The sequence below is a fragment of the Sturnira hondurensis genome, unplaced genomic scaffold (assembly GCF_014824575.4).
Source record: "Sturnira hondurensis isolate 20B ecotype Veracruz unplaced genomic scaffold, ASM1482457v3 Scaffold0020374, whole genome shotgun sequence".
NCBI lineage: Eukaryota > Metazoa > Chordata > Mammalia > Chiroptera > Phyllostomidae > Sturnira > Sturnira hondurensis.
Window position 1 is genome coordinate 31,009 of NW_028093005.1, and position 60,948 is coordinate 91,956.

General features: G+C 40.0%; 2 protein-coding genes and 1 pseudogene across 2 annotated transcripts; 1 reads left to right on the top strand and 2 right to left on the bottom strand.

The window, feature by feature from the left end:
* Positions 1 to 25,543: 25,543 nt before the first annotated feature.
* On the top strand, positions 25,544 to 26,488 carry OR1R1 (olfactory receptor family 1 subfamily R member 1). Its single transcript, XM_037029621.1, has one exon. The coding sequence runs from the start codon at positions 25,544 to 25,546 to the stop codon at positions 26,486 to 26,488; it is 945 nt and encodes a 314-aa protein (XP_036885516.1).
* Positions 26,489 to 35,213: 8,725 nt separating this feature from the next.
* Positions 35,214 to 36,354, bottom strand: LOC118975600 (olfactory receptor-like protein DTMT; annotated as a pseudogene).
* Positions 36,355 to 49,067: 12,713 nt separating this feature from the next.
* Positions 49,068 to 50,225, bottom strand: LOC118975573 (olfactory receptor-like protein DTMT). Its single transcript, XM_037029584.1, has one exon. The coding sequence runs from the start codon at positions 50,223 to 50,225 to the stop codon at positions 49,278 to 49,280; it is 948 nt and encodes a 315-aa protein (XP_036885479.1). The 3' UTR covers positions 49,068 to 49,277.
* Between the last annotated feature and the right edge of the window lie 10,723 nt (positions 50,226 to 60,948).

The window sequence follows — 60,948 nt, forward strand, 5'->3', positions numbered from 1 at the left end:
TTTATTCAATAAATGGTGTTGGGAAAAATGGACAGATATGTGCAAAAAATGAAACTAGATCACCTTTTTATGCCACACACAAGAATAAACTCAAAGTGGATTAGAGACTTAGATGTTTGACTCAAAACCGTAAAAGTCCTAGAAGAAAACATAGGCAGTAAAACCTCAAACATTTCTTTTTTAAAATATATTTTATTGATTATGCTGTTATGGTTGCCCCATTTCCCCCCCCCTTTACTCCCCTCTGCCCTGCACACCCCCTCTCACCCACATTCTCCTCTTTAGTTCATGTCCATGTGTCTTAAGTTCTTTAGCTTCTACATTTCCCACACTACTCTTACCCTCCCACCCGTCCCACTGTCTATTTTCTACCTACCATCTACATTACTTATTCTCTGTACCTTTTCCCCCCTCTCCTCCTCCCACTCCCTGTTGATAACCCTCCATGTCATCTTCATTTCTGTAATTCTGTTTCTGTTCTACTTGTTTGCTTAGTTTGCTCTTGTTTTTGTTTTAGGTGTGGTTGTTAATAACTGTGAGTTTGCTGTCATTTTGCTCTACATGTTTTTGTCTTCTATTTCTTAGATAAGTCCCTTTAACATTTCGTGTAATATGGGCTTGGTGATGATGAACTCCTTGAACTTGACCTTATCTGAGAAGCACTTTATCTGCTCTTCCATTCTAAATAAAAACTTTGCTGGATAGACCCATCTTGGATGTAGGTCCTTGCCTTTCATGACTTGGAATACTTCTTTCCAGCCCCTTCTTGCCTGTAAGGTCTCTTTTGAGAAATCAGCTGACAGTCTGATGGGAACTCCTTTGCAGGTGACTGTCCCCTTATCTCTTGCTGCTTCTCGGATTCTCTCCTTCATTTTCATCTTGGTTAATGTAATTATGATGTACCTTAGTGTGTTCCTCCTTGGGTCCACCTTCTTTGGGAATCCCTGAGCTTCCTGGACTTCCTGGAAGTCTATTTCCTTTGCCAGATTGGGGAAGTTCTCCTTTATTATTTGTTCAAATAAGTTTTCCACTTGTTGCTCTTCCTCTTCCCCCTTTGGTACCCCTATAATTCAGATGTTGGAACATTTAAAAATGTCCTCGAGGTTCCTAAGCCTCTCCTCAGTTTTTGGAATTCTTGTTTCTTCATTATTTTCTGGTTGAATGCTTCTTTCTTCCTTCTGGTCCACACCACTGGTTTAAGTCCCAGTTTCCTTCCCATCACTACTGGTTCTCTGTACATTTTCCTTTATTTCACTCAGTATAGCCTCCATTTTTTTATCCAATTTGTGGCCAAAATCAACCAATTCTGTGAGCATCCTGATTACCGGTGCCTTGAACTGTGCATCTCATAGGTTGGCTATCTCCTCATTGCTTAGTTGTATTTTTCCTGGAGCTTTGATGTGTTCTTTCATTTGGGCCTTTTTTTTTGTCTTGATGCTCCTGTTACGTAGTGAGGGGTGGAGCCTTAGGTATTCACCCAGGTGGGGTAACCCACATCACTGATTTGTAACACTGTATGTGCCAAAGGGGTCCGAGAGAGAACAATGACACTTGCTCTGCTCTCTGCCAGATTTCAGTCACTCCTCCCCACTTCCCACAAGGAAATTGGGCCCTTCTGGTGCTGATTCCCAGGTGGCTGGGTTTGTGTACATTCTAGGATCATATAGGGCTGTCCAAGGAACTCTCCTTTGAGGCTGGGAGTTTCTCCCGCTGCCACCTCAACCCCCACAGGTGTTTTCAATCAGTAGTTTGAAGCTTTATTTCCCCGCACTGGAGCCCTGGGTTGTGTGGTCCATCCCACTCCCCAGTTTTGCCTGGTTTATCTGCATGGGAGTGTGGGACCACCCGGTCTGCCAGCTGCTGCCTTGCTGACCAGCTGAAGCTTTGCATACCGGGCCTTGTTCCACAATCATCTGCCTGGCTGAGTCTGCCAGCCACCACCTTACTGCAAGTACTCTCCACCCTGGCTACCCAACTCCACCCCTCCTACTGGTCTGGCTGAATGTGTCTTCTTTAACTGCTTGGTTGTCAGACTTCCATACAATTTTATTTTCTGTCGTTTCTGGGGGGGGGGTTTTGTTGTTTTTAAATTGTTTTTGTCCTTCTTTTGGTTCTACGAGGAGGCACAGTGTGTCTACCTACAACTCCATCTTGGCCAGAAGTCCCCTCAAACATTTCATGTAGCAATATTTTTTTCTGATGTATCTCCATAGGCAAGGAAAACGAAAGGAAAAATAAATAAATAGGAATACATCAATCTAAAAATCTTTTGTACAGCAAAAGAAATGATCAACAAAATGGAAAGACAAGCCACCGATACAGCTAATAAGGGTATAATTTCCAAAATTTATAGAGAACTTATAAAATGTATTGCTAGCCCTAACCAGTGTGGCTCAAATGGTTGGCCATCATCTCACAAAGCAAGAGGACACTAGTTTAATTTCTGATCACACGCCTGAGTCCAGATTAAGTCCTGACTCAGGATGTACAAAAGCAACTGCTTAGTGTTTCTCTCTCACATCAATGTTTCTCTCCCTCTCCTTCTCCCTCCCTTCCTCTCTCTTTAAAAATAAATAAAGAAATAAAATCTTTAAAACTCAACACCAAGAAACACCAAACAATCCAATTAAAAAATGCATGAAGACCCTGAATACACACTTCCCCAAATAGGACATACAGATGGCTGGTAGACATATCAAAAAATGCTCATCATCACTAATTACTAGAGAAATGGAAATTAAAACCATACTGACATGTCATCTCAAAACTTTCAGAATGGCTGTCATCATTTCATCAATAAATAAGTGCTGGTGAGGATGTGGAAAAAGGGAAACCCTCATGCACTATTGGTGGGAATGCAAACTGGTGCAGCCACTGTGAGAAGCAGTATGGAGGTACTTCAAAATATTAAAAATGAAAGAAGAAATCAAAATGTTTCTGGAAACAACTAAACATAAACTCACAACAATCCAAAACTTATGGGACACAGTGAAGGTCATAGTGAGAAAGAACCAAAATAAATACAATAAAAAATGAAAGAGGAGAGATTACAACTGATACCATAGAAATACAGCCCTGGCTGATGTAGCTCAGTGGATTGAGCATGGGCTGTGAACCAAAGGTTCACCAGTTTGATACCCAGTCAGGGCACATGCCTGGGTTGCAGGCCAGATCCCCAGTGGGGGCCACGTGAGAGGCAACCACACAGTGATGTTTTTCTAACTCTATTTCTCCTTTCCTTTTCCTCTCTCTAAAAATAAATAAATAAATAAAATCTTTTTTAAAAAGAAATACAGATGATTGGAAGAAATTACTATGAGGAACTATATGCCAAGAAATTTGAAAACCTAGGTGAAATGGTCACATTCTGGAAAAATACAATCTTCCAAAGATGAATGAAGAAGGAGAAAACCTGAACAGGCAAATAACAGCTGACAAAATTGAAGCAGTAACAGAAAAGCTTCTGACACACAAAAGCCCTGTACCCAATGGTTTCACATGAGAACTCTACAAAGCATTTAAGAAAGAGCTAACCCCTATCCTTCACAGACTATTCCAAAAAATTCAAGAAGATGAAAGGCTCCAAAACTCTTTTTATGAAGCCAGCATCATCCTAATCCCAAAACCAGATAAAGACAACGAAGAAAGAAAACTTCAGACCAATGTCACTCATGAACATACATGCTAAAATCCTCAAAAAATATTGGCAAACCACATACAACCACATGTTAAAAACATCATATACCATGACCAATTGGACAATGCAAAATATTGTACAATATTCACAAATCAATAAATGGAATACATCACATAAACAAAAGCAAAGACAAAAATCACATGATCATAGCAATAAACACAAAAAAAGCATTTGATAGGGTACAGCACCCATTTATGATTAAAACACTCAGAAAAGTGGGAATAGAGGAAGCATTCCTCAACATAATAAAGGCCATATATGAGAGACCTACAGCCAATATCATACTCAATGGGCAAAAGCTTAGACCTTTCCCATTAAGATCAGGAATAAGACAAGGATGCCCACTTTCACCACTCCTATTCAACATATTATTGGAAGTCCTAGTCACAGCATTCAGACAAGGAAACGAAATAAAAAACATACAAATAGGAAAGGAGGAAGCAAAACTGTCATTGTTTGCAGATGACATGATAGTATACATAGAAAACCCTATAGACTCCACCAAAAACTACTCAACCTAATAAGTAAACTGGGCAAAACAGTGGGATACAAAATCAATAGTCAGAAATCAAAGGCATTTTTGTATACCAACATTGAAATATTGGAAACAGAAATCAGGAGAAAAATCCCATTTGTTATAGCAACAAGAATAAACCTAACCAAGGAGGTAGAAGACCTATACTCAGAAAATTACACAATACTGAAGAAAGAAATCAAGGAAGACACAAACAAATGCAAACATGTACCAGGCTCGTGGATCAGAAGACTTAACATTATCAAAATGTCCATACTACCCAAAGCAATTTGTAGATTCAATGCAATTCCTATTAAAGTACCAATGGCATATTTCAAAGATATAGAACAAACATTTCAGAAATTTATATAAAACAAAAAATGACCCCAAGTAGCTGTAGCAATTTTGAGAAAGAAGAACAAAGTGGGAGGAATCACAACACTTGATATCAAACTGTATTACAAAGCTACTGTAATCAAACCAGCCTGGTATTGGCACATACATGGACAGATGGAACAGGATAGAGAGCCTAAAAAATAAACCCAAGTCTCTATGGTCAACTTATACTTAACAAAAGGGGCAGCAGCATAAAATGGAGTAAAAATAGCCTCTTCAACAAATGGTGTTGGGAGATCTGGACAGCTCCGTGCAAGTAAATGAAACTCAACCACCAACTTACACCATACACAAAAAATAAATAGATGGATAAAAGACTTAAATATAAGTTGTGACACCATTAAAGTCCTAGAGGAAAACATCAGCAGAAAAATCTCAGACATTCTACACAGCAACATCTTCACTGATATGTCCCCTAAAAGAGGGGATATAAAGAAAAGAATAAACAAATGGGACCTCATCAAATTAAAAAGCTTCTGCATGGATAAAGAAAACAGCAATAAAATGAAAAGAGAACCACTATATAGGAAAACATATTTGCCAATAATACCTCAGACAAGGGTTAGATCTACAAAATATATAAAGGATTCACACATCTCCACTCCAGGAAGACAAACAACTCAATTAATAAATGGGCCAAGGACTTGAAGAGACACTTCTCCAAGGAGGACATACAGAGGACCCAGAGACATATGAAAAGATGCTCAGCATCACTAGCCATCAGAGAGATGCCAATTAAAACCACAATGAGATACCACTTCACACTGGCCGGAATGGCCAATATAAACAAATAAACAAACAAGTGTTGGACAGGTTGTGGAGAAAAGGGAACCCTAGTGCACTGTTGCTGGGAGTGCAGACTTGTGCAGCCACTGTGTAAAACAGTATGTAATTTCCTCAAAAAACTAAAAATGGAACTGCCTTTTGAGCCAGCAATCGCACTGCTGGTATTATACCTGAAGAGCCCTGAAACACCAATCCAAAAGAACCTATGCAGCCCAATGTTCATAGCAGCACATTTTACAATAGCCAAGAGATGGAAGCAACTTAGGTGCCCATCAGTAAATAAATGGATCAAAAAACTATGGTACATTTACACAATGGAATTCTATGCAGCAGAAAGAAAGAAGGAGCTCCTACCCTTTGCAACAGCATGGATGGAACTGGAAAGCAGTATACTGAGTGAAATAAGCCATGCAGTGAAAGACAAATACCATATGATCTCACCTTTAACAGGAAGCTAAACAACAAAAAAAAACAAGCAAGCAAAATATAACCAAAGACACTAAAATACAAAATGGGTTGACAGTGACCAGAGGGGAGAGGGGAGGGAATTTCAGGGGGGGGAAATGAAGGATTTGCAGGAACTAGTATAAAGGACACATGAACAATGACTAAGGGAAGTGGAAACGGGTGGGAGGTGGGGAGCACTGGGGTGGGGGGTGAGCTGGGATGGGAGTGAAAAACAGAAAACTGTACTTGAACAATTAAATAAAAAACTTGAAAAAAATTTTTAAGAAGCAATGGTACATTTACACAATGGAATAGTAGATGGCAGAGAAAAGGAAAGAACTCCTACTCTTTGCAACAGCATGGATGAAACTAGAGAGCATTATGCTAAGTGAAATAAGCCAGGAGGTGAGGGACAAATACCATATGATCTCATCTTTAAGTGGAACCTAATCAACTAAAGAAAAAAGCAAACAAAATATAACCAGAGATACTGAAATTAAGAACAATCTGACAGTAACCAGAGGGGAGATGGGAGGGCGTAATGGCGGGGAGAGTGGAAGCAAGGGAGGGAGGTGGGTTTGGTTGGGTTGGGGGGTGGTGATGGGGGATAAATTTAGACAACTGTAATTGAACAACAATAAAATAACTGAAGAAAAAAAGGCACATTTTGAAACAAATGTTAGGCCAAAAAAATAAAATAAAAAATATGAAATAATAAAAGATGAAGTTAATTGTCACCAATAAAATGATTGTGTTTGAATGGAAGTTATAATCATACTTACTAACTCCATAGTATGGAAAACCAATTATGATAATAAATGGTTTCATGTTCTTAAAAAATTTTAAATGTTACTTCCTTATGACCCAGCAATCCATATCTGTTAGTTTATCCAAAAATAAAACCCTGAAACACTAATTCAAAAGAAAATAAGCACTTCACCTCAATTTTCATTGCAGCATTATATACAATAGCCAGAATATGGAAGCAGCCCAAGTGTCCATCTGTAAATGAGTGGATAAAACAGCTATGGTGCATTTACATTATGGAATACTACTTGGCTGTAAAAAAAAGAAGAAGAAGATTTTATTTTCTGCAATAGTGTAGATGGACCTGGAGAACATTATGCTAAGTGAAATAAGCCAGTCAGAGAAATAAAAGTACCATGTGATTTAATTCATATGTGGAATCTAATGAACAAACTCATCTAACAAGTAAAATAGGGACAGACTCATGGTAAGAGAGACGTGACAGCTCAGGGCACAGGGTTGGGGTAGGGGTGGAGGAATCAAGCAAAAAAGAAAAAGAACTCATGGACACAGACAACAGTGTGGTGATTAGGGGAGGTGGGAGTGAGGGGATGGGTGTAGGTAAAAGAGGATACAGGGAAGATGAATGGTATTGAAAAAACACACAATAAAAAGTGAACTATTCAAAATAAAACATCCCATGAGGCAAATGTTAGAATTTTTATTTACAAATGTGGAAGTAAAAGTTCTGACAGAGAATACACTGCAATGTTTGTTAGGGTGGGCAGGAATAGGAGGAAGCCCCTGGCTGGACTTCAAATCAAGATGGCCAATGGTCAAAATGGCACCCAGAAACCCCCTGGCTGACGTCCAATCAGAGAGCCGGGAGGGCGGGCTTTGCCAAAAGTGACATCCGCACAGAAACCAATGCCGTATGGCCGCTTTGTTTAGAGGGGACCAATTCCCAGGGGGGCCAAGGGAAATAACCCCCTCCACGCCCCCATCATCCCTATTCAGCGGTGAGCCTCCCTGACCTGCTCTGCAGAGCAGGGAATCTTGCCCAGGCGAATCTACCTCAATAAAGCTCTATATTTAGCCTATTTTTGTAGCTGATTGGCATTTTTTTCCTTGGCAGAGGTTGAGAAAAACCTTTCAATGTTGTCTTAATTTTTTTTTTCAGTTAGTTTAAGTTTACATCACATGGCTTCTGTCAATCCCAATTTATCTTACTAAGCGCTCTCTAAATTATGCTCACTGCTTTTCCCGCCACATCTCTTAAATCAGATCAGGGGCCTAAGAGCTGCCGGTGGGGCCAATGAATAACAACTAAGAAACCATCACCACAACATTTCCACTCAGAATTTCTCATGCAACTCCTCTCACAACTGGAAAAAAGCAAACCCACTGCCCATCCCTTCTGAAACACACAGAGCCCTCCAGTGTATTTCCAGTGGAAACTTAAACCTCTTTGCCAATGCCAACCTACCTTTGATCAACATTTGCAAAAAGCATAAGAATTTGACTTACTGACTAAAATAGGCTTAGGATACCCTACCCAGTAATTCACTTTTGAGAATGCTAAGCTTTTTTAAAGTATTTTTTATTGATTATGCTATTACAGTTTTTCCAATTTTTCCCCCTTTATCCCTCCTCTGTCCTGCCCCCTCAACCCTCCAGCATTTCCCCCCACACACCTTAGTTGAAGTCCATGGGTTCTACGTATAAGTTCTTTGAGTCCTCTGCCTCCTACACCATATTTTATATCTCCCCATCTATTTTATGCCTACCAATTATGCTCCTTCTTTCCTGTAACTTCCACCCCCCATTCCTCCTTTCCCCTTCCCCACTAAAATCCCTCTATGTGATGTCCATTACTCTGGTTCTGTTCCTGTTCTAGTTGTTCCCTTAGTTTTTGTTTTCATTGTTTTTCTTTTCTTTTAGGTTCATTTTTTATAGTTGTCAGTTTGTTGTCATTTTATTGTTCATATTTTTATCTTTTTCTTAGATAAGTCCCTTTAACATTTCATATAATAATAGCTTGGTGATAATGAAATCCTTTAATTTGTACCTGGGAAGTTCTTTATCTGCCTTTCGATTCTAAATGAAAACTTTTCTGGATAGAGTAATACTCTTGGATGTAGGTCCTTGCCTTTCATGACGTCAAATACTTCTTTCCAGCCCCTTCTTGCCTGTAAGGTTTCTTTTGAGAAATCAGCTAATAGCCTGATGGGCACTCCTTTGTAGGTAACTCTCTCCTTTCCTCTTGCTGCTTTTAGGATTCTCTCTTTATCTTTAATCTTAGGTAACTTAATGATGATGTGCCTTGCTGTGTTCCTCTTTGGGTCCAACTTCTTTGGGACTCTGTGAGCTTCCTGGACTTCCTGGAAGTCTATTTCCTTCACCAGATAGGGGAAGTTTTCCTTCATTATTTGTTCAAATAAGTTTTCAATTTCTTGCTGTTGTTCTTCTCCTTCTGGCACCCCTGGGATTCAGATATTGGAATGTTTCAGGTTGTACCAGAGGTTTGTAAGACTGTCTTCACTTTTTTGAATTCTTGTTTCTTCATTTTGTTCTGGATGGAGGTTTCTTTTTTCCTTTTGTTCCAAATCATTGCTTTGAGTTCTGGTTTCCTTCCTGTCACTGTTGCTTCCCCGAATATTTTGCTTTATTTCATTTTGGGTATCTTTCATTTGTTTTTTCATTTTTCAACCAAGCTCAATCAGATGTGTGAGCATTTTGATTACCAGGACTTTAAATTCTCCATCAGATAGGTTGGCCATCTCCTCATCATTAGTTTTCTTTCTGAGGTTTTGTTCTATTCTTTCATTTGGGCCATATTTCTTTGTCTTGGCACACCTGGTAAGTTGTAAGGGGACAGGGCCTTAGGTATTCACTGGAGCAGGGCAACCGTCTTTGCTGCACTGCAGTGCTGCCTGTGGGGGAGGTGCCAGAGAGGGAGCAATGCAGCTCTCCCGCTCATCTGTAGTGCACTTTCCAACAGACTCTCCTGTGAGACTGAGAGTGTCTCCCACTGTGACAACTGCTGTAGTCCACCATAAACTCTGAGCCTCAGTTTCCCCTTAAGTCAGCCCCGCCAGTGCAGCCCGCCACCTCGCTTTGGTTTTTCTGAGCCAGCAGGCCCGATCTGCTGCCTTACCAGTCTGGTTGTTCTGGTTGATTTTTTTCTTTAATTCCTTGTTTGTTGGAGTTCAATGCAGTTTTATTTTCTGGTTCTTCTGGTTGTTTATTGGTTTTAGATTGGTTGTTATCCTCCTTTTGGTTGTGCAAGGAAGTGAAGGGTTTCTACCTACACCTCCATCTTGGCCAGAATTTCGGAATGCTAAGCTTTTAATGTGCTTATTCTAGCTTTCATTGCCATGCATTATAGATTTAAAAAAGAAAAGAAACCATGGCTCCTCTCTGCCTTCCAACTTCATGTCATGAGGAAACCTATATAATTCCAGTTCTAGATGAGGAAAATGGGATAAATAAAGAGTTGGGAGAGAGTATTCCAGGAGTTATCAGCACTGTATCAGACACTACAGAGTTCACTTAGCTGAAGCTCACTCAATGTCGATATTGCTCATCTCCCTTTCTTAACAGTAATATAGTTTTCTTCATACCTTACCCATCCTGATGCAGCCCATATGCTTTAGCAGAAGATGAGTCCATCTCCTTCCAGCCCCCTTGCTTTACCATTGGCTCAGGTAACCAGTCAGCAAAGGAAACTCTCTTCCATCACCATTGGCAACCTGTACACTCATAGGAGCAGAAGGAGAGGTTCATGATCCTCCTTTGTCTGGGGCCCTTCTGTCATCCTAACCCATGATTTAAAATACATCATACTGGTTTGCTCCTTGTTCTTTTGTTTATTATTTTCACTCAACAGTTTGTAGAAACTGAATGCTCCTTGCCATTTCAGCACATATACTTGTATAGCCTGATTTGAGGTTGCTCAACATTGCTGCTTCTTTTGCTAAACTTTTATGTAAACAGAATAAATATGACCTCTCTGTATTGTCCCCTGGGTTGTGTATTCTTTTTTCACTGCAGTCTGAGGCCTGTTAGCTCAAAACCCTGCTGACATCAAACTGAAATTTTTACACATGCAACTATTGTTAAAATAAAGGTTTCTCTCCCCCTTGGGAGTTCCCTTGCCCTCTTACCCTTCAGAGTAGCAACTCTGCGGCTGCTGTCCAATCTGCTCTTGGGAGGGATGACCCTGCATGCAAACCCAGTGAAGTTTTGCAAAAGTAAGCTTGTGTGTGCTACTCCCACCTCGTGGTTATATCTTTTTTCTTGCTCAGTCCCCAAAGCCCACAAGTTTTCCACACTGATTTCTCTTGTGTTTCTTATGGACTTCTAATCCATGGGTCTGGAGTGGGGCTGCATCTCAGCTCTAGATATGGCCAAGCAGCATCCTCACCCTCCAAGGTTATAGGTTTAGGGAAGGGCATGGAACCCAGGTGGGGTCTTTGCCTCCCCATGTATAATATGCAATTTTTTTTGCCCAAATTTTTGAGGGAAAAATAAGTATGTGCATTATACATGGATATAATGATTACATACCATAGGTATAATAATGGGCATAATAACCCCTGGTATAATCCTCACAAAAACGTGAGTGCACATTATACACAAGAGTACATTATACACAGCAAAATACTGTGTATAGAAAGAGCTGCTACAGCAGCCATCCTGACATCTGGAGGAGGAAACCTCTCAGAGTCCAAGGGATCGAAGCCTCCAAAACTCAGTTTCTGTCTCTCTTAAAACTGCCTTTCTCTGTTTTGACCTCATTCTCAAATGGACTAAAGAAAAAAGGTTTCCCCATTCCTCAGAAGAAGATGAAGTGTCTCTGAGGGTGCAGGCAAGAGAGAATGAAGTCCAGGAGACAGAAAGGTCCAGAGAGGACCTCTCTGAAGTCCAGAGAGGTGGATGTTAGGAAGGAAGGAAAGAAGGAAGGGAGGGAGGGAAAAAGGGAGGGAGGAAGGAAAGGAGGAAGGGAGGGAGGAACGAAGGAAAGGAGGGAGGGAGGGAGGGAAGGAGGAAGTCAGGGTACTGATACAAATAATGCCAATGAAAAGAAGTGAAATCTTTGGAAATATTAGAAAGAATTTTATTTATGGGCTTTGCTGAGGACTATCGGCCTAAGAACAGAGCTTTAAGAAGCTTTGGAAGAGTGTCCTGCTTGTCTGGTGTGTCTCAGTGGACTGGGACACACCAGTCCTGTCACGGCCTGGGAGCCAGAGGGTTGCTGGTTTGATTCCCAGCCAGGACACATGCGTGGGTCATGGGCCAGGTTCCCAAGGTGGGTGCTGGTGCACAATAGGCCACACATTGATGTTCCTCTCCCTCTCTTTCTCCTTCCCTTCCACTCTGTCTAAAAATTAATAAATAAAATCTTTTTTAAAAAAGAGTGCTCTAACTTCAGAAAGGGAAAGGGGTTGCTTACATAGGCAGGGAAGTAAGCACAAAGTACATCTGGTGCTGTGTTAGAAATTTCAGTTAGGGTATGTTCAGTTCAATGATTGACAGTTTTACATCAAAACCATTCTAATAATTGTGCATTGAGCATAATTTATCACTTTGGTAATTTAGAAGGAAATACGAGCATCACAATTATTCAATTTTTTTGATTTATTACATTTCAATTTGATATATGTAATGTATATATATATGTATATATATACATTCATATATACTCTTCTTCTTGTGTTTGTGTTGCATAGTATACCTCTGGAAGTTATTATTATACCACAAGTCAGTATGAACTGATGTGAAACTTGATGATATTTATCTTATATTTATTTATTTGTCTGAGAATTATAACTACACTAGTACAGAACACATTTTAAATGGCTTACCCTGAAGAAAAAGTGCAGACATTAAATGCCTTATTGTATGGTTTATTACTGTTCAGATGCAGAGTCCAAGACGGGCCAAGATCCTGATTAAAAGTTGGCTGAAGAAACCCAAAACACTAATTTGGAAGAATATATGCACCCCTATGTTCATTGCAACATTATTTACAATAGCCAAGATTTGGAAGCAGCCCAAGTGCCCATCAGTAGATGAGTAGATAAAACAGCTGTTGTACATTTACACAATGGAATACAACTCAGCTGTAAAAAAGAAGAAAATACTACCTTTTGTGACAGCATGGATGGGCCTCAAGAGTAACATGCTAAGTGAGTTAAGCCAGTCAGAGAAAGACAAGGTCTCATAAGTGGAATCTAATGAACAAACTGAACTAACAAGAAAAATAGAGACAGACTTATAAGGTAGAGCAAGGCTGACAATTGTTGGGGTAGGGACAGGGGGCTGCAGGGGTGGGAGGAATGAGCAAAAAAGAAAAAACAGAAAAAACTCATGGGCATTAACAACAGTGTGGTGATTGCCAGGGGGAGGTGGGGGTAGGGGCAGTGGAGGAGGGTTTAGTGGGGATAAATGGTGGTAGGAGACCTGACTTGGGTGGTGCATACACGGTACACTGTACAGATGATGTGTTGTGGGATTGTGCCCCTGAAACCTGTACTACATTGTCAACTTGTGTCACCCCAATAAATTAAATAAAAAGAAGGAAGAGAATGGGATGCTCTGTGCAGGAACCAGACAGGTAAAGCCAGGTGAGCACAGCTACAACTCACATGCTAGTAGAGAAATGCACTTAACAATCAAAGGGAATTAAAGCAATATTTTAGTTTTCACAGAGCCCAAAATCAAGAAAAGAAAATTAATACTAAAAATCATAATAGTATTTCACAGCAGGGAAAGGCACATTCAGCCATTGCTGACAGTAGTGCAATTAGCAAAAAGCTTGCTTGATGAATTCTTTCTCCGCATTTGTCAGGAGTTACAGAAATGTTCACCTCTTCGACCCTGGATTTTCTATCTGGGGTCTTAGAAAAGATGGATGGGAAACAAAGGCTCAAGTTGACATAACTTCTTTAATAATTTTTTCAGCAATAGTGATTAAATAACTTGTGGTGTGTCTACAAGATAGTGTCTGTATACTGGTACCGTGTGCAGTGTCATATCAAGTGTATTAAGGGAATGGAAAGACTCAAAGTGGTTTCTTTAAAAAAAATCAGGTCAGACAGACGACTCATCAGGAGCCTGGTACCTGTGAGTAAAGACAAAAGTGGCAGCAGCAGGGCCGACTGCCCTCAGGAGGCAGGCACCCCAGAGTAAAGTCAAAGGCAGCAGCAGCGGGACCGGCAGCCATTGGCCAACACCTAAAGACCTCGTAGCTGCTGCTGCTGCAGCTTCCAGGGCGCAGAGGCTTGGTCCACGGCCAGCGTCAGGGTGACTGCCACAGATGACTCATCGGGAGCCCAGCACCTGTGAGGAAAGACAAAAGCGGCAGGGCCAGCTGCCCTCGGCCAGCCCGTAAGGCCTCGGAGCTGTCGCTGCCGCCGCCGCCGCCGCATTAGGGGTGTAGAGGCTTCTGTCTGCAGCCAGTGCCACGGAGGATTCATAGGGAGCCCAGCACCCAGTGGAGCATTGGGTCAGCTGCAGGGTCCTTGGAAGAGCTGGCTCCCTCCCTCACCATAGAGGCGGGGCTGGGTGGCAGAGACCTGTCTGCCTAGGTGTACAGGGAGGGTGGCAAGGACAGGGGGACATGTTCCGTTTCGATCTCTGTGGTTGCCAGCCCACCAGCCTGCCAGCCCAGTAAATTTGAGAGGAGCATTGTCCTAACCAGTCAGGTTGGGGATTGGGCTGGGCTGAGAGGCACACTTTCTGGAGAAGTTTTTACTGGAAAGTGGACTGAGGTGGTTCTCCAGTGAAGGCAGCTTGACTTGCTTCTCACCCAGCCACAGGACTGGGAAGGACCAGTACCAGATCCCGTGGGGCCCAGGCAGCCTGTCGGGTGGGTGGGCGCCCGCACCCCAGTCTGGTAGCCTTGCTGGTGGGTGTGTGTGCGCCTGGGCCTACAACCCATCCCACAGAGGAGTCCTGCCGAAACCAGAAAAACTGGATTGGACAGTTTAAAACCAACAAGGGAGGAGTTTTTTTTGGTTTCTTTGTTTGTTTGTTTTAACTTTTTAAAACTTTTTTCTTTTTTTAAACTTTTTTTTTTAGTAATCGTATATTTTTAAAATTTTATTGTTGCTGTATCTTTCAGTATTCTGTTTCTCTCCTTTCTTTTTTCCTGTTTTAGTCCTTCTTCCTTTCACCACAAACTTATTGCTTTTTCCTCACTTCTCTTGCCCTTTTTTTTGTGTGTTTGTTTGTTTGTTTGTTGCTTTCTATACCACTGTAGATACTTCACAACACATCTCTCGGGTATTAGCCCACTTTACAGGTTCCTGAATTCTATTACTGTAGTGATTAACTCTACTTGCTCACATGCTACATCTATTTACTATTCTTTACTCTCACCTTACTTCAAAATCTGACCACCCGCAACCTCACTGCTTTCTAGATACAACTCACAAACCTCTCCCCAACAAGAGACTTATCTTTGGTCTATCCTTTCTTAAAAGTGGCAAATTGGCTTGAAGATTACACTTAACACTATATATAGCCTAAGGATCTTCTATCTCTTCTCTACCAGCTGTGACTGTAAATATCATAAAGTGCTCTCCTGCTGTCATAAACCATTTTGTCTCCCCCTCCAACTGATCACACACACACAAAGAAAGGAGTAGGTGGAAGCAGAGAACATCAAGATACCTGCAGGAGACTGCACCACTGAATATCACAGGTATTCTACCACAGAAGTTCACACCATAAACCTAGGGAGTCAGAACAGATCAATTTAAGAAGCTGAAGCTAACAAGAAGAGTCTCATAAGCAATGGGAAGACAAAGAAACAATGCCCAAATGAAAGAAAAGGTGGAAGTCTCAGAAATAATGTCAGATGAAAGAGAGGCAAGTCAGCTATCAGATATTGAATTCAAAGCACTAGTTATCAGGTAATTCAAAGAGCTCATGATGAGCTACCAGAAGCTAGAGGGGAGCTACCAGAAACTAGAGGGGAGCTACAATGAGCTCTCCGCAAACTATATCAATGTGAAAAAGGAAATAGAAACTATCAGCAAAGGCCAAGAGGAAATGAAGAATACAAATTTCAGAACTGAAGAACACAGTAGAAGGAATGAAAAGTAGAATCTATGAGGCAGAAGATTGGATCAGCGAGGTGGAGGAAACAGTAGAAAGAATCTCCAAGAGAGAGCAAGAAAGGGAAAAGAGGCTCAAAAAGAATGAAGAGGTACGAAAGAGAAATGCAAGATAATATGAAACATAATAATATCCAAATAATAGGAATACCAGAAGGAGAAGAACAAGAACAAGGGGGAGAAAACCTATTTGAAAGAGTAATGATGGAAAATTTTCCTACTTTCATGAGAGAAAAAGTTACACGAGTCCAGGAATCACAGAGAGTCCCATTCAAGAGGAACCCAAACAGGCCCACTTCAAGAAACATCATCATTAAAATGGCAAAATTCCAAGACAAAGAGAGAGTCTTAAAGGCAGAAAGGGAAAAAAAGGAAGTTACATACAAGGGAGTCCCAATAAGGTTAACTACTGACTTCTCAATGGAAACACTCCAAGCAAGAAGAGAATGGCAAGAAATATTTCAAGTAATGAAAACCAGAGGCCTACAACCAAGGCCACTTTACCCAGCAAGGCTCTCAATCAAGATAGAAGGCCAAATAAAGGGCTTCCAAGACAAAAGAAGTCTAAAAGAATATGCCTCCACTAAACCAGCTCTACAAGAATTACTAAAAGGACGGCTTTAAGGAAAGGAAAGAAAAGAGAGAGACAGAGCGGAACTCTGGTACAAGAATGGCAATGAATAAGTACCTATCAATAATAACCTTAAATGTAAATGGATTAAATGCTCCAATTAAAAGACGTAGAATAGCTGAATGGATAAGAAAGCATGACTCACACATATGCTGCCTACAGGAGACCCACCTCAGGACAAAAGACCATCACAGAATAAAAGTGAAAGGCTGGAAACAAATGTTCTAAGCAAATGGTAAAGAAAAAAAAGCCGGGATAACAATTCTACTATCAGACAAAACAGACTTCAAAAAAAAGGGCCATAAAGAGAGACCCAGAAGGCCACCTCATAATACTCAAGGGAAGAATCCACCAAGAAGACATTAACATCATAAATATGTATGCACCCAACATAAGAGCACCCAAATATATAAGAAAAATCCTAGAAGACTTCAAGAAAGATATTGACAGCAACACAGTTATAGTAGGGGATTTTAACACCCCACTGTCAAAAATGGACAGATCTTCCAAACAAAATGTCAACAAAGATATAGCTGCACTAAACAACAACCTAGATGAAATGGACTTGACTGATATATATAGAGCCCTTCATCCCAAAGAAGCTAAATACACATTCTTTTCAAATGCACATGGAGCATTTTCAAAGATAGACTACATGATAGGACACAAAATAAGCCTCAACAAATTCAAGAAAATAGAAATCATACCAAGCATTTTCTCTGACCACAAGGGACTGAAATTAGAAACCAACCCCACAGGAAAAAACCCAAAACACCCAAAATCATGGAGACTGAATGGTATGCTATTAAACAACGAGTGGGTCAAGACTGAAATTAGGGAAGAAATCAAAAAGTCTCTGTAAATAAATGAAAATGAACTCACCACAGCCCAAAACTTATGGGACACAATGTAGGCAGTCCTTAGAGGAGAGTTCATAGCAATACAGGCTTACCTAAAGAAAATAGAAACATTTCAAATAAACAACCTAACCCGACACCTGCAAGAACTTGAAGAACACAAAAAAGACAGCCCAGAACAAGTAGAATGAAGGAAATAACCAAGACCAGATCCAAATTAAATGACATAGAGACTAAAAGCACAATTCTAAGGATCAATGAATCCACGAGTTGGTTTTTTGAAAAGATAAACAAAATAGACAAACCTTTAAGTAGGCTCATTAAGAAAAGGAGAGGACACAAATAAACACAATCAGAAATGAAAGAGGAGAGATTACAACTGATACCACAGAAATAGAAGGGATTGTAAGAAATTACTATGAAGAACTGTATGCCAAGAAATTTGAAAACCTAGGTGAAATGGACAAATTTCTAGAAAAATATAATCTTCCAAAGCTCAATGAAGAAGAAGTAGAAAGCCTGAACAGACCAATAAAAGCAGATGAAATTGAAGCAGTAATAAAAAAAACTCCCATCAAACAAAATCCCTGGACCAGATGGTTTCACAGGAGAATTCTACAAAGCATTTAAGCAAGAGTGAACCCCTATTCTTCACAGACTATTCCAAAAAATCCAAAAGGAGGGAAAACTCCCTGACTCTTTTTATGAAGCCAGCATCATCCTAATTCCAAAACCAGATAGAGACACAACAAAGAAAGAAAATTACAGGCCAATATCGCTGATAAACATAGATGCTAAAATTATCAACAAAATATTGGCAAATCGCATCCAACAATACATCAAAAAGATCATACACCACGACCAAGTGGGATTCATTCCAGGGATGCAAGGATGGTTCAATATTTGCAAATCAGTAAATGTAATGCACCACATAAACAAAATCAAAGACAAAAACCACATGGTCATATCGACAGATGCAGAAAAAGCTTTTGACAAGGTTCAACACCCATTTATGATAAAGGTACTCAGCAAAGTGGGAATAGAGGGAGCATTCCTCAATATAATAAAGGCCATATATGAAAGACCTACAGCCAACATCATACTCAATGGGCAAAAACTAAAAGCTTTTCCACTAAGATCAGGAACAAGACAAGGTTGTCCACTTTCACCACTTCTATTGAATATAGTATTGGAAGTTTTAGCCACAGCGATCAGACAAGAAAAGGAAATAAAAGGCATTCAAATTGGAAAGGAGGAATTAAAACTGTCATTGTTTGCAGATGACATGATAGTGTACATGGAAAATCCTATAGACTCTACAAAAAAATGCTCAAACTAATAAATGAATTTGGCAAAACAGCAGGTTACAAAGTCAATATCCAGAAATCAAAGGCACTTTTGTATACCAACAATGAATCAGCAGAAGCAGAAATTTAAAAAAAATCCCATTCGATATAGCAAAAACAAAAATAAAATATCTGGGAATAAATCTAACCAAGGAGGTAAAAGACCTGTATGCAGAAAACTAGACAACACTGAAGAAAGAAATCAAGGAAGACACAAATAATGGAAACATATACCATGTTCATGGATTGAAAGAATTAACATCATCAAAATGTCCATACTACCCAAAGCAATTTACAGATTCAATGCAATACCTATTAAAGTTCTGATGGCATATTTCACAGACATAGAACAAACACTTCAAAAATTTATATGGAACCATAAAAGACCCCAAATAGCAGGTGTAATGTTGAGAAAGAAAAACAAAGCAGGAAGGATCGCAATACCTGATATCAAAGTGTATTACAAGGCCACTGTAATCAAAACAGCCTGGTACCGGCATAAGAACAGGCACATAGACCAATGGAATAGAACAGAGAGCCCAGAAATAAACCCAACTCTCTACAGTCAATTAATATTCGACAAAGGGGGCAATAACATAAAATGGAGTAAAGACAGCCTTTTCAACAAATGGTGTTGGGAGAACTGGACAGCTACATGCAAAAAAATGAAACTTGAGCACCAACTTACACCATACACCAAAATAAATTCAAGGTGGATAAAAGACTTAAATATAAGCCGTGAAACCATTAAAACCCTAGAGGAGAGCCTTGGCAAGAAAATCTCAGATATTCCACGCAGCAATATTTTTACTGATACGTCCCCTAGAGCAAGGAACATAAAGGAAAGAATAAACAAATGGGATCTCATCAAAATTAAAAGCTTCTGCATGGCTAAGGAAAACAGTATCAAGATAAAAAGAGAAGCAACAGCTTGGGAAAACATATTTGCCAATGATACCTCAGACAAAGGTTTAATCTCCAAAATATACAAAGAACTCATTCGGCTCCACTCAAAGAAGACAAGCAACCCAATTAAAAAATGGGCAGAGGACTTGAACAGACATTTCTCCAAGGAGGACATACAGAGAATCCAGAGACACATGAAAAGATGCTCGATATCACTAGCTATCAGAGAGATGCAAATTAAAACCGCAATGAGATACCACTTAACACCAGTCAGATTGGCTATCATAAACAAAGAAACAAACAACAAGTGCTGGAGAGGTTGTGGGGAAAAGGGGACTCTAGTTCACTGTTGGTGGGATTGCAGACTGGTACAACCACTATGGAAAACAGTATGGAATTTTCTCAGAAAACTAAAATTGGACTTGCCTTTTGACCCAGCCATTCCACTGCTAGGATTGTATCGTAAGAACCCTGAAACACCAATTCCAAAGAACATATGCACCCCAGTGTTCATAGCAGCACAATTTACAATAGCCAAAAGTTGGAGGCAACCTTGGTGCCCGTCAGTAAATGAATGGATCAAAAAACTATGGTACATTTACATGATGGAATTCTATGCAGCAGAAAGAAAGAAAGAGCTCCTACCTTTTGCAACATTGTGAATGGAACTGGAAAGCATTATGCTGAGTGAAATTAGCCAGGTGTTGAAGGACAAATACCATATGATCTCACCTTTAACAGTAAGCTAAACAACAAAACAAACAAGCAAGCAAAATATAACCAAAGACACTGAAATAGAGAATAGGCTGACAGTGACCAGAGGGGAGAGGGGAGGGAATTTCAGGGGAAATAGGGGAGGGATTTAGAGGCACATATATAAAGGATACATGGACAACAAGTGGGAAGGGTGGAAATGGGAGGGAGAGGGGAGCACACGGGATGGGATGGGATGGGAGTAATAGACAGAAAACTGTACTTGAAAAATAATTAAATTAAAAAAATTGGGGGGAAAAATCAGGTCAGGAGGATAAATGAACAAACCCTAAATAACACAATGGGGATAGTCATGGATAATAATAGTAATAGCCAACATGTAGCCAGTGCTTGCTGTGTGCTGGGTATTGTGTAAGAGCTTTGCACTTGCTAATTCATCAGGTCCTTGGAGCATCCATCTGCAGCAGCTCCTACTATTTCCCATGTTACAGGTGAGACACTAATGTATGGATCATTTCAGTAACTTCCCCTCAGGTCTCACAGCTGGTAAAGGGCAGAGAGATGCCAGAGTCCCAGGGAAGTGGACAGAGGGACCTTCTTCCCTAGTGGAAACTTGTACTGGCAGCCCTTTTCTTCCTTTATTCTTCCCTGTGCCCCCTCTATATAAAGTGTGCTTTTCAGATACTTTGATTTGCCCATACTGCCCTCCCCATACCAAAGTCCTCTCATCCTTCTGCTCCATTTAAACCCTGTTCCTCCAAGAAGTGCTCCCTGAATACCCAAGCCATGGGCACAGCTTCCATTCTGAGTCCCAAGTCTCTCTCTACCCTGAATATTAACTATTCAGGGTGCACCCTCAGAATATTCCATCCTCCAATGAAGGGATCATCAGCCTCTGTCAGTTCATCTCTCTCCATTTACTAGTAAGGAAACTGAGACCCAGGAGGGAAAAGAGACTTGTCCACGGTCCCACAGCTGGTCAGCACTTGAGTGCCTCACTGATTCCATGACTTCTCTGGTATGCCTTGAAGCCCAGCAGGATCAGGAGCCCCATGGATGCTGAACAATGTTTTCAAATGAATGACTAATGGAGTGGAAGAGGTTCATCCCCTGGGATGTGGCTGCCAGTTCTGTGAGCATTAAGACACACTAGGAGGAGGAAAGGCAGACGAGAGAGGGAGGGCGGGGAGGGGAAGGTGGGGCAGAGACTGCCCTCAGGAGAAATTGATTACCTTGGGGATTAGGTCTGCTTTGCCAGACCAGTGAGGAGGACAGGACAGTCAAAAGGCTTCGGGACAGAAAGGAGAAATCGTCTTGCCTGGGAACCAACTGGACACCACTGAGATACTGGCATCTCTGACCTGGGCCAGGGGGTGATGAACACCAGGATGCCTATAGCCCATCGGGAGTAACTCCACAAGTGTCCCCTGATCCTGCTGTCCTGCGGTGAATCTGCCAGCAACTCCAGCCCCCTTTCCATCCCTTGACTTCTAGGTTAGATGGGGCCTCTGGGGCTAAGACAGGCCTGGGCTAGGACAGAGCTTCAGAGGTCCATGCCAGGAGACTGGGCACCTAGGTCCCCAGCTTCACTCACTGCTCTGCTCGGAGTGGGACTAGAAAAGAGTTCTTCCCTGAGCAGAGGAATCAGATTGAAGTCGCAGCTTTAGGGGTGATGGTAGCAGTTCAGCAAAGGTACAGCCAGGGGAAAGAAACCAGGGATCCCTGGCTGTGTGATCTCTAACCAGCCTTGCCCCTGTTGGGCAGAAGGAGGCTGAGGAGTGATAGCATTCCCTGAGCACAGTGGGCCAGCCCAGACGGTCACCACACTGAAGGTTGTCCATCCCAAGTCTGGGTTTCTAGACCCCTCATTCCCTCTAATCCACCCAGTCTCTCTGACAAGGTAAGGAGAGAAGAATATAGCTGGTTGAGGAAGGTAACCCTTGGAGCTAAGACTGAAGAAGAAAGCTGGGAACAATGATGGAGGTCTTCAGATGCCACACTTAGCAGCTTGTGCTGTACTGGATGGGCACTGGGTAGCCTGGCAGGGCAGTTCAGCTAAGTGGAAACATCTCTCAGAATCCCCAGGGCTTTACAGCTCTGGCTTTCTCCCTCTCTAAGGCTTTCAATCCCAGCCTACAGGAAACACACTGAAGTCTCTGGGAGAAGACAACATATCTGTCCTCAAGACCCAGGACTTCTAGCCTGGAGGGGGACCAACCCACAGACTGTACAGACAGGGTTGAGGCCTGGCATACTGCTCTTCAGGTGAGAAAAGCCAACTGTGTCTTCTTTGTGTGTCTTCTGTGTCTGTAAGCCCCTGCTGGGCTTCAAGGCATACCAGAGAAGTCATGGAATCAGTGAGGCACTCAAGTGCTGACCAGCTGTGGGACCGTGGACAAGTCTCTTTTCCCTCCTGGGTCTCAGTTTCCTTACTAGTANCCAGGACTTCTAGCCTGGAGGGGGACCAACCCACAGACTGTACAGACAGGGTTGAGGCCTGGCATACTGCTCTTCAGGTGAGAAAAGCCAACATTCCTCTGTGTCTTCTTTCCTTGTGTCCTATCTCCTCCCACCCCACTCCACTGTGCATCGAAGTGTAGGGAAGAAGAGGCCACATTTTAGCTGTCCCCACCAACAAAACATCACCCTCTGCCTTCCCATTCTCTCTCCCTTCCCACTCCCAAGTCCCTAACTTGGAGGGAGGTGGTCTCCTACTCATTCTTCCAACCCCAGTTCAAATCTCACCTCTTCTTGGGAATCTTCCCCAAATCAGCCAAGCAGAGGAAATTGCTCATTCTCTGTTCATAGAGTCAGTGTTGTGCATATCACATTGTGCTTGACTGGAGGTCAAGGACAATGGCTGATCTACCTTTTTGGTCCTAAAGACCAACACAATGCCAAAGCCAAAGCAGGCAAGCAATAAATAAACATAAAATGTAGTTTTGAGCTGTTATATTGCCACCTGCAAACTCCACACAGCCTGACGCAGCTACAGCCCAGTATCCAATAAAGAAAAATGCTGACAAAGCAGAGGATGACCACAGTGAAGAAGAACCTGAAATTAAGTTTTATTAGAAAGAATATAAGACATCAGGGGTATTTCAGTTGGAGAAAAGAAGACTTACTAGATTTAAGATGAATTCTTTTGACCACTCTGTAAAATCCACAGAAAAAGCAGAATTGATGTATAGCACCCACTGGGCAAAACTGGGTACAGTGTTCTCCTTTGTAGAGTCCCGACTCTGAGAAGTCCCAGCTCTTGTAGAACTAGGTATATAGCTACAGCCCTCCAGCAGTAGACTGACCAGATTGCCTCTGGTTGCATCAGGAAGAAGCCATTGGAAGTTGAGAGAAAGGGAATGAATGTCTACTGAGGCATTCATTCTCTGCTACATGATTATATATATACTGCCTTATTTAATCTTAATGGCAACCCTGTAAGAGAGAAACAACCCCCATTTTATAGATGAGGAGATGTGGATGAAATGAAGAGAAGTCCATGTTCACACAGCCAGTCAGTATTAAAAAACCAGCTGACTCTGCCCCCAAAGCCATGTTCTTTCCTCTGTGTCACACAACTGGCCACCTTGGTGGGGAGGGAAGGTCAGGGGCTCTGCAGAGAAGAACCCTGCACCCCGAAAGAGAATGGATTGGAGAGGGGCAAGATCCTGGCTCTGCAACATGACAGACTATGCTGGAGTAGGGGTGCGGTGGGGTTGGCATAAGCAGATGAAATCATGTCAGCCAATGGGTGACAGTGATAAAGAAATAGAAAAATTAAAAATAGGATCTATCAGGGGCTTCTGGAAAGCAACAGGAATGGACACTGCAGTTGGCCCACAATCTTCTCATTTCTACCCTTCTTTTACCTCTGTTTTCACTAATTGCTTTTTAAAAGCTTCACTCAATAAATATTTATTGGATACATTTTGTGGACAGATCACTGGGCAAGATAGTGATATGCAGCTCCTTCCTGCAAGGAGCCTCCCTGCTAACAGCAGGGAGCTGACTTTGTGTACTCTGGGATTTCACTGAAACTTTGCCCTCTTTCCTGACAAAGCAGGAACAGGCTAGGCTACTAATAGAACATTTCTAGAAGCTGTGGAGCAATGGAAGGAAAGTGCATATTTTAAGGAAGCAATTGAGTGGGAGACAAAAGGAGTGCATTGTTTCCAATATAACTGAAGTCACTTGGGACACTAAGTTTTCTGCCAATGAGGTCAGAGCACAGACAAACCTTGTCTCAGTGTCACGTGTAGATGTCTGACCTTCATTCAATGCCTCTAACAATAACCCCACACAATCCTTTGCCGGGGTCTGGATGCCCAGTGCCTCCCACACCATACTCCGACTACTGGGTGAAACCCTGTTTGTTCTCTAAAACCTAGTTCAAATCTTTGAATTCTTCCCAAATTCCTCCTTTCAGGATAATTTACCCTGACTTAGTTCATAAAATTAGTAAAGTATGACACACTCTGCTAGCTACACTAGGTTGAACTGTTTGCCAGCAAAAGCTAAGGCTCACTAGTCTCTCTCTTCCCCACGTACCTAGTACAGGAGTCACCAAACTATGGCACAAAGGCCAAGTCTGGCCTCCTATCTTTTTTTGTAAATGAAGTTTTATTGGAACACATCCGTGGCCATTCATTTACATATATTGTGCCTGTTTTCATGCTACAACAGCAGAGTTGAGTAGCAAGCTGCAACAGAGACCATAAGGCCCACAAAACTAAAATATTTACTATATGATCCTTTACAAAAAAAGGTTTGCTGATCCCTGAGCTAGCACATCATGTGTGGCGAATAAGTGGATGCAGCAAGGTGCTCTGTGAGGATACTTCAAGGGGTGTTCAGATGACCTGGGTCCCAATTTTGCCCCTGAATCTTTGTTTGACTAAGCAAGTGATAATGATAGAAAGATAGATAGATAGATAGATAGATAGATAGATAGATAGATAGATAGACTTCTGCATGCCTATTATATGCTAGATACTATGCTAACTATTTTAAATTTATTATCTACTTTATCCTCACAACCAACTCCAGGGAGACTACTAGTATTTTTCTCATTGGAAGAAGAAGAAACTGAAGCACAGAGGGGTGAAACTTCCTGAGTGGCAGAGCCAGGACTAAATCTGGTCTGATATGTTCCAAAGCTGGAGACCACCCGCTACCCTAGGACTCCCTTCTGAGATTCCGTTTCTTCATACAATTAAGATTATTGAGTGAGTAATGTGTTTTTAAAGCCATGTTTAGGAAGCAGAAATTTTTAAATATTACATGAAACACCAACATGCAGAAGTCTACCTAGAGATGCCAGAATTTAGACCTGCTGCCTCATCTCATCCCTCAGCATCGCCACCTGTCTGGTCACCCCATGGCCCTGGCCAACCTCACCTTCACCCCCAAGTTCCTCCTTATGGGCCTGATGGAAAGCTCTGACACACACCCGCTGCTGTTCCTGCTCTTCCTTGGCATCTATCTGCTCAACGCCCTGGGAAACCTGAGCATGGTGGTGGTAGTGAGGTCCGACAGGGCTCTCCAATCCCCCATGTATTACTTCTTGGGTCACCTGAGCCTCGTGGACATCTGTTTTACCACGGTCACTGTCCCCAGACTGCTGGCCAGCCTGCTTCACCCAGGCCAGGCCGTGTCCTTCCCAGGATGCTTTGCCCAGCTGTACTTCTTCGTGGCCCTGGGCATCACCGAGAGCTACCTCCTGGCAGCCATGTCCCATGACCGCGCGGTGGCCGTCTGCTGGCCCCTGCACTACGCTGGGATCATGACGCCCTGGCGCTGCACAGTGATGGTCGCTGCGTCCTGGGCCCTGTCCCACCTGCACTCGCTGCTCCACACGCTGCTCATCTCCGCGCTCTCCTACCCGCGCTCCTCTCTTGTGCGCCACTTTTTTTGTGACATACCGGTGATGCTGAGCTTGGCTACTTCAGACACATCGGCCCCAGAGGCTGCCATCTTCTCCGAGGGCCTGGCCGTGGTGCTGACCCCGCTGCTCTTCGTGTCTCTCTCCTACGGGCGCATCTTCCTCGCGGTGTTAAGGATGAGGTCTGCAGGCAGCCGTCGCCGTGCCTTCTCCACCTGCGGGGCCCACCTGGTTGTAGTGTCACTTTTCTTTGGTTCTGTCCTCTCCGTCTATTTCCGGCCGTCATCTGCCTACTCAGCCCGCTACAGCCGCCTGGCCAGCGTTGTGTATGCGGTGGTCACACCGACCTTGAACCCTTTCATCTACAGCCTTCGCAACAAAGAAGTCAAGGGTGCCCTAAAAAGGGGACTCAGCTGGAGGGCTGCACCCCAAGAAGTGTAAATATAGTTATTACCCTGGATGAATGGCTCAGTCGGTTGAGGTTCCTCCTGTACCAAAATGTAGGGTCGATCCTGGATCAGGGAACATACCCAGGTTGACAGTTCAGTCCTTGGTCAGGGTGTGTATAAGAGGCAACTGATGGATATTTCTCTCTCACACTAACGTTTGTCTGTCTATCTATCTATCTATCTATCTATCTATCTCTATCTTTATTTCCCTCCCCACCACCCATGATTTTCATGGTAAAAAAAATTAAAAATAAATATAAACATAAAATTCTTCATGACTATTGCCCAACCCAACCTCCACTCCCATTCTAGTTATTAGTTCAATACTTCTCTTTCTCTCAGTCTCTGTCCCCTGTCATTCTTCCATGGTTTGGAAGCATAACTCATATCATTCTCTGTGTGTTATTCTGCAATTTCCCTTTTTCATGAAACAATGTGTAGGAGATCTCTTATTACTACAAATAGAACTTCATTTTTAACCTCATAGAGCCCTATACTGTGACATTGTACAAACATTCTTATTGATAAATTCTTGTGCTTTTTCAGTGTTTCACTATTTCAATGGTGTAATGATATTCTTATAAGAAAAACTATGAAAGGTAAAAGAGGAATAATCGTACACTAGGCTCTGTCCTGGGTGCTCTATACATCCATCTCATTTAAACTGCACAAGATTCCAGGGTGGGGGGGGAGGCAGGATTATTATTCTCATTGCACAGACAGCAAACAGGCTTAGAGAAACCAAGCAGCTTTCCCAAAGTCATAAAGCTAAGACATTTATCTTCTTCAGTGGTTTTAGTCTGATCAATGTTTTTCACCATTTTAAGCAAAATTTGAGTAATATTTAAGTCCTTAAGGTATAATTTTCCTCAGATTTTTAATTTCTTGTTTTAAAGTTGTATATAGTATTCTCATGATTTTTAATGTCCCTTTTGGCTGTTAATTTTGCTCCTTTTCCACTCCTAGAGCTCTTTATTTATGCATTTCTTCTTGTTTTATATGCTAACATTTTATCTCACATTACTATTTATTTCCAAAGAACTAGCATTGAATTTGCTATTATTCCTCTATTGTTTCTTGATTTTCAACCCTACTTTTTCATTTTCATATTTTTTAATTCCTTCCTCCTATTTTCCTTGTGTTGATTTTGTTATACTTTTCTAGATTTTTGTGGCTTATATGTCCTCTGACTTCAGGAGAGGGGAGTTTCTGCTATGTTCACTGTTGATGGAACGTGACATCTCTCCTCTTAGCATTAATATGTTACTTTTCTTTTGAGAAGGGAGCTGATAGCCTTCTCAGGGCTCTCTTGTTCTGCTGATTCTCTTAAGCTCCGCCATCTTCTATCTGGTTCTGGTCTCTGTCCTCCAGCTGCTACAGGGTGCCTCAGCCCTTATCCTGATGGCCTTTGGAGACACACTGGCCCTCAGCTCAACTGCCGTCTAGTCTTCACCAGGGCATGTAAGAACTTTTCACATGTTTATGGCACAAAGTGGTTGAGCAGATTTGTGTTTGTGTGTATGTGGAGATGGAGGTGGAATTTTAAACATTGTTTCATCATGGCTCAGCACTGCCATGATGTGGCTGCACCATGTAGTGGGGGGCTCTTCTGCAAAGCTGCCTCTTCCCAGAGTAGGAGCCAACAAGGATGGAGCTCTCTCTATGCCTTCCAAGTTCACTATGCCCAAAACTACTTGGAAAATTCTATCATTCCCCTTCCTGGTTGCGGGAGAACCAAGAACAGGGCCCCACACCAACATTTAAATTCTCATCAGAAACACTCTTATTTTATATTATTCTTGAAGAGGTATGCAAAGTAATTCAAAAAGAGAAAAAACTGAACTAAATATTTGAAAGGAGTATGCACAATTATCAATATTTATATTCTCTTTGATTGTATGTCTTCAATAACCAAATATTTAACTGAAAATTCTTATTAGAAAACAATAAGAAGATTCAATAAGGTGGACTGTTGTGAAGTTGATATACAAAACGATTAGTAACTCTTCTATGTACACAAATAATTACCTTTCCCAAGACACAAGTATAACCACCCCCAACATTTTTAACGTACAATACCTAGTACTAAATGTAGAAAATAATATACAGATATTAAACTAATAAATCTATAGCCTTCAAGTAAGAAAACTTGAATGAATGGAAATACATTCCTTATTTATAGTTTGTAAGACAACTGTATAAATAGCCAACTCTCCTTTAGAAGTCAATGTGATAAATCAATCTAATTCCAGTTAATTTCCCAACATATTTTTGTAGATATTTAACAAGATAGATCTGAAGCATATCTGAAAAGATGTGTGTGCTGGGAAAGTTTTGGAAGAGAAGTATATTGAGAAGGGCTTGTCATACAAGATGTTTTAGATATATTATTATGAAGGCATACTTTATATAGTGCCAGTACATAAATAAGATGACATCAATATAATAGAGTCCAAAAAGAGACTCAAGTATATATGAGTACTTAGTACATCGTGCAGGTAGTTTTTAACATTGGGGAAGATGGGGACAACTATCTTGCTGGGAAAGGGAAGAAGAAAAAGAGAGAATTGCCCTTAGGCCAAATTTTAGGTAGATCAAAGGTAACTATGTGGAAACTAAAACAGTACAAAAACTAGGAAAAAATAAATGAGATCATATAATTTTGGGATAAAAAATGCTTGCTAAATGAGTTAAAGAAAAAAGATGTATCATGAAGTAAAAATTAACTTATTTATCTACTTTGAAATTCATAATCTGCAGTAAGGGCAAAATACGCTACTACTAAAGTAAAAAATGCCACCAATATGATAAAGTGAGACTTTCCATACTAGGAAAACAGAAATCAACTCAAGGCAGAATACATGCACAAATAACACACCAAAGGCAAAGTAGCTAATCAATATGCAGAGGTGTTTGACCTCACTGACACATACAGAAATTCAGTTTAAAAAAAGTAAAATCTTATCTTTTTTATCAGGTTGATCAGTACTTTGATAGCAAAATATCCAGTATTGGAAACATAGTTAAGAAACAACCACTCTCATTTACTTTTGCAGGGAGTTCACCTTAGAAGAATTTTATGGAGACAATTTGGCAATCTCTACCCTATTATTAAATGTTCATATCCTTTGATCTAGTTCACCCATTTCTAAGAATGTGTCCCTAGAAACACAGGAAAAGTCTGTCAAAAACATATGGAACAGAAAATAAAGTCTAAGCATTGTTCAAAATAATAAAAAACTGAAAACAATCCAAATGTCCATCAAGAACAGATTATTTACAACAAACAAGTGTTGGAGAGGATGTGGAGAAAAGGGAGCCCTGGTACTCTACTGGGACTCCAGACAAGTGCAGCCACTGTGGAAAACAGTATGTAATTTCCTCAGGAAACTAAAAACGGATCTGTCTTTTGACCTGGCACTTCCACAGCTGGGGTTATACCCTAAGAATCCTGAAACACCAATTCAAAAGAACCTATGCACCCCAATGTTCATGGCAGCACAATTTACAATAGCCAAGTGCTGGAAGCAACCTAAGTGACCATCAGTAAGTGAATGGATCAAAAAGCTAGGGCACATTTACACAATGAAATACTATGCAGCAGAAAGAAAGGAGCTCCTATTCTTCATGATGGCATGGATGGATCTGGAAAACATCACACTGAGTGAGATAAACCAAACAGTGAAAAACAAATACCATATGATCTAACCTATAAGTGGAACCTAATCAACAAAAAAAGCAAGCAAAATATAATCAGAGACATTTAAATAAAGAACAAACTGACAGTAACCAGAGGGGAGGTAGGAGGGATGGGGGGGATGGGGAAGGGTCATCAAAGAACACATATAAAGGACACATGGACAAAGGCAAAGTGGGGTAGGATCAAGGGTGAGAGGTGGGAATGGCTGGGGGTGGGGGAGTTGTGGGGGGAAAATGGAGACAACTGTACTTGAACAACAATAAAAAAACAAACAAACCAAAAGGGTAACACAAAAAATCACATTCAGAATTCAAAATCCAGAAATGTAAAATCTCAGTGTATAAACGTTGAATTTTCTTTTTCAAAGCATATACCTACTTTATTTTATTATTATTGTTTTACATTATTTTAATTGTTGATACTATTACAAAAGGGCCCATTCCCTGCCCACCCCCACCATTTGCCCACCTCCACCCAGCCCCCACTCCCCCTTTCCTTTGGCCACCACCACACTCTTTTCTGCATCTATGTGTTTTGCACACATATTCTGTGGCTGATCTCTTCACCTTCTTTCATCCAGCCCCTCACTTCCCTCTCCTCTCTGAGACCTGTCACTCTTGAACATTGAATTTTCCTCTGCTTCCAGCTCCCTAATCATTGTTGCAGGTGGCAGTGCATCTTGAAGAAGAAATTTTGCCTTTGAAAAGGCCAAATTGTAAAATTTCTAAATTGTAAAAATCTGTAAAATTATAATGGCTAATTATAATCCTAATTAGTTTCACCACTGGTCATATTAACACATATAAAGATTTTCTTGAAATCAAATTTCTGCGATGTTTTAAATAAACCTGACTTACTCCAAAAAAACCCAGATTATTTAATAAATTGTAGTTAATGCATCTATTCCAGAAAACACTATTTAACTTCTAAAAGAGTTACATGTCCTTGTATGAAATGATTAATTCAAAGCACATTTTAGCCCTGGCTGGTGTAGCTCAGTGGATTGAGCATGGGCCTGTGAAGCAAAGGGTTGCTGGTCCTATTACCAGTCAGGGCACATGCCTGTGTTGCAGGCCAGGACCTCAGTAGGGTACACGTGAGAGGCAACCACACATTGATGTTTCTCTCCCTCTCTTTCTCCTTCTCTTCCCCTCTCTCTAAAAACAAATAAATAAAATATTTTAAAAATCTAGCTGAAGGGATTTCATTTAAAAAATGTGCATTTTATATGAAAACAATGAGGAAATAACATGTATAATTTAGACTTATTTATTTATTATATACAATGTTAGCCTGAATATTTCCCAACTTTTAAATGCCTTCATGGGAGGGAGCAGAACTAGGGAGGGCCCTCATATTCTACCTCATTATTTATTTTTTTTATTGTTTAGATATTTCCCAGTGAGAATGTATTATTTCTATAATCAATAAATATTTTTGAAACAAATGAAGTTAAAGTTGTCATTATTAGGAAAAGTTATGAATGGATATTAAGGTATAAATTCATTTCAGGAAACAGGAAAATGCATTCAAATCAATAAATATTTATTCTACACACCATTGTGGACCGCTCTGCCTGGTTCTAGGAACTGTAACTCGACCCCCTGTAGCTAACGACCTCTGGAATGCGATCCGCAGGAGACAGAGGAGATCTTGAGACAAAGGAGACAAGGAGACCTTGTATCTGGTAGCAAATGCTGCCTCAGTTTTCTCCCTGCTCCCAAAGCATGGTCGAACGGGTAAGACCCCTCAGAGGAGGGGTAACCTAAGCCAGACACGATCACTTGGGAGGCCTTCATAGAAGGACTCGGGGGTGCTGCAACGAAGAGCAACGGACTCTACTGGCCCCCTAGCTTTGACAAAGCCGGAGTCCCCGTGTCTTCTGGGAGAAATGCTTCCTTGCTCTAATCCCCTTAAGCCTGAATACCTGATGGGGAGGGGTGCAGCTCCTTGCCTTGCTAGAGCATGTCCTGGGGAAAAATCTGGCATCCCAAAGACTTCCTGATAAACCCGTGAAATCTGCTCTGCTAAGAGTGCTTTCGTTCATGTGTTAAGGGTCCCAGCAAGAAGCCCTAAAACTCTTCCTGACAGACTCTGACTCAGACTAAGCCCTCAGAGTTCTTTGAAATGTTATCTACTGTTTGATCCTTGCCCCCTGTATTCCCGTGTATTACAACCCAATAAAAGCCCTTGGAGGAAGAGATTCAACGCCTTTTTCCCCTGAGAAACTGGCCACTGCTCAAGGCCTTTTTCCTCTGGGAAACTGGCCACTTCTCCTCCCCAAGCAGATCACATCATGTCTTAGTCATATTTACTCTCATCCATGGCACATGGGAGTACTTATGAGGAAAGTCACCCCCACAACATACAGCAGACACAAGGCACTAAACTAGGCACTATTGAGATTACAGATCATCTGTCTTCAAGACACTTGATAAGAAAAGGATAAACAAAGAAAGCATCAAATAATATCAGCATCATATTCCAGAGGAAAAAAATCTGGGAGTCATAAAAAAGTTCTAATCTGTCACTATTTGTTTTACCTTATCCTATATATAGACTGTCATATAATGTCTATAAATTAACCAATACATAAGAAAACTCAATGGTCCATTACATATCATATGATTTTAATTCAAAAAAAGGAATCCTCATCCAAAATATGGACAGTATCAAAATAAATAACTTGTATTAACTAACAAATGATTGATACAGTTAAAGACAACAGACAATTTTTTAATATGATCAATAAATACATGAATCAAGTAACTTCTGAAAATTAAGAACTAAATTGATTAACAAGAGGAGAAATGCTGATTCTGCACACTAAAATTTATGAGAACATCTACACAATAAATTGAAAGGCATTCTTCATGGAACAGATATATTTGGCAAATGCAAAGTACTGAAGTGGCAGAGTAATTTTGATTTATTAGAGAATTAGGAATTACTGTCCATTTTTTAAAAATATATTTTATTAATTATGCTATCACAATTGTCCCATCCCCCCAACTTATACCACTCCACCCTGTACACCGCCTCCCACCCACACTCCCCCCTTTTAGTTCATGTCCATGGATTGTACATGTAAGTTCTTTGGCTTCTACATTTCCTATAATATTCTTAACCTCCCTCTGTCTATTTTCTACCTACTATTTATGCTACATATTCTCTGTACATTTGTCCCCTCTCTCCTCCTCCCACTCCCCTGTTGCTAACCCTCCCTGCAATCTCCATTTCTGTGGTTCTGTTCCTGTTTTACTTGTTTGCTTTTGTTTTTGGTTTAGGTGTAGTTGTTAATAATTGTGAGTTTGCTGTCATTTTGCTCTACATGTTTTTGTCTTCTATTTCTTAGATAAGTTCCTTTAACATTTCATATAATAAAGGCTTGGTGGTGATGAAATCCTTTAATTTGATCTTGTCTGAGGAGGACTTTATCTGCCTTCCCATTCTAAATGAAAGCTTTGCCAGATAGAGCAATCTTGGATGTAGGTCCTTGCATTTCATGACTTGGAATACTTTCTATCCACCCCCTTCTTGCCTGTAAGGTCTCTTTTGAGAAATCAGCTGACAGTCTGATGGGAACTCCTTTGTAGGTGACTGTCTCCTTATCTCTTGCTGCTTCTCGGATTCTCTCCTTCATTTTCATCTTGGGTAATGTAGTTATGATGTGCCTTGGTATGTTCCTTCTTGGGTCCACCTTCTTTGGGACTCTCTGAGCTTCCTGGACTTCCTGGAAGTCTATTTCCTTTGCCAGATTGGGGAAGTTCTCCTTTATTATTTGTTCAGATAAGTTTTCCACTTGTTGCTCTGACTCTTCCCCTTCTGGTACCCCTATAATTTGGATGTTGGAACATTTAAAGATGTCCTGGAGGTTCCTAAGCCTCTCATTTTTTTTTGAATTCTTGTTTCTTCATTATTTTCTGGTTGAATGTTTCTTTCTTCCTTCTGGTCCACACCACTGATTTAGTCGCAGTTTCCTTCCCATCACTATTGGTTCCCTGTATTGGTTCCCACTACATTTTCCTTTATTTCACTTAGTGTAGCCTTCACTTTTTTTCATCCAATCTGTGAGCAAAATCAACCAATTCTGCGAGCATCCTGATTACCAGTGTTTTGAACTGTGCATTTGATAGGTTGGCTATCTCTTCATTGCTTAGTTGTATTTTTTCTGAAGCTTTGATCTGTTCTTTCATTTGGGCCATTTTTTTGTCTTGATGCTCCTGTTATGTAGTGAGGGGCAGTGTTCACCTGGGCATGGCACTACAGTAGCTGTATTGTGACGCAGTATGTCGGGGAGGGTCTGAGAGAGGACAATGGCACTTGTTCTGCTGCCTGCCAGATTTCAGTACCTTCCGCTACTTCCCCCAAGCAAACTGGGCCCTTCTGGTGCTGATTCCCATGTGGGTGGATTTGTGGACATTCTAGGACCCTATGGATCTCTCCAAGGAATTTTCCTCTGAGGCTGGGAGTCTTCCCTGGCACCTCAACCCCCACAGGTATTTTCAATAAGGATTTTGAGGCTTTATTTCCACACACTGGAACCCTGGGCCATGTGGTCTGTCTCAGTCTCCAATTTTGCCTGGTTTATTTGCACACAAATGTGGGACCACCCATTTCACAAGCCACCTTGCATGCCAAGCCCCTCCACAATCCACTGCCTTGCTGGGTCCTCCCACTGCCGCCTTGCATGCCTCAGGTAACCAGCCACCACTTTTTTTTTGCTGCAACTTCTCTCCACCTGACTCTGCCCCTCCTACTGGTCTAGATGAATGTGTTTACTTTCACTCCTTAGTTGTCAGACTTCCATACACTTCAATTTTCTATCAGTACTGGTTGCTATTTTGTTTCTAAATTTTTCTCATCCTTATTTTGGTTGTGCCAGGAAGCACAGTGTGTCTACCTATGCCTCTATCTTAGCTGAAAGTCCTTACTGTCCATTCTTTAAATCTGATAAATACCTAGGTTGAATGGTATTTATTCATGATTGAATAATAATTATTCGGTCAAGCCTGTGCTACATCACATCCAAGATACAGTGATAAACGCAAGACCACAATGATCTGCCCCTAGTGACGTGTGGGGAAACTTCCCCCAGATGTGCTCTGGGGGCTGCATTGCCAGTGCTGAGCTTGTGTGCCACTGCCTGCAAAATACTCCTCATTGTCATTATTACACCTACTGTTTGAAAGCATACTTTAATCTTTAGAGCCACTATCTCAGAGAAAAACTGAATTATCCATTTTGAAAAGATTCTTAGCAAGGCTCCCTTTATGCTCAGATTCCTCAGACTGTAGATGAAGGGGTTCAGCATGGGGGTAACCACAGTGTACGTCACAGCCATGACTATCTCCTTAACAGCAGAATGTTGGCTGAAGGATAGAAATAGAGGCTAATGATTATTCCATAGAACAGTGACACCACAAAAAGGTGGGAGCTACAGGTGGAGAAGGCCCTGCAGATGCCCCTAGAAGAAGAGCCCTTGAGGATGGAGGACACAATTCACGCGTATAATGAAAAGATCAAAAAGAATGGAAAAATAACAAGCCCTACCAAGATAAATATCACCATTTCATTAATCTGAGTGTCAGAGCAGGACAACTTGAGCAGAGCGGACATGTCACAGAAAAAGTGGGGAATAGCACTGTCAGCACAGAAAGACAGCTGAGCCGTGAGCAGAGTATGCAACAAAAAGATGAAAGTGGTCAGCACCCAGGACAGCACCACCAGGGAGACACAGAGCTTGGGGCTCGTGATGCTGATGTACTGCAGGGGGAGTAGATGGCCACATAGTGATCACATGCCACAGCCCCAAGCAGGAAGCTTCCCAGGTCTGCAAAAAGCAAGAAGAAGTACATTTGGACCAGGTAGCCTGCATAGGGGATGGGTGGGTCTTAGCTCTGCATGTTGTACAATATTTTGGGAATGGTCACAGAAGAGAAGCAGAGGTCAGAGAAAGATGAATTGCTAAGAAACAGGTACATGGGTGTGTGGAGGTGAGAGTCCAATTGAATGAGGGTAATGATGAGGAAATTCCCCAAAACAGTTGTAAGATACATGTCCAGGAACAGGGCATGGAATAGGTCTCATTGATCTGGTTCAATGGGCAGGCCCTGGAGGAAGAATTCTGAAATGATACTCTGGTTTCCCATTTCCATGTCGCTTTTGTTTCACCTTTTTTAAATTAATAACACTTTGTATTACAATATTAACTCATAAAATAGATACATACATATATATTCATATTTCAGAACTTTCAAAAACTTTAGTTTAAAATTAAATACCCATAAGCCATAAAGGTTCAGTGTTCTATTTGTACTCTTCTAAATATAAAAAAACACTTACATAGAAAGACAAATACTATATAATCTCACTTATAAAAGGAATTTAATGAATGAAATAAATTAATGAACAAAATAGAACCACAGGCATGGAAACATGGAACAGACTGACAGTGACCAGAGGGGAGGTAGGAGGGAGGGCTGGTGGAAAGAAGGGAAAGGGATTAGACAAAGAACATGTATGAGTGACCCATGGACATGGACAATAGTGTGGGAACTGACTTTGAGAACAGGGTGGTGGGGCAGGGTTTGCAATTGGGATGGGCAGAGGAGGGGCCAAAGTAGAAAAATTGGGATAACTTGTAATAGAATAATAACAAAAATGTTTTTAAAAAGAAAATCTGGGACGTGGAAGATGACAACAGAGTAGGACAGAGAAGATTCCACTTCCCCCTACACATGGGAGAAAAACCTGGCCAATCTATGGAGGAACAGAGCAAACAGCCAACAGTACCCCAGCATATATGAAAAGAGACCAGAAATTGTAGCAGACACTGAAAAACCAGACAGTAAAGTGACGACTGCAGGACAGTAGGGTCCCAGGGACGGGTGTGGAGACAGGGGTGGCCCGCAAGCGGCAGTCGGTGGGTCTACCACAGAGTCTTTTGGAGCCCTGGGTCTGCCTCAGGGTCCTTGGGAAAGAGCCGAGCTCCCTCCCTCCCCAACCAAGCAGGGTTTGGGCAATATCAGGAGAGACCTGGTGGCTTGAGGTTGCAGAAAGCAAATAAGGACAAAGGGGCAAACACAAGGGCCATGATCACCCACAGAGTCTGTGGTTGCTAGCTTAGGAGAATTGAGAGGCTCAGTGTTGGGCTCTGATAGTCACTAGTCTGACTGGAGAATTGGGCTGTACTGAGTGGACAGCAGGCTTCATAAGGAGGAAACTCTCAAAAAGTAAACTGTTTGAAGGATTCTCCTGCAACAGCAACCTGGCCTATTTCCCACCCAGCCTGGCAGGCAGGTTGGGTGGAAGGCCTTGCGTTTCCCCATAGCACTGGGAAGGGTTCATGCACAAACCTGCAGGACTCAGGCAGCCTGGCCGGGTGTGCGCCCTCACCCCAGCCCAAGGCGATGAGCCCCAGGGAAAGAGTGCTCAGAAGAGGACCTGAATCCCCTGCACAGCTCACTGGGGAGAGACGCCAGACCAGCTCTTGGGAAAGTGCTGGCAAGACTGGCTGAATACACATCGGGAAGGGAGAAAGGCCACACCAATTGCCCCTCAGCCTGCTTCAGCCAGGACACCAGAAAAACCGGTTTGGCCAGTTTGAAACCAACAAGAGGTGCTCTTTTTTTAAGTAAAAGATTATTTTTTAATTTTATTATTGTTTTATCTTTCAATACCTTTTTTCTCTTTCCTTCTTTCTTGTTTTATTCCTTCTTCCTTTCTTTCCAAACCTATTACTTCTTCCTGCCTTTTTTTTTTCTTTTACCCACAAGTGAGACAAACAACTTGGAACTGCAAAGAGACCAGAACTGGACCCAAAGAGGGGACATCCCGAGAGTAGAGACAGAGACAAATATCACTTTGCTATAGCAGAGAAGCTACAAGTTGCTGCATATTTGTATTATTATTTTTTTATTATTACTTCTTTTATTTTAATAGTATTTTTGTATTCCTCCTCTTTCTGTATAGTCTTCTTTGCCTTGGCTGCTTATATTATATCATTTCACAGGTTTCCCCTGTTCTTTCTTCCACAGTGTATTGCTAGCTTACCATCCTTCACTTCACTTGTGTTCCTTTAGCACACTGCTCAAAGTTCTATACCCCCTATTCATGTTATCCAGATCACATAGATTCTGTCATATGATTGTTGCTCTAATACTATTGTAAATAATAGCTGTCACATACAATTGTAAATACTTCACAACACCCCACCTGAATCTTAGCCCACTTCAGTTTCCTGAACTCTATTACTATAGTGGTTAACTCTATTTGCTCACACACTGCATGTATTTACTATCCCTTACTCTCACCTTACCTCAGAATCTCATCTCCCACAATCTCACTGCTTTCTAGATCCAACTCACAAGACTTCCCTCCCCAACAAGAGTCTTACCTCTGTCCATGCTTTCTTAAAAGTGGCTAGTTGGGTTGAAGATTATGGTCAACACTATACATAGCCTAAAGATCTCCTATCTCTTCTCTAGTGGCTGCTATTGTAAATATCATAAAATTTTCTCCTGCTATCATAAACCATTTTATCTCCCACTCCAACTGATCACACAAAAAAAGAGTAGGTGGAAGTGGTGAACACCAGGATACTCACTGGAAGGGGAAACCCAACAACAAAGGAACCACAAACAGATAACCACAGCAGAAGATGAAGGAGGGAGTGAAAACCACACAAACCTCAATCCAAGACCTATCTGGAAATACAACTAAAAAGTGGAGAAACTACCCAGTACAAACAACTGAAAAAGACCAAAAGAGAATCCTCAAAACCTTGTACATACAGAAGAACTAGCTTCAACACAACCTGTCCTCACCAATACAACAAATTAAAATGGGTGGTGGGCAGAGGGACCATCAGTTAACCAGCTGGTGGAAAGGGCCCACAAAAGAAAGACCCCAAAACAACCAAAACCCAAAGACAAAAACAGAGCCAAATTAAACGACAGCCCAAGACCAGTGAGTTTGGGAGATCAAGGAGACTACACCACTGAGTCTCACAGGTATTATACTACAGAAGTTTACACCATAAACTCAGGGAACCAGAACGGATCAATTCGAGAATCTGAAGCTAACAAGAAGAGTTTCACAAACAATGGAAAGACAAAGAAACAATCCCCAAACAACAGGAAAGGAGGAAGCCTCAGAAAGAATGCTAGATGAAATAGAGGCACGTCAACTCTCAGATATTGAATAAAAAGCACTGGTTATCAGGAAGTTCAAGAAGCTCACAATGAGCTACCAGAACCTACAGGGGAACTACAATGAACTCACCGCAAATTATATCAACATGACAAAGTAAATAGAAACTATCAGCAAGGGCGAAGAGGAAATTAAGAATACAATGTCTGAACTGAAGAACACAGTGGAAGGAATCAAAAGCAGAATTGATGAAGCAGAAGATCAGATCAGCTAGTTGGAGGACAAAGTAGAAGAAAAACTCCCAGAAAGAGCAAGAAAAGAAAGAGAGGCCCAGGAAGAATGAGGAAGGATTAAGAGAAATGCAAGATAATATGAAACATAAAATACCCAAATAATTGGGATACCAGAAGGAGAAGAAGAGCAAGGGATAGAAAACCTATTTGAAAAAGTAATGATAGGAAACTTCCCTAATTTGATGAAAGAAAAAGTCACACAAATCCAGGAATCACAGAGTCCCAATCAAGAGGAACTCAAAGAGGCCCACTTCAAGACACATCATCATTAAAATGGCAAAATTCCAAGACAAAGAGAGAATCTTAAAGGCAGAAAGGGAGAAACAGAAAGTAACATACAAGGGAGCCCCAATAAGGTTAACTGCCGACTTCTCAATGGAAATACTCAAAGCAAGAAGAGAATGGCAAGAAATATTCCAAGTAATGAGAACCAGAAGCCTGCAACCAAGGCTACTTTACCCAGCAAGGCTCTCAATCAAGATAGAAGGCCAAATAAAGAGCTTCCAATGCAAAAGAAATCTAAAAGAATATGCCTCCACCAAACCAGCTCTGCAAGAGATGCTAAAGGGACTGCTTTAAGGAAATGAAGGAAAAGAGAGAGACAGAGAGGAACACAGGTACAAAAATGGCAATAAATAAGTACCTATCAATAATAACCTTAAATGTAAATGGATTAAATGCTCCAACCAAAAGACATAGAATAGCTGAATGGATAAGAAAGTGTGACCCACCCATATGCTGCCTACAAGAGACCTACCTTAGGACAAAACACCTACACAGACTGAAAGTGAAAGGCTGGAAACAAATTTTCCAAGCAAACTTAAGCCTGAAGCAATGACAGAGGGTGATGCAGCCCTGTGCTGGAAAGGGCAGGCTCCCCGGGTGATCAGGCCTAAGAAAGGATATGTAAAATCCTGTGAAGCCTGTTTTGCTAAGAATGCTCTTAGTTAAATGATAAAGATCCAAGCAGGAAATGAGTTTGTTTCCCAAAGTTTTATAGCCTCCTAGCTAATAGACCCTGACTCAGAAGAAGCCCTAATAGTTCTTTGTATGCTATCCACTGTTTGGTCCTTACTGCCTGACAATGATTAATGAGCTGTACTCATAGTCCTGCACAAGTTAAACCCAATAAAAGCTTATCTAGGCAAGGGTCAGCACACTCTCCCCTTGAGAGAGTGGCCAAGCCACTCTGAGGTGCTCCCCCCTTGAGGGAGTAAACATGCTGTCCCTTTTCCTCCACAGGACTTAGTAGTCCATGTGAATTTGTCTCATATTTCACCATAATGCCATGGGCACTGTGGGCCAGTGTCCACATCAAGTGTCTAAAGCTGGGCTCTTGTAGACATCTGGTTTTGTGATGACAAAGAGAATATTCTTAGATTTCCAGAGAGGGTCCCTGGTAACCCTTGTAAACTGTCAAAGACCCAGTTTGGACATAACCTTCCATGCCTTTTTTTCCATTGGGCTCTGATTGGCTTTACTGACAGGTTCCTCGTCTATTTCAGCTTCGGCCACCCACTGGGCTTGTTGCATGGCTGCCTGTGTGGGGTATTGCTCCTGCAGCTCTGGTACTGCTTCCTCACTGTGAGATTCTGTTCCAGAGCCTGTCTAAGCCCGGGGCTGTGGCAATTCCTGCTCTGTAGCAGGGACAGTTTCTGAAGCTTTGCTGGGAATTTTGTACAGGAACACAGAACCAAGATGGCAGCAGAGAGAGAGAGAGAGAGAGAGCATGGCCCACCCCTGCTGTGGAAGGCAAAACATCCTTCTTTTTTTTTTTTCAGTAAAGGTTATGTAGAATCTGAGGAGTCTACTAAGAAAAGAGAATTAAAGTGTCCAGAGAGAAGAAATAGCATGTGAAAAGTCCCAGAAGTGAGAAAGCCTGGAGCTTTTACGAAGTTAGGGAAGTTCAGTGTGGCTGAGGTGTGGCTGAGGTGCAGCATGCTGCTGGCAGGAGGGCAGAGGGTGGAGAGCACAAGGGTGAGTGATGTAGTTTAGTGACTCTTCCCGAAGGTAATCACCAGATTACCATGTTGCTCAGCAATCCTACTTCTAGGTGCATACCTACAAAAACTGAGGTATTCAAAGTAATATGTGTACATGAATGTTCATAGCAGCACTGTTCACAATAGGCCCAAGGAACATCAAAACTGATGACTAGATAAATAAAATGCAGTGTGTCCATACAATGCAATATTATTCAGCAATGAAAAATAAGTGAAGTACTGATACATCTTACAATACATAATGAACACATTATGTCAGTTGAAACATGCTAGGAAAAAACCCCACATGTTACATGATTCTGTTTATATGGAATATCAAGAACAGACAAATTCATAGAGACACAGATTGGTGACTGCTAGAGGTAAATGGATAGTGGTTGTCAATGGGCATGGGGTTTCCTTGGAGGTAGTGAAGTATTCTGACACTGATTATGATGGTTGCATGAATGTGTAAATGCACAAAAAAAAACTACTTAATTTTATACTTTAAGTGGGTAAATAGCATGTTATGTAAATTATATGTTAATAAATCTCTCATATAAACAAGGCCTTCATCATGGGGAAATGTATATACTGATTTTATATTAAATATGTGTATTAATGTTAATTTTTGGTTGTGAAAATAATGTCATAATTATGTATCAAAATGTTCTTGTTTCTAGAATGCTGAATTTAGTGGCTACATATCTTGATGTCTGAGAATTATCTCAAATGGCTCAACTACTGTAAAAAAAGAAGGAGATGAAAGAGGGAGGGACAATAAGCAGAAGAGGAAGAGAGGCAGTGAAGGAGAAAGAGAAAGAGGTTGATATATAATATAAATATGAACAAATGAAATGTGGACAGATTTGAAAAATTGGTAAAGTATAAAGAAGACAAACTGATTTAAAATCAGAGAGAAAGAAGGAGCTTATACCCTTTGTGGCAGCATTGATGGATCTGGGGAGCATTATGCTCAGTGAAATAAGCCAGGCAGTGAGGGACAAATACCATATGATCTTACTTCTAACTGGAACATAATCAACGAAAGAAAAAAGCAAAGGAAATATAATCAGAGTCATTGAAAATAATAATAATCTAACAATAGCCAGAGGGGAGTGGGGGATGGGACAGTGGGAAGAAGGGTTTTCAGGACACTATAAAGGACACATGGACAAAACCAAGGGGAAGGGTGGAAGCAAGGGAGGGAGGTGAGTTTGAAGGGGGTGAGGGCTAGATGGGGAGAAAATACGGATGACTGTAATTGAACAACAATAAAATAATTTAAAAAATAAAATAAACCTGTAACTTCCTTTTTGAATGTCACAGGTTTAATGACATAGGATTTAATTTTTTCAATCTATGAATTCAAGTATACATGCTGTTTCTGCACAGAAACAGCATGTATACTTGAATGATGATGATGTTTCTAGAAGCCTAATTTTATAAATTCTGCTTTTCTTTTTAATTTGTAAAAAATAAAGTTATCATTTATGTGTAGATAGATTGTAGTACATAAATTTCAAACCTGCTATAAAAATTATTGGTCTTACTTAGAGAACAGGAAAAAAGTGCAAAAATAATAACATCCAAGATATAATAGCAGATATAATCTTTGAAATGAAGAAAGATACAGACTTGTAAATCAAAATGGATTTTCTGTGTTATTAAAAAACTGTAAAAAAAGTTAGTTGATACAAAAACAAAATCTGATGAAGTTATTCAATTTCATGTTTAGAGAAATAATCCTGTAAGTTTCAGGGGAGAAAGAAGATGGCCACTTAAGGGTGGAGGAAAGTGGAAGTAGTCAGTCAGCCTTACCTCAGATTTTTCCACAGCTATTTTTAAGAATAGATTTTAAGTGGGAATGCAGATGTCCACAAAATTCTGTACCTAGCCAACCTGTCCTTCAGGTATAAAAGCACACATACAAAAGGAAAATCTAAAACGTGAAAATTCAATAAAGATAGTACTCATGTATGATTCTTATTTTAAAAATGACTTGAAGATGTAATCCAAAAAATGAATTAATTAAAATAAAGAATTCAAAAATTAAAAACTCATAACAGTGAAATAATGATGGGGAGAATTCTGTTTAACATCAACAATAACAAAGTAAGAAAAATATTATGATAATAAATGCCAACAGCATGTTTTGTCTTTTAGTAGCAAAATGTGACTTAAGGCAAAAAGAATTTTAAAAATCAAAATTTATTGCTATAATAAAGGAAATAAAATGGTCCCTTTCGGATCAGGTCAGGTTAGAAAGGACACTACGTGTAGATATGAGAATACATCAGGAAAAATGATGTAATAAAGATAGAACGATGTAAACATTTGAATAAGGATAGGTAAGTAGGAAATACATAGACCAATGGAACAGAGTAGAGTGCAGAAATAGATGCACCTATACATGGTCAGTTGACTTTATACAAAGGTACCCAAGTAATTCAGTGAGGGGGAAAGATGTCATTTTTCAACAATTCATAATTTTCAAAAACTGGACACAACAATGTCTAACAAAAGATAAATGAATAAACTGTGCTATATTTACACAATGAAATACTACTCAGTAATATTAAGAATTGTATATCTAAAGCTACAAAACATTCTGCAATGCTAAAGGCACAGATACAAATGCATACAGACTAAATGATACCATTTATGTGAAATGGAAAATCAGGCACGTCTAATCCCTAATAGTAATCCAAATACATAAAATAGTACAGCAGGTCAGTGGTAGGGAATGGAAGATTAATTGCAAGGGGACACAGTGAATTGTGAAGTGATGGAATTATTTGAGACATAGACTGTGGTAGAGGTTACATGGATGTTTACCATTGTCAAAACTCATTGAACTATACACTTAACACGGATGCATTTTCTCATGTGTAAATTATACTCCAAGAAAATTGGAATGTACTTGAGTGCTCTTATTCCCACATCCTTGCTATTACCACAAGAGATCAATCATTTATAAATTTGTCAATTACATAATCATTCAATTATCACTTGTTCATTCAACTTGAATTTTACTGATAACATTGAAGTTGAAGATTTTTTCAAATTGTTTAATCTCTATTAATTTTCTGTTAATATTATTTGTACATTTTTCAATTCAGTGGTTTGTTTTATACTAATATTATTTGTAGGATTCTTTACATATTCTGAATTTTAATCTCGTATCTGTCAAGCATGTTATAGTCTGTTACTTCTCTTTCAAATTTGCTTATGTTATCATTTATCCACATAAGAAAACTTCCTTATTCTTATGTGGTAAAATATGTCAAACTTACATCAAAATAAGCTTGTCAGTTTCTTTTTTTTTAAATATAATTTTTATTTAATTCTTGTTCACGTACAGGTTTCTGTCTTATATTCCCAACCCTGCCCGCCCCCCACCCCATGCTCCCCGCCTCCCTCCCCTTTCCACCCCCCACCCCTAGTTATTGTCCATGTGTCCTTTATACTTGTTCATGTGAGTCCATTCCCTTTTCCCCTATGATTCTCTCCCCTCTTCCCTCTGGACCCTGTCAGCCTGTTCCATATTTGAGTGTCATTGGTCGTATTTTGCTTGCTTGTTTGGTTTGTTTAGAATCCTGTTAACGGTGAGATCATATGATATTTGTCTTTCACCGCCTGGCTTATTTCACTCAGCATAATGCTTTCCAGTTCCATCCATGATGTTGCAAAGGGTAGTAGTTCCTTCTTCCTTTCTGCAGCATAGAATTCCATTGTGTAAATGTACCATAGTTTTTTGATCCAGTCATTTACCGATGGGCATCTAGGCTGCTTCCAACTCTTGGCTATCGTAAATTGTGCTGCTATGAACATCGGGGTGCATAGGTTCTTTTGGATTGGTGTTTCAGGGTTCTTAGGATATACTCCCAAGAGTGGAATTGCTGGGTCAAAAGGTACGTTCATTTTTAGTTTTCTTAGAAAATTCCATACTGTTTTCCATAGTGGTTGTACCAGTCTGCAATCCCACCAACAGTGAACTAGAGTCCCCTTTTCCCCACAACCTCTCCAGCACTTGTTGTTTGTTTCTTTGTTTATGATAGCCAATCTGACTGGTGTTAAGTGGTATCTCATTGCGGTTTTAATTTGCATCTCTCTGATAGCTAGTGATATCGAGCATCTTTTCATGTGTCTCTGGATTCTCTGTATGTCCTCCTTGGAGAAATGTCTGTTCAAGTCCTCTGCCCATTTTTTGATTGGGTTGCTTGTCTTCTTTGAGTGGAGCCGAATGAGTTCTTTGTATATTTTGGAGATTAAACCCTTATCTGAGGTATCATTGGCAAATATGTTTTCCCAAGCTGTTGCTTCTCTTTGTATCTTGATACTGTTTTCCTTAGCCATGCAGAAGCTTTTAATTTTGATGAGATCCCATTTGTTTATTCTTTCCTTTATGTTCCTTGCTCTAGGGGACGTATCAGTAAAAATATTGCTGCGTGGAATATCTGAGATTTTCTTGCCAAGGCTCTCCTCTAGGGTTTTAATGGTTTCACGGCTTATATTTAAGTCTTTTATCCACCTTGAATTTATTTTGGTGTATGGTGTAAGTTGGTGCTCAAGTTTCATTTTTTTGCATGTAGCTGTCCAGTTCTCCCAACACCATTTGTTGAAAAGGCTGTCTTTACTCCATTTTATGTTATTGCCCCCTTTGTCGAATATTAATTGACTGTAGAGAGTTGGGTTTATTTCTGGGCTCTCTGTTCTATTCCATTGGTCTATGTGCCTGTTTTTGTGCCAGTACCAGGCTGTTTTGATTACAGTGGCCTTGTAATACAGTTTGATATCAGGTATTGTGATCCCTCCTACTTTGTTCTTCTTTCTCAAAATTGCAGCTGCTATTCGGGGTCTCTTATGGTTCCATATAAATTTTTGAAGTGTTTGTTCTATGTCTGTGAAATACGCTACTGGTACTTTAATAGGTATTGCATTGAATCTATAAATTGCTTTGGGTAGTATGGACATTTTGATGATGTTAATTCTTCCAATCCATGAACACAGTATATGTTTCCATTTATTTGTGTCTTCCTTGATTTCTTTCTTCAGTGTTATAGCTTGTCAGTTTCCATTAAATTAACTCCATTGAGAATTCTCTTTAGATGACATTGAATGTATTTAAGGAGAACTGATGATGTTAAAATATTGAGGTTACATAGCTCATATCAAAATGTACAACTTTAAATAAATTGATTTTATTGTATAAAAATTACTCTTCAAAAAACTGTTTACAGTAAGGCACCTTTTCCAGGGTCATTTTATTATGTTCCTTTATTGTGATATTATTTGATGTATTTCAGTAAAATTTTAATGTTTTTTAATTGTTCTTTTTCTTACAGTTCTCGAACCTAATTTTCATTGTTATTGAGAGTCAAATCTATTTTTCATGGCCTTTTTAATCAGATTTCTCTAGTATAGAGGAAAGTGATTTAATTTAAATATTATTTTTTTATTATTCCACTGATATGTCTGTAACAGAATGTGATCTATTATAGCAACTAGTGTCACTGTATCATGGAGAATAATAAAATATTTCAGGAAGTAAAATATTAAATGAAAGTACATAATGCAAGATTATAAACTATAATCTACTTTTGTGAATATATATACATACACAGAAGTGGCTGCTTGGGTAATGGTGGAAAGTGACATCATAAATCAGAGTACAGAATAAAAGACAAAGAGCCGACTTGGAGGAACATAAAGAGTTTCACATTGTGCATGTTGAGGTTGAACTGCTCGTAGACCCTCACACGGAGATATCCACTAGCCAGATGAGAACAGCAACAGGGAGCTCTCTGGGCCTCACATACAGATGTGGCAGTTACCAGAATATACAAGATTAAAGTGGTAAGTTTGGATGCCATCACTCAGAGGAGACAACTAAGGATGCAAATGGGCCAAGGTTGGAAACCTAGCACATGACACAAATGAAGCTAAGAGGTCTTTTTTTTATTTCAATGGCTGCTTCCCTTCTCATTGGAATTGAAGAAAATGAGAAGAATCCATAGAATCACGTAGTCTGAGATCTTACATAGACTCAACAATTGACACACTGTGTGGCTTAGTGAATAATTAAAATGGTGATAATACCTTCAATACTTCCTTAGAATTGTCATAAGGGCAAAATAGAAATCTAGCTATAAAGTTCTTTTAGGAAGTGTGAACTACCAAACAAAAAAGAAGCATCCTTCCCTTCTTGATTTGCATATCAGCTTCTACCTTCTTTCTCCATTACTGGAGAAATAAATTGTAATGTCCCCAAAGTTTATTATTCCCAGGAAAAGACAGAATCCACTCTTGTGGTAAAAGGATTAGAAAAATCAGTTTCAGTTCAGAAAACAGAAGCTACACACACAAAGTAAACCAGAGGAAGAAAATGGATAAGAGATAAACCATGTGAACTTGTAAAGAGTTACTTGGGACACATTTAGAAGGAAACTGGGAGGTTGAGATATTTGGATCTTATTTAGTATTGACCTAAGAGCAAGAAAAAAAATCATTTTAAAATGATACCACAACCAAAGCAGAGTCCGGGTTTTTAAAGTAATATCCTATAATAAATTAGTTAAAAATGTAAGGCATGAAAATCACTTAAAATAGTACTTTTTTATGAAAATTACCAGATTTTTATTTTTATATTGTTATTCAAATACAACCATCTCCATTTTCCCCCCTCCACATTCACCCACTGCACCAACCCCCACCTCCCACCCTCCATCCTACCCCTACTTTGGCTTTATCCATGTGTACTTTATAAGTGTTCCTTAACGAGCCTTCCCCTTCTTCCCCCATTACCCCTCCCACCTCCCCTGTTACTGTCAGTTTGTTCTTTATTTTGATGTTTCTGGCTACATTTTGCTTGCTTGTATGTTTTGTTGATTAGTTTCCACTTATGGGTGAGATCATATGGTATTTGTCTTTCTCTGCCTGGCCTATTTCACTTGGCATAATACTCTCCAGTTCCATCCATGCTGTTGCAAAAGGTAGGAGTTCCTTCTCTCTTTCTGCTGCATAGTATTCTATTGTGTAAATGTACCATATTTTTGATCCACTCATTAACTGATAGTCACTTAGGTTGTTTCCAGCACTTGGCAATTGTAAATTGTGCTTCTATGGACATTGGGGTACATAGTTTCTTTTGAATTGGCGTTTCAGGGCTCTTGGGGTATAATCCCAGCAGTGAAATTGCTGGGTCAATAGGCTGTTCCATTTTTAGTTTTTTGAGGAAATTACATACTGTTTTACACAGTGGCTGCACAAGTCTGCATTCCCAGCAACAGTGTATCAGGATTTCCCTTTCTCTGCAAGCTCTCCAAAATTTATTATTTGTTGATTTGTTTATTGTGGTAATCCTGCCTGATGTGAAGTGATATCTCATGGTGGTTTTAACTTGCATCTCTCTGATGGCAAGTGATGCTTAAACCATGCTTTCCCAAGGCCACCTGGGGAAGACAAAGGAAAGACCTAGTCAGGTGTCACAAAGATCTCCTTACCTAGTTCACCTATGAAGTTTCAAGTCATCTGTTTAACATACTGAACAATTGTGTCGCATATCATTTTAACTGACACTAACATGGTGAGGAAAAATATCTGGAATAACAATTTAATATGTGTATATATACTGAATAAAATTATGTATAATCATATATAACAAGAAAATATCTTTTTATAAAATACTCTTCCCAGAGCTCCTCCCTTCATGTCCCTGTTCCTCAGACTATAGATAAAGGGGTTCAGCATAGGGGTCACCACAATGTACATCATAGCCATGACGATCTCCTTAACAGTAGAGTTATCTGCTGATGGGCATAAATAGAGACCAATAACTGTCCCATAGAACAGTGACACCACAGACAGGTGGGAGCCACAGGTGGAGAAGGCCTTGCAGATGCCTCTAACAGAAGGGACCTTGAGGATGGAAGACACAATTCGTGCATAGGACATGATGATGAGTAGGAATGGGATGACAAGAATAAGCCCTCCCATGATAAATATCACCAACTCATTAACTCCAGTGTCAGAGCAGGACAGCTTCAGCAGAGCAGACATGTCACAGAAAAAGTGGGGGATCTTGTTGTCAGCACAAAAACACAATCTAGCCATGAGAAGAGTGTGTAACAGGGCATGCAACGTGGTCAGCACCCAGGAAAGCACCACCAGAGAGAAACAGAGCTTGGGACTCATGATGGTGGTGTAGTGCAGCGGGGAGCAGATGGCCACATAGCGGTCATAGGCCATGGCCACAAGCAGGAAGCTCTCCAGGTCTGAAAAAAACAGAAAGAAGTACATTTGGGCCAAGCAGCCTGCATAGGGGATGGAAGGGACTTGACTCTGCATGTTCTGCAGCAACTTGGGCATTGTGACAGAGGAAAAGCAGAGGTCACAGAAAGACAAATTACTGAGAAAGAAATACATGGGTGTATGGAGGTGAGAGTCCAGGTGAATAAGCACGATGATGAGGAGGTTCCCCAGGATGGTGGTAAGATACATGGCCAGGAACAGGGCATAGAACAGGTTTTGCTGCTCTGGCTCAATGGGCAGTCCCAGAAGAAGGAACTCTGTGATGATGGTTTGATTCCTTCCTGCCATAGCTGTCTCCAGTATCTTTAGAAAGAAATGATAGTGTCCATTTAAATTTGAATTAAAAAATGAGTACATTTCTATGATGGTATTTTAGGCACTCTACAAAAACATTTATATCACATTTTCACAATAATTACAATCTCTATTCTCCAAATCGCTATAATCAGAACTTTTATAGTAAAAAAATGACTAATTTTTTTACTTCTCTTTCATACATAACAATGTTCCAACTTATTTAAAACAATCTTCTCCATTAGCTTCTGAGACACTCCAAAGACTTATCTACTCCAAAGACTTAAATTACCCTTTAAACCTACAATGTAGGTGTCTCTCTCACCTATAAAAAGGAATATTCAGTTGCTTAATAATTATCTTTCCTTGGATGTATGATAGGCATTTTGAAATTTTTTAAATATGTGTGTTGATTTTAGAGAGAAAATGGAAGGGGAGAGAGAGAGAGAAAGATAGAGATAGAGATAGAAATAGAGATAGAGATAGAGATAGAGATAGAGATAGAGATAGAGATAGAGATAGAGATAGACAGACAGACAGCTGGATAGATTCCCATATGTTTTCCAACCAGGAATTGAACCCTGCAAGCTAGCTGTGTGCCCTGAACTTAAGTGGAACCCCTAAACTTTTGGTGTATGGGACAGTGCTCCAACCAACTGAGCCACACCAACCAGGGCTATCATAGACATTTTAAGTTTAACAGATCCCAAAAGAAAATTACCATCTCACCCTGCCCCATTCCTAATCCCCTCCTCATCTAATTCTCCAGGTCTCGTTGAAAGAGTTCCAGGCTCTCCAGTTATAAAGCTGAGAGTTTTCTTTCATTCCCATCTGTCTCTCATCATCAACATCCAACTGTAAACAAGTCTGATATATTCTACCACTTAGTTCTCATTCATCCATTCCTTTCCTCAACTCTCACTATCCTAAACCAAATGACTTAATATGAAACAGCTAATGACTATTGAAACAGCTCTTCATTCATATTCCTGCTTCATGCTGGAACCTTACTTCTTAAGTATCTCTCAGTCTCACTGTGGCATTCTAAGATGGAAACCTGATCATCATTCTCCTCAAGTCTTCATGTATCCCCATTATTCTTAAGATACAGGAAAATTCCTTTCAAAAACACGCTTCATCTTTTTCACCCATACAGTGAAAGGAAATATAACCAATAATGTTGTGAAAACTATGCAGAGTGACAGATGCCTACTGGACTGTGTGGTGATAACATTGTAAGGTATATGAATGTCAAGTCACTGTATTATACATGTGAAACTAATATCATATTTTAAACCAACTATATTCATTTTTGTGAATCAGTAGAAACAATAAACAACAGATTCATTCCCAAAGACTTCAGATATTGACATTGAGGATCAAAATATAAAATTTCTACAAATAAATATTTATGAAAATAGAAGATACAATCACAATGTTATCAACTGCTTTTTCACTTAACAATTTTTCATGATCATTTTCCTATATATATTTAAATTAAGAAGTGCTCATGTCCTGACCTTTTCTACCACCACAGCTTCATTTGGCCCCACAATGCACTCCCATACCTCTCTCTAGTACTGCTGGCTTCAGTGTGACAATTTTTTGCCTCCACCTTTCTGTGCTTGCTTTTCCTCCTGCCTAACATCTTCCTACCTCTGCACTCCCTTCACCAGGCTTTCCCTTACTTATTCTGCAGGTACATTGTATGTCACATACCAAGCTGGACCTTATGTCTCCCCACAGGTGAGCACCACTTCTGTTTTTCATGGCACATTGTGCTTGTCTCCATTGGGATTATTTGTTCACAGCTGTCTTCCCTGCCAGATTGTAAGATCCACACAGGAAAGACCATGTCTCAACTGCACCTGGTGCAATGCCTCCATGTGGTCCATGTTTCACAAATATTTACTGGCTGTGCTTCAGGCTGAGACATGCATTTCTCCAACTTTAAAGGAAGCAGAAGTCCTTTCAAGCAAAAGTCATTACTCCTGCTACATTTTCACAGAGCAAAAAGTCTCTAGCCTCAACCATTTAGCACTAAATATGACACTGGATTATAGAATTTATCAATGTAATTTTGTGCCCAATTGCCTGGGACTTCTAGTAAAACACTAATTCTGATTACATAAGAAGTGGCAACTTTTTAAAATAGCACTGTGTTGATGCCGATCCTTGTTGTCTAGGGATGACACAGTGAGCCGCAATTGTATATGATACTATTATACATAAAGATCACTCATCTTCCTCAGACAAATTTAATCAAAATAGCTGAGATGGGACCTATGCAAAGGTTTTTAAAACTCAGGGCAGTTCTATAATAAAGCAAGGGCTGGAACTGTTGTATTAAAGCGTACCTCAAAACTGTCATTATATTAAATTTATATTATATTGTTGAAATACATTCCATAGGAAGTGATATTTATGAATGCTATTATTAGTCAAAAGATTGTAACTTATCCACGTAAATCAAAATATTTTATATTTATTTATTTTATTGAATTTTTAGAGAAAAATGGAGGGAGGGAGAGAGAAAGAGAAAGAGAGAGACAGAGAGAGAAACGCTGATTTGTTTTTGCACTTATTGATTCATTCATTGGTTGATTCTCTATGTGCCCTGACCAGAGATTGAACCCTCAACATTGGCACATATAGATGATGCTCTAGTCCATGAGCTACTCTGCAACAATATTAATCAAAATATTTTAGAACTTGAGGAAGTCTTAGGAGGCTTAGAAGTGGAGAAGTGGAGGGATATCATACCTGAAAACTCCCAAGCCAAACATCACACAGCCTGGTAATTAAGACCCTCCAGTAGGAAGGACCCTAACAGACCAGCTCATTCTTTTTTTTAAAATAATTTTTTAATTTAATTCTTGTTCAAGTACAGCTTTCTGTCTTATATTCCCAGCCCTGCCCCCCCAATGCTCCCCACCTCCCTCCCATTTCCGCCCCCCCACCTTAGTTATTGTCCTTTATACTTGTTCATGTGAGTCCAACCCCTTTTCCCCTATGATTCTCTCCCCTCTCCCCTCTGGACCCTGTCAGCCTGTTCCGTATTTGAGTGTCATTGGTCATATTTGTCTTGCTTGTTTGTTTTGTTGTTTAGATTCCTGTTAACGGTGATATCATATGGTATTTGTCTTTCACTGCCTGGCTTATTTCGCTCAGCAAAATGCTTTCCAGTTCCATCCATGATGTTGCAAAGGGTAGTAGTTCCTTCTTCCTTTCTGCAGCATAGAATTCCATTGTGTAAATGTGCCATAGTTTTTTGATCCAGCCATTTACCGATGGGCATCTAGGTTGCTTCCAACTCTTAGCTATCATGAATTGTGCTGCTATGAACATTGGGTTGCATAGGTTCTTTTGGATTGGTGTTTTGGGGTTCTTAGGATATACTCCTAATAGTGGAATTGCTGGGTCAAAAGGCACGTTCATTTTTAGTTTTCTTAGAAAATTCCATACTATTTTCCGTAGTGGTTGTACCAGTCTGCAATCCCATCAACAGTGCATCCTCTGCCCAACTTACCAAGTCTGCCTGATGGTGATTCCAGAACCCTTGTCTGAGATCCTGTTCTCATTTATTCACTAAGGCATGTGAAGTAACAGCCTCTGTAGTTGTCACCTGTGCTACAACATCCCTTCTCACGTCTCCCATTCTACACACCCTTTGGTCTCAGGAGCCTTGGATCCCAGAGGAGGTTAGATCCTGGAGGAATTCATTAAAAACAAAGTAATTACCAAGGATCTCTCAGGATACATGCTCTCAGAATCTTTTCAAAAAGTGACTGATTATAGTCACTGACCACACTGGACAGTGCCTGGGACAGAGAGGGGGTGGAATATGGAGAAGCCAGTGTATGAATGCTTAAACACTGCTTGTTTAGGGAATGGAAAGTAGTCCTATAGGGCAGAAGCCTAATTTTCCAAGGGGATAGAGGAGGGTGGTTGGAGAAGACATGAAAACTACAGGGACCTGAGTGGGAATATCCTAAATTATCCTAGAAGTGTAGGAGGCCTTACCTGGTGAGCACTTACAAGCAATCAATGTACTTTAAGCAAGGGCCACAAAAGATACATAATTTGGAAAGATTCTCAGGATGGTAGAATATTACTACAACCCAATTCACCAAAAAGACACCCAAGGGGAAAGATACATTTGCAGCAAACAACTATTAGACCCCTATGAGCCAACCATATGCATGTATATGGAGGAGACAAGAATAGGGGAAAAGATAAACTCTCCCAGTTCATGTTCAATCTCCATAAAGCCTAGATTGGTAAGAAAATTCAGTTTGAATCCCACCAAGGTACATCTATTCCCTTACCTCTCTAAGTAAACCTTACGCCTGCTGCCACCATCATCTCTACTACCATACATATGTGCCAGACTGATCCTAGTCTTCAGCTCTTCCTTATGTTGCAGTTGATTGCAAGACCATGGTTGACATTTAAAACTTCTTCTTTCACCACACATTCCATGTTCTCCTTGGCCATCATCTGAGCTAGATGGGCTCCTTTACCCCAAGATATTATGCATACCTTTATTTCTAGAGAATATGCATTTTCATATGCCTTGTTCTATTGAGTTTTTATAGTTTTGTTAGTATTTATTATTAGAAATGACAGTACTAGGTTATAACAAGTGAATTTCACAAAATTTCATGTATGATTTTCTCTGACCTAGTTGTGTAGAGCATCCCAGTTTTCCCTTGGTATCCAAAATCACCATCCCAGGCACAATCACAACCCTAATCTTCGTCTGTTGGTTCACATAAGAACTACAAATGTCCAAGTTTCCAGCTGCACTTCTGATTCAATGAAACTATTGTTACATCCTCTGGAAGAAGTTCTCCTGGAATATTTCTTGTGCACCATTATCCATTTTTCAGCCTCACCTCTTAAACAAGCTACAGACACAGCTACAGTAACCAACTCCACACTGACTTCAAACAGCTTTAATAGATGTAACCTATAGCACCTCATCTCCATTCTGGTCATTACGTGCTCCTCTATTCTTGCTTTCAGACTTCCACAACTTCATGAAACTAGATTTAGGAAAATTTTTTAAGTATTCATACAAATATTTAGGTACACAATCCTTTATTATAGAGTGTGAGCTCCAAATCGTTTTTTTTTTTTGCATATGGAACTAATTTTTCAAGCACTGATCATTGAAAAGACATTATCCATTGTATTGCCTTTGTACCTTTGTCAAAAACCAATTCATGACATACAAGTGAATACATTTCTGGACTTTATATGCTATTTATTCTATGCTCTCTATACTGATCTATATTTCTATCTTTTCTTCTAATACAACACTTTCCTAATTATATTTATTAATAGTGAGTCTGGAAAGCAGGCAATGTTAGTCATCTTATTTTATCTTCACTTTCAAAAATAAATTTGCTTTTGTAGTTTTTTACTTTATATGTAACTTTTGCAATCAAAATATCAATTTGTACTCCAAATAATCTTTTTGAAATTTTTATTGGAATTGTATTGAATCTCCATATAAGTTTTAGGATAATCAATATATTTACAATATTGAGTCTTGTAATCCATGTATGTTATATCTACCCATTTCTTTAAGTGTCTATGATTTCTTCAATCAGTATTTTGTGATTACTAAGATATAAATTTTTGCATGTATTGTGTAAGGTTCACACCTAAGTATTTAATGGTTTGGTGCTAATATAAATAATACTCTAAAGTGGTTTCTCTGAGGTGGGTCCTAGATCATGGCATAGGATGTTGTTGAACTTGCCTCTTCCCATGATCACACTGAATATATACCTACCGGGTGAAGGCTAGCTGACCAGCTCTGTACAACAAACAAAAAGTGAGATTGCATAAAAAAAAAGCTGGGGATCTCCAGAAGCATTGTGAAATATGTGCCAGTGAAGGCTGCTCTTTACATTCTCTGTGTACCTAGGCAGTGTAGGTAAGAGCTCTATCCAGGAGTCTGGCTGACCTCCATAGCATGTTCCTGGCACTGCTGTCTTGAGCTCACTTTGTCCCTAGACAATCAGGGAATAGCTGTATATGCATGTCCACAAGACCACCCAATCTGAAGCCAGCTCCAGCGCCAGAGGGCCAGTGCCCCAGGTGCCACACATGCCCACCTTGGCTAAAATTGCCTTAACAAAACCTTCTATAAACAGTCTACACAGAGGTTGTTTCTACACAAGGTCACTTTTTCAAGATTTTTAAAGATAGCTGTTTCATCTAATTCACACAAACACAGAAAGTTAGACAAAATGAGAATACATAGAAATATGTTCTAAATGAGGAAAGAGAAAGAAAACCCTAATGAAACAAGATAAGTGATTTTTCTGGAAAAAAAGTACAAAGTAATGGTCATAAGAATGTTCACCAGATTTGAGAGTAGAATATAGAAATTCCATGAGAATTTCAACAGAGTTAGAAAATGTAATAAGATCCAATCAGCAGATCAAATAATACAAAAGCACGGATTGACAACCTGGAAGACAGAATAGTGGAAATCAACTAATCAGAACAGTAGAGAGAACACAGAACTTTTAAAAGTGAGGGCAATTTAAGGCACCTCTGGGACAACATCAAGCACTGTAACATTCACATGATAGGGATCCCAGGAGAAGAGACAGAGAAAAGGGCATAAAATTTATTTAAAGAAATAATAGCAAAAAAAAATCCTAGCCTGGGGAACAAACATACATCCAGATTCAAGGAGCACAGATATTCCAAACAAGATGCACCCAAAGAAACCCACACCAAGGCATACTGTAATTAAAATGGCCAAAGTTAATCATGAAGGCAGCAAGAGAAAAACAACTAGTTATATAAAATGGAAACCTCATAAGGTCATTGACTGATTGCTCAGGAAAAACTTTACAGCCCAGAGGAAGTGGCAGGATATACTTAAAGTGTAAAAGAAAAAAGTCCTAAAAATACTCTACCCAGTAATGTTATCATCTGAGTTGAAGGATAGAGAAAGAGCCTCCCAGACAAATAAAAACTAAAGGAGTTAATAACCAATAAACCATCTTCATGAAAAATGTTAAAGGGTTTTCTTTCTTTTATTTTTAATTTTTTTGTTTTCTGTATTTTAATATATTTTATTGATTATCTTATTACAGTTGTCCCATTTCCTCCCCTTTATGCCCCTCCACCCTGCACACCCCCTCCCCCACCATTCCCCCCTTAAGTTTATGTCCATGTGCCACAAGTTCTTTAGATTCTATATTTCCCATACTATTTTTGCCCTCCCCCATCTATTTTCTACCTACCATCTATGCTACTTACTTTCTGTACCTTCTCCTCCCTTCTCCTCCTCCCACTCTCCTGTTGCTAACTCTCCATGTGATCTCCATTTCTATGGTTCCACTCCTGATCTAGCTGTCTTCTTACTTTGTGTTGTTTGAGGTGTGGTTGATAATGACTGTGAATTTGCTGTCCTTTCACTGTTCATATTTTTTAACTGCTTTTTCTTAGATAAGTCCCTTTAACATTTCATATAGTAAGGGCTTGGTGACAATGAACTCCTTGAATTTGACCTTATCTGAAAGGTGCTTTATCTGCCCTTTCATTCTAAATGGAAGCTTTGCTGGATAGAGCAATCTTGAATGTAGGTCTTGGATTTCATGAGTTGGAATACTTCTTTCCAGCCCCTTCTCACCTCTAAGGTCTCTCTTGAGAAATCAGCTGACAGTCTGATGGGAAGTCCTTTGTAGGTGACTGTCCCCTTATCTCTTGCTGCTTCTAAGATTCTCTCCTTCATTTTAATCTTGGCTAATGTAATTATGATGTGCCTTAGTGTGTTCCTTCTTGGGTCCACCTTCTTTGGGACTCTCTGAGCTTCCTGGACTTCCTGGAAGTCTATTGCCTTCACCAGATTGAGGATGTTCTCCTTTACTATTTGTTCAAATAAGTTTTCCACTTGTTGCTCTTTCTCTTCCTCTTCTGGTTACCCTATAATTCGGATGTTGGAACATTTAAAGATGTCCTGGTGGTTCCTAAACCTCTCCTCATTTTTTTGAATTCGTGTTTGTTCATTCTTTTCTGATTGGTCATTTTTTTCTTCTTACTGGTCCATTTGATTGATTTGAGTCCCAGTTTCCTTTCCATCACTATTGGTTCCCTGTGCATTTCCCTTCATTTCAATTAGTTTAGCCTTCATTTGTTCCTCTAATTTGTGACTAAAATCAACCAGTTCTGTGAGCATCCTGATCACCAATATTTTGAACTGTGCATCTGATAGTTTGGCTATCCCTTGGTCGCTTAGAAATATTGATTCTGGGGCTTTGAGCTGTTCTCCCTGAGCCATAATGTTTTGGTCTGCTCATGCCTGTCATGTATGAGGGGCGGTGACTTAGGTGTTCACCATGATGGGGCAACCCAGTTCACTGGGTTGTGACGCTGTATGTGGGGCCAGGGTCAGAGAGGAGCAATGGCATTTGTTCTGCTCTCTCTTGGATTTTGGTCCCCTCTGCTGCTTCCCACAAGCAAATCGGGCCCTTCTGGTGCTGGTTCCCAGGTATGTGGGCTTGTGCACCCTCCAGGACCCTGTGGGTCTCTCCAAAAAACTCTCTGTGAGCCTGGAGCCTCTCCTGGCACCTTGACCCCCAAAGGTTTTTCCAATACGTGATTTTAGGCTTTAATTCTTGGCGCTGGGGCCCTGGTTTGTGCGGTCTGTCTCACTGTTCATTTTTTTTTGCCTGGTTTATCTGTGCGCAAATGTGTGACCATGATCAGCCAGCCACCTTGCACCCTCACTGGGTCTGCCTATTGCCACCCCACACCTGGGATCTGCCAACTGCTGCCTGCATGCCTGGATCGGTCAGGCAACTTTTTCTGTGCAACCCCACTCTTCCAGCTGCTGACTCCGCCCCCCTTACTGGTCTGGCTGAATGGCTCATTGTTGTCAGACTTCTGTACAGTTCAATTTTCTGTGTTTTGGTTGAGTTTTTACTACTAAAACTTTGTTTTCTTTAAACTTGGTTGTGCGATGAGGCACAGTGTTTCCACCTATGCCTCCATCTTGGCCGGAAGTCCTATTTCTAATTTTTTTATTTAATGATTTTAGACAGAGAAACACCAATTTGTTGTTCTACTTATCGGTATATTCATTGGCTGATTCTTGTATGTGCCCTGACTGGGATTGAACCCACAACCCTTGGCATATTGGGACAATGCTCTAACCAACTGGGCTACCTGGCCATGGTCTAAAGGGTTTTCTTTATGCAGAAAAGTATAGGCCATAACAAGAAATAAGAAAATATATTTTAAAAATCTATGTAATAGCAAACATAGTAAACAAGGTGAATTGGCCATTTAAACGGCTAGTATGAAAGTTAAAAGAAAGAAGTAGCTACAATTATAACTACAATGAGCAGTTATGGATACACAAGAAAAAATATCTAAAGTATGACACCAAAAACATAAAGCATTGAGGAAAGTGTAAACACATAGTGCTTTTAGAGTGCATTTAAACTTAAACACCTATTGGTTTAAAATAGACCATTATACAGACAGATATACATGAACCTCATGGTAACCACAAATCCAAAACTAACAAAACATACACTTTTTATTTAAAAAATAAATAAACAAAAGGAACTAAAACAAACACTAAAGAAAACCAGCAACCCACAAAGGAAGAAACCATGAGAAGAAGAAAGGAATAAAGAACTACAAAAATAACCAAAAAACAATTAACCAAATGGCTCTCAGTACATACCTAGCAATTATTACTTTAAATGGAAATATTCAAATTTTTCAATCAAAAGACAAAGGGTGGCTGAATGGATAAAAAGAAGACCCATCTATATGTTGCCAACAAGAGACTCATTTCAGATTGAGAGATTTACACACAGACTTAAATGGAAGAAATAAAAAAATATATTCCATGGAAATAGAAATGAAAAAAAATCTGAGTATCAATATTCCTATCAGGCAAAATACAAGGTTTGTCTGGAAAAAGAGACAAAGAAAGGGCATCATAAAATGATAAAGGGGTCAACCCAAGAAGAGGATATAACAATCACAAACATCAATGTACCCAACATAGAAGCACCTAAGTTCATACAGCAAATATTAACAGACATAAAGGGAGAAATGACAGTAATACAATAATAACAATAGAAAATCAATAAGTAAACAATAGTCTTAAACATCACAATAGGCCAGACAGACTTAACTAATTTATAGAACATTTCATCCCAAAAGACTTAACATATATTCTTTTCAAGTGCACATAGCCATTCATATATTTATGTACTTTAAAGAAAATGATTTAAATATCTAAAACTAGAAAAGTGTCTAAATAAATTACAATATATTTATACAGTAGAATAATCTGAAGCCATTAAAAATTATATATTTGAAGATTTTTTAATGATATGGGGAATACACAAAGACAAAGGTAAAATACAAAATTAATTTTACCTAGTTTCTATAAAAATTACACACACAGAGAATAAAAGCCTGAAAAGTTTAAAAAGAAAGAACATTCTCCAAGATAGATCACATATCAGGCCACAAAAAAAGTCTCAATAAATTCAAGAAGATTGAATTCATATCAAACATTTTGTCTGACCACAATGGTATGAAACTAGAAATCAACTATAGGAAGTAAACTGGAAATAACACAAACAACATGGAAACTAAGCAACGTAATACTAAATAACAAATATATCAAAGAGAAAACCAGACAGAAAAGTAAAAACTACCT

Bases quoted from the DNA above. Each gene is read 5' to 3' on its own strand.
- LOC118975573 (XM_037029584.1), bottom strand. From the start codon at position 50,225: ATGGCAGGAAGGAATCAAACCATCATCACAGAGTTCCTTCTTCTGGGA.
- OR1R1 (XM_037029621.1), top strand. From the start codon at position 25,544: ATGGCCCTGGCCAACCTCACCTTCACCCCCAAGTTCCTCCTTATGGGC.